The sequence below is a fragment of the Adiantum capillus-veneris genome, chromosome 13, assembly GCF_014529385.1.
Source record: "Adiantum capillus-veneris isolate H3 chromosome 13, ASM1452938v2, whole genome shotgun sequence".
NCBI classification, from domain to species: Eukaryota; Viridiplantae; Streptophyta; class Polypodiopsida; order Polypodiales; family Pteridaceae; genus Adiantum; species Adiantum capillus-veneris.
In genome coordinates this window covers 140,266,309-140,338,397 of record NC_140943.1, presented here as the reverse complement: position 1 = coordinate 140,338,397, position 72,089 = coordinate 140,266,309, and the positions used below count along the sequence as shown (strand labels likewise).

At 40.7% G+C, this 72,089-nt stretch overlaps 1 protein-coding gene and 1 pseudogene across 1 annotated transcript; both read right to left on the bottom strand.

Annotated features, from left to right (window-relative positions):
• Positions 1–12,116: 12,116 nt before the first annotated feature.
• On the bottom strand, positions 12,117–13,710 carry LOC147444975 (uncharacterized). Its single transcript, XM_086527974.1, has one exon. It carries the CDS (start codon positions 13,614–13,616, stop codon positions 12,435–12,437), a length of 1,182 nt encoding a protein of 393 aa, XP_086384100.1. The 5' UTR covers positions 13,617–13,710; the 3' UTR covers positions 12,117–12,434.
• Positions 13,711–22,663: 8,953 nt separating this feature from the next.
• On the bottom strand, positions 22,664–23,205 carry LOC147444974 (deoxyuridine 5'-triphosphate nucleotidohydrolase pseudogene; annotated as a pseudogene).
• Positions 23,206–72,089: the final 48,884 nt, after the last annotated feature.

Below are 72,089 nucleotides of genomic sequence, written 5' to 3'. Positions count from 1 at the left end.
ATGCTAGAGAGGGCTACAACAACCATAAGGGGGAGACTCTCCCAATGAAAAACTACATATGTACAATGAGGCTAAATCAAGAGAAGGGAGGAGGGAAAAGCCACACAAGTGGGCGGTACTGCCATCTTAGAACACCCTGGACCATGGTGAAGAAAGGCCCATGGCACCAAAGTTAAAGAAAAACCTCTCGCATGCGGTCGGAGCTGCCATGGAGTCTCTCAAACTGTCCTCTGAGAGTGTGGATCAGCTCTAGCCAAAGATCTTGAACAGTCTCTGCTGGTGGTACATGGCGAGCCTCTGCTCTCACAATCATGTGATGAAGGCTTAGAAAGGGTCAAGTTATCTCCCATGTTCATTTTCAGGCTACTGAGATATCATACGCGCATTCTCATGTGTTTGAAGCCAAAAATCAAGTACAGAGCTTCAAAGTTCCAACACTTGGGTTTATATGGGTATAAAGAATTGAAACTTGATGGAACTTGAGCTATGGGCTAACAATAAAGGGATAATGGCATTGGAAGTGAGAAATTCCCCTAGTTGTCTTTTATTTTATGTTCAGCTAGAATCTAGAGAGCTCTTATGCTTTATGTGTTGTCTCTGTTATTTGATTACCTTGAACATGGAATCTTGACTCTACTCAAGATTCGTAGCAAATCTTATCAAAATTTAACCACTATCTAGGTTGTAGAAGTGGTAGGGGCTCCAATATTACTTTCCTCTTTAGTATGAAGCACATCTTTTCAACATTTTGGTGTAGTTTGAAGCTAGGTAGCTTAAACAAGTTGTGGCCCTTGAATCCAAATCCAATCCAAAGCGCTGATTTATTCTTGAAGCCTAGATTGGACATGTGATGGACCTTGTGCCCGTGTGTTCTTGAATAAGTTTTATCTTTTAGTATTCACTTAATTACTAACCTTTAATAGAGTGTAGGCTAGACAAGTTTCTCACAGTAGATTGTAGTTTAGACAAGTGGTGCATTGTGTACTAATGCTAACAATGGTTGCAAGGATTCTAATATTGACTTCCCCTTGAATAGATTTCTTACTTGGAGTTCTACATGTTAAAATGGTGAATTGATTTTAGTGATTTTTGAGAAACCAATGTTATGTGTGCTTTCTTATATTCAAAGATTGGGACTGATATAGTCCCTATGATTCAGTCAACAATTGTAGAATCCATTGATTCTCTCATTTCTGAAGTGCCCAACACATGGATGATATTTCTATACCAGGGTCTAGTGTTGTGTACCTTGAGCAAGCTTGCAATAATCAGGACCAAGAAATCAGTGCTCCAATAACCCAACCTACTTCAAAAGAGATTGAAATATCTGATCATGAGCCATTTTTTATTGCTGCTACTTCATCTAGTGTAGATGATAAGAAATTAATGCTTAAAATTATACTGGATTTAAAAGGTCTATATTGAAATGTTCCCCTCATCCATCCTCACACAAGTCAATGCAAATAGATTCAATAAGATATAGTATACTCAGTCCAGGTTGCATACAATTCTTGAAGACTATATTAGAGAGATTTAATGTTGTAATCTGGTTGACAGCTACTAGGGACAATGTTCTTCAAATCCTTCGATCATTAAATAGCTTAGCTACTAAATAGCTTAGATGGTGATACATTACCTTTCTTTGTATTCTGGTATCAAGCAGGCTGCTACACCACTCAAAGCCAACAATTATTTAGACCTAACAATCCAGGCAATGTTTGAGCCTTTGGCCAAAATTGCCAGGGGTTTGAATGTGATCCACAAACAATAGTGCTTCTTGATAGATCTCCTACAAGGGATGAATTTCGCCTACAAGAAATTGCATTTTTCCACCACAATTTGCTGGTGAGAAAATGGTTGACAATGTGCCCTTGGAGGAGCTGCTTCCCTACTTGTTTCAACTTGATGAGAGAAGAGATGTGCATGATTCGATTGCTTCTAATTGTTATGGACAAGTTGAAGTGACGATAATAGTGAATACAAAGAAATCATAGAGTGTTGGAAGCATAAAAATGATGCCTGGTCAGCTAAGGTGTTCTTTAAACGAGAATACCACCTACAAAATCTGATAAAGGTGAAACTTGGACCAAACAATTGACACAGACCACTGTAGAGTGAAATGAGAAGAGCCCAAATACAAGAAATGTTGGCAAAGGATGGTACACCCATTGAACTCATGAAGGCACCACAATTGATCTCTTTAGCTAGGTAATTGGATTGTAGCACAAAAGGACCATTGAAGGCAACCGCTACAAATGCTTATATAAATAAGGTGAAAGCTGAGAAAAATCTTCTAAAGCTAGATAGAAAAAAGCCCTAAGATAGTATTGAAATGTCTTAAACCTTAATACACATGCTTGAATATTCATATCCATGGTATCTAATCAATCTTTCTTTTTATTCCTTCTTGCAAATTCTTAGAGAGGGTATATCTTGATGGAGCTCAATCGATACAAGTTTTGATATTTTTTCTCAAATAACAATGCAACCACCTAGATTTTTTTTATCAATTTCTTGAGAGATGTTTTCTTAGCTTGTAATTATACAAATGAAAATAAAGATTGTGCTTCTTCTTAAGATCACCAATTTTTTGTCTTGTAAAATTTTCAATTGTAATTTAGAGTTTGTTAACATTAGATTGTACTTGTTTAGTTTGGGAAAAAAAGTCAAACATCCAAGTCTTTTTTCTTTAATTAAGTCATCGATTGTCTCATTTTTCTAGAGTTCTAATCCATCAAGGAAGTTAGAATCTAACATAAACCAATTAAAACACTTTTGGAACCTAGATTAGACAAGCGGTGGATCTTTAAAAAATTATTATTGAGTTCAAAATTAGCTTAGACAAGAGAAAGACCTCAAATCAACACTTCAATTTATTTTTTAGATCCTTATTTGTAAAAGTAGAAGTTAATACTCAAAGGCCCTTTAGTCTAACACATTAGATAGCTACTTATAACATAACTTGAATGACTGGTGAGTGTTGCTTCTCATTATGTTTCAATAAAGACTTCTTTTCACTTCAAATAGTCACTTTGCCCAATTCTACAACATATCATAAATGGTGGAAAAAATTACTCTCTATGCTTTAAAATAACATAAAACTGGGGCAAAGTGACTTCAAATAGTCACTTTGCCCATTTCTACAACATATCATAAATGGTGGGAAAAATTACTCTCTATGCTTTAAGATGACATAGTTTGGACCAATGTTGTCACATAAGATAGGTTGGGACCAATGGTATGAGACGCTCTTTTCCTTTCCTAGCTTGGTCAAGTGTTGAATCTTGCTTATGCCTATGTTTGAATAGAGCTTAGATTGGACAAGTGGTGGATCTTGCTTCTCTCTATGCTCCAATTGTATGTAGCTTGGAAAAGTGGTGGTACTTGAAATAACACTTAGCTATCCATTTTGAGCTAAAAAATTTAAAAGTGTGGACTTTTCTTTTTTCCACACTTAAAAGGAGTCTGTAGTTTGGACAAGTGGTGGACCTTGAAACCAAACCCCCAAGGCTATTAATCACAAAAAATTGAGTCATATCTAGAAGATGTTTGAGGATTTGGATGTAAACAATACCCTAATTTTTTATGACACTCCATATAAGGTGATGTGGAACATGCCAGGGAAATATCATATATTTCCAAAGATGTGGAGACAAATATATGGGTAATTTCAAGCTGTTTACAAGAAACACTGATGCAATGGTTGGTAGGATGGTTGTATGCAAGAGACAAGAAAGAGTATACCTCCAACACAATTGTGAAGAAGTATTTTGATTCTAAGACAAATTATGTCCTTGGTATATTTGTCAATGCGAAAGCATTGACTAACAATGATCAATTATTTGTCCACAAGATGTCTCCTTCACTTTTGTAGTGGATATCTTTCAATATTTGTATATTTATATAATCTAAATTTTATTTTAATACGAAGATGTGTCAATTTGATGAACACTTTAGTGAAGTACACCTGCTCTAAGGGGACTTTAATGTATAGGCTAGAGTGCATAATATTATAAGGAGACTCCAATGTATTGTTAGAGTGCACGCTATTTTTTGGGGACTTCTTTTTTATTCGATTGGGATTTAGGTTTGCTCATATAGTAAACAATAATTATTTTTTGTTTCTTGAGAATGTTCAAACTAATCCATTTCAAGGTTTCATCTATTTGTAACAACCTAATTGCTTGACCTTTAAACCAAATCTCTTTTTTTTTTTGCAAGAGAGAACCACTTAGACATAGTTGTAGGTACTCATTTTAACTAACTTTATCACTTCGATGGATAAAAAGTGGACCTAGCTTGGACGAGTGCACCATGAAACCAACACTCCTATGATGCAACCAATCATATGCTACATGTTTAATGTATTCTTCATGCTTCAAATGAGGAAGTCCTAGATTAACAATGGAGCTTGCTTGAATTTCATAGAGAAGTGGGTTATATTCCTCAATGGGTCCTAGCTTGGATGAATGGTGGACCTTGAATAAAAATTTTAGATACTCTTTCACAAAAAAACACTGAAAAAACACAAAAAACAAGAAAAAAAAATTCAAAACTAAACTAAGTGTTCGTCTGAACTAAGAAAACATGAAAACGACCTTGCTTTCCGCTTTAAAACCTCACAGCATTGTACAACAAGCATTTTAAATTGAAATAAACTAATGTACATTGGAAATCTATTTTTCTTATTTTAAAATGAACCCGAAAATTGTGGATGTTAGAAGAGTACACCCTCGTGATGGCAAGTCAAAAATAGTATAGAGCTTCACTCTGCACCAACCCTTCTTCAAAATCTCCTTCTACAAATGGAATCCACGAGACTATAGAGTTACACTCTGTCTATCTGGGCTATTTTCACCACTATGAAGGGAAGGTTTCTCTCTAGATGCAATCACCAATACTTTTTCTTGAGTATCATCTCTTGGAATAATACATTAAACGCACCATATGCCCGAGATGTTTGTGGCAAAGAATGTATGGGTTGTTCTCACTATACGTAAAGGAAAGACGTCACTTCACATGCAACAACAAATGCTTGCACATTAAAGGCACGTTGCCTATCCTAAGACACCATCACAGCAAGCAAGAGAATTCACGATGACATTGCTAGTGTTGGACAAAGATGCGTTCTTGATAGTGGTTGACTCACTATGTATACCAAATATGGAGCAATTGTGGTGCCTTCAAAAAGCATGAGGATTTTTTGATGGGTGTCCTTTCCAAGATATCGTCTCTTGGAGCACGCTGATTGTGGGACGTAGTTTACACCCGAGGGATTCACTATATAGTTCTATATGGTATCATGTGAGTGTAATAAAGGGGGTTTTCAATAAAGGTGTCATAAGCGTATGCATTAATAGGGGTAACTACCAATTATTTTCTACTATCCACCTTAACTAGAAGGGAGGGGTGGGGGGAGGTAGAAAGGGCAACCGTCCAATCTTAAAAATTCATTTAATACTACTAACCCACCCCCCACCTATGGGTCCATGTATCCTTTTCCCTTTTTGTTTAATCAAATTTCTTCTTCTTCAAAAAAAAAGAAAAATCATTAAATACTACTTATGTTTGGCAAACTTTATCCAAAATTTTCAAAATGCCCTAAAATTTCTTCATTTTTTTAAAAACAAGGGCATGCCTTGTGGATATGTTTGTTTTTTTTTTCTTTAACTCACAATTGTGAGTGAATTATATTAATCAACCCAAAAAATTACAATGTCTTGTCATGCTTGTGTTGAGCCATGACATCATCCAGGGACCATAATTACATCGGCAGTGATCCCAACCAACTCGCCCCCTTATCCTTGATACAAAAGGTCCATTATCATGTTCTTCTAAGATCTTTTAATTATCGATAGCCAAGAGTTTTAAACATCTTATTAAACATGAAAAAGACTAATGAGCAAGCAAGAATCTCAGTTTGAGTTTATGGATTGTAGCAGATTATTACAAGCTTGAAGATCTATGATGTTCTTTTCGCGATTTGATGATGTTTTCATCGTCATCCCATTGGCAGTGTGATAATTGGAGTTGTTGTATGAAAAATTTTCAATGTAGAGAGACAATAAGGCTTTGTCTTGTCACTTTACATTAAGTGGCACAAGCAGTAGACTCTTCTATGTTTTGTAGATGTTACATCTTGCGCTTGGTAAATTCAATTGCATTAACATTTTGAAAGTTAAATTAAAATGATGTATCAACAGGTTTAGTCCATGTTATTTTTCATACTTTTTCAAACAAAAACAAGTGATAAAACACTATAGTTTTATACATTGATAAATCAACTTATCATTAATTTATTTTTACAATTTATTCTTATAGAAGCTTTTGAAAGATTTAAATTCCTTATGGGAAACCTATTGAGGAGGAGGCATGCTTAATTGAGAAGCATTTGAAATTAAAAAGTAAACATACAAAGGAAACTTTGGCGCGAAAAAAAAAATTAAAATGACATAATATGCACAAATGTTAACAGAGACCTTATCTAAACTAACATAATATGGCGGAAGGGGGGGGGGGGCTTTAGGTGTCGAAATTTGCGACATGAAGGTTAAACTCCAAAACCGAAAGAAGCCCCTGTGCACACGATAAATAAGGAGAGACAAAAAGAGAGAGAGAGAGACCGCCTTCAACGGCCGACCGTACTAGTTTACATTATGGAAAGGATCAACTCAACTATAGTTGCTTTATCATTTGTAGCTAGGGTAAAGGTGCCAATAAATGTGCACCTAACAAAAAAGAGGTAATTTGGGGGGGGGGTTTCCTATTCAATGCAAATCTGAGATATGAAGATATATATGGATTTGTCTTTTCAAGGCGCAGTTTTCAAGACTAACATTGATATTCTTTAGAAATTTGTGCAAGTTAGCATTTCAAAATTTTGAAAATGGACTATGAAGGGACACTTTTGTTCCAAAAGAAGGTCACAAAAAGGTAAGCTCTCAACCAATCACCTTTCAGGATTTTGTACTTTTACTGGCACAAGGAATGCTTACTAATGGGCTTCACACACTTGGCCTTTCATGCATGCCTCCTTACTAGTACACTTACCCTGTTGGGTCCTACTGGGTCACCATAAATCAAAATACAATAGCACGGAATATACCCCAAAATAACTTTTCGCCCCCCCTCCCTTCGTCATCTCCTCATCAAAACTTGATCCGCATGCCCATAGGTGTCCCGGCCCTCCGCCCTCACATGCAGCAGCCCTCAATCATCTCCACCGCTACGTCCCTATTGCTTGCACAAGTGGCTAGAGAGAGAGAGAGAGAGAGAGAGAGAGAGAGAGAGAGAGTAGACCGCCTCACGACATCTCTCTCAAACCCCCCAGCAAGCCTATCTCCTACAGCCCCCTACTAACAATAATTGCACGTCTGTGTCAAAGGTCACGAGAGAGAGAGAGAGAGAGAGAGAGAGAGAGAGAGAGAGAGAGAGAAAGCCTTGCTCTGCTCTTTACTCCCTCCTCCTTCCCTCCCTCCATGCTTTGCCCAAGACGGCTACTCCAACCTCGAGTGGAGAGAAGAAGAAGAAGAGAATTTTGAAGTCGTAGGAAACTATCCAGAGAGAGAGAGAGAGAGAGAGAGAGAGAGAGAGAGAGAGAGAGAGAGAGAGAGAGGGCATGCCACCGCTTCACAGCTCACTTCCTCCACGTGTGTGGACACATCCACTTCTACTATCGCCTTTCCTTTTGCCTTCTAAAGTTAATGAGCCTATTTTTTAATTTAATATGATTGGGTACCCCCTACTGGTACACTTACCCTAGCGGGTTGTGTTAATATTGCATGGTCCACAAATAGAGGTTTTTTTAAATTTATGGTTGCAGCTTGCAAGCAGGTGAGACCCCGACTTTTAAAGCACTAGTACGGTCGACCGCCTGCGGGCTGCTCTCTCTCCCCCCCTCTCTCTCTCTTTATCGTGTGCAAAGGGGCTTGTTTTTGTTTTGGACTTTAGCCTTCAGGTCGCAGATTGCGACACGTGTAAAGGGCTCCCCCTTCTGCCATATTATGTTACGAGGGAGAGCCAGGAAATCATCACCACACGAGCATTATGGACATGTAGAGCTCTCATCCCCTCTAGTCGAGAAATTTGTTAATAAATAATGTGATGTAAAAAAAACACACATGATTACTAGGAAATGCCTGCATGCAAATTGAATTTCAAAGACGTAAGTTTCGTCCTTTCTTCTAGCCCAGTCATTCGGTTGATGAGACGCGCCATCAATGGCCCATCATTGGTTGCAAATTGTTGGTCAACTGCCGGAAGTGAGGGTTGAGAAAAAGGAGGGTGCTAAACCAAGAGAGAGGCTGCTCTGTATTGTAAAATGGGAAATCGTGGTGTTTAAGAGGCAACTAGTATGTGACCCGCGCATTGCTGCGGCTAATTAGAAGCAAGGATAAGTTTGTGACACTTTCCTTCCTCATCTTTTCCCAAGGTGACAGCATATGCAAACATTCTCTATGCATCGATGAGGTAGTGCCAAATATATTCTTCGATGCTTCATTAACTAAGATCATCCTCCAAAGCTACGATAAGGAAACTATTATAACTAACTATCAATAGAGACATCTCATATAGAAAAATGGAGAGGATGACATCTAAACCCTCTAAGAAGACAATCCAAATGAAAATCCACCCACACCAATGTGTTTATCGTTATAACCTTTTTGAAACATAAAGTAATTGTTGGCTGCTTTAAAGCTGCTATATTGTTTCATTGACCTGGTTATTCTTTGATGCTCATTGGTTGGCAAATGACTTAGAGGTGATACATTTTTTTGCTCGTAGCATGGCCTAATTTTTGTAGGATCTATAGATTGAATGTATAACCTTGGTGTACATGGTGTATAACATATGAGTATTTGCAGACTTACATATCACATATATTTCAATCATAATTTTTAAAATTTTGTTGTTCAATATTAGCCAAGAAAGTTGGTGCATGAGTTAACATGCTTTTACATTATTTGTTAGCGTGTCACATTAACATGCTTTTACCAGCTTTCTTGGCTAATTGAACAACAAAATTTTAATGTGACATGCTAACTCTTCTCATGGACGTGTGTGTGTGTGTGTGTGTGTGTGTGTGTGTGTGTGTGTGTGTGTGTGTGTGAGAGAGAGAGAGAGAGAGAGAGAGAGAGAGAGAGAGTTTGCAGAGTGTGCTCTAAATGGAAGTGCCTATCTTTATGGAGCTACTATCATCCTCTCTCCATTTACCTTACCATGGGAAAATTTTAATCCTTTAAGAGAGATATTTCATTTGGTTTTTGGTTTTTTCAAATTTTCCATGTGGCTAGCTGTACAGTTCCAGGTTGTTTCTTCAGTGCGCTCAGAATCATCACCATTTGTATTAATTCTTAGAGTTGTTTTTAAGTAGTACAAATTAGCCTCTTCTCATTGAGAGAGAGAGAGATTTATTGAAGGTAGAACGTATCTTCTTCTTTTTCTCTCCCTCCCTTTATGTATCTATATACGTGCGCGTGTAGGCGACCCATTGTTTCATCCCACAAAAAATCCCGTTTATCATATTTACCAAAAATTGAGAATATTTTAATTTGAGCAGTTATGAGAGTCAACCTCTTTCTAATGTCTTTGTCTATCTTTCTCTGTCTCCCTAGCTTCCTTTCATCGATTAGAACCTTTGTGATCTCTCTCTCTCTCTCTCTCTCTCTCTCTCTCTCTCTCCCAACACACACACACACACACACACACATGGAACCTCTCTCTACTCTCTCTCTCTCTCTCTCTCTCTCTCTCTCTCTCACACACACACACACACACACACATATACACAAATACACAGACACACACGTATGTACATGTTGAAATTGACCTATCTACCATCCTAAAAGCTGATTTACACAAGAAGATGTACTCATGCTAAATCTAATAGTGAGTTGTCCACAAAATTCCTCTCTTTGTCAACTCTCTCTCTCTCTCTCTCTCTCTCTCTCTCTCTCTTCAGTGACATACTTGAGTTGCATCAAGATCTACCCCATGGATGGCCGAGCTTTGCCATAAGCACGCAAGCCCTCCTCTCTTTATAAAATATACTCAATGTTTGAGTTTTTGTTGATGTCTTTGTCATGTGCATGTACATACATACATGCACTCACTATAGTAACCGATAAATTGAGAGAGAAGGGACACCAACACAAGTGCCCAATGCCAACAATTTTTCAAGCACTTTAAGAAAGGGTATAGAAGTATCTCTTTATAGTTATTTTTAAAATTTTGAAAGTACACTTGTTTGTTTCCAAAATACACGAATGCCGTTGTGGCAAGCTACGGTAAGTAAAAGTTTGTTAGTATAGTACACCAAATGTGTTCTTGATAGCCTTTGGGAGAGGACAAATGTGTAATCTTCAGCACCTCAAGGCTCCGCTTAAGCTTGAGGTCTTTTTGTAATTTCTTTGAGATTTACATATATTCACTTACTATTGTGATTTTGGCCAAAAAAATTATTTACAAATACACTTTCACAAATTGTTAAAAGATATCAATATTGATCTTAAAAAAAACCCTTTGAAAAACCAAAGAAAAATTTATCTTTAAAAATTAAATTCTCATTAAACAATAAAATATCCACAACAATTGTCTTTTTTTCGTTATGTGCACTTAAGCTGGACCATTTACTTTATGTAAAGTAGAAAGCCTTTTGACTTTACATTTTCTAAAGTCTTTTTGCTATGTGTACTTAAATGGGTTCAGTTACTTTGTGTAAAGTAGAAAGCTTTTGATTTTCAATTCTCAAAAGTCTTTTCATTTCCTGCAATGCTACTATTCACTTTTGCATTTTAAATCTTTCTACCTTTGAGTTTTGCATTTTAAAATAGAGGTCTAATAAGGTTTTCTCTTAAATGATGCAACGAGTGACACATGGAGAGTCTTTCCTTCCTTGAAAAATTTAAGTTGCTTCATATATAGTATAGACTAGTGGTCGCCTTCGGTGGCCTCTCTCTCTCCCCCTCTCTCCCTCTTTATCGCGTGCAAAGGGGTTTGTTTTTGTTTTGGATTTTATAAAGCCTTCAGATCGCAGATTGCGACACGTGTAAAGAGCTCCCCCTTCTACCATATATGTTATGTTATGTTAGTAGATAGTAGATGTTATAGTAGATAGTAGAAGTAGATATAGTAGATAGTAGATGACTATTGTTGAAAACAACGAAGACGCAGAGAGAAAGTAGGCCTCGAAATTTGCCATTGTCGCCATGCTGTTTTGATCGGTCACAAGCGCTAACATCCAATTCTTCTTCTGTAACTAAACCCTCCTCAAACCCACAAAGCTTCTCGCTGTGGTTCAACTCCCGTCCTGAGGATATGCCAGAAACAATCACAACTTGGTTAGTTTGACGATTACTGCTTTAGAGTCTCAACAGAATAGGTCGTGTATAGATTCTAGAGGGAATGGTCAAGAGCTAGTGGTCATTCGTGTCAGAGAGTTTCCTCAACTTAGTTGAAAATCCATCTCTGCCGCCGGATTCAAAGCAAGGCAAAAGAAACATGAAAATAGTTTGTAATCTTGAAAAGGAGGAAGTCGGTCGTATACTTCGCGGATTGCACCAGATGGAGAGCAAATACTTTATGAGTTTGAGAGAGCCAGTAGATGACACCAATTTACATATTTCATCAAGTTGGAAACCAGATCCTACCTTCTGAAGCCATGACAAACTAGTATAGTCAAGCCAATCATCATGCTAATAAAGCATATATAGTGACTAAAATGACAAGAGAGAGACCTGTTTCACCCTTGAGCAAAGGAAAATTGATATCTTTTAAGCCTACAGGTGATATACTCAAGTACAGGCAAAACGTGTCTTTCGAAGCTAAAAGCATTTGATTCTGTATTCGGGGTCTTTGGCTCGACAATATTCCTATGGTTTTTCAGCTCAACAAGACTTTTACTATGCATGCCTTCTCCCTATCACCATGATGAATTCATCTAGAATGGTGAAAACCCAATGATACTACACATTAGTGCTTGAGAACTAAAATAGCCACCAGAAATGCTCTACTCTGTGGCACAATTCAAAACCAACCAGAAGATTTATCTGTTCAATAATCTGCAAGTAGGTATCCTTAAAACACCGTTCTTCTAGAGGCAAATGACACAGAGTATCTGTCATTCAAACAAGGCTATAACAAGTTTCTGTGCTAATCAGGGCAGCACATGACACTGCCACTGCAAAAAAGAAGCGCAAATTCCTTGCATCCAGTTCAAAACAGGACAAGGGCTTCTAAGCAATAGCAACCTTTCCTGTACAGATCGAGGCCTCGCGAGCAATGTAAGTCCTGTTTTTTTGTCTTTCCTACAAAGAAGCTAGCATGCCAAGCAACCAAAGCCATTGATGACCAGTTTGCACTCAGTATATACAGTTGATGAGCGGGGACAATATGGACAATTTATAAGACTATGTTGAGCACAATGAAAGCCTGCTTCATCCATCAAACAAGAACGGATTTATAAACAGACAGAATGGCACGAAAACGCATGTGAGGACAAATTGCTCACAATGATGAATCTCCTGTCGGAAGCTACTGCGTTCATCAGTAACGATAAGAAAAACCTGCCCCCCTTTGTTTAGAAGATAGAATCTAGTCCCACTGCCTCGCTTGATCTCTAAGAAGTGGCACCACTCCATTGTACCAGCCTTCTGATACTCCACAATGACTTTCTCACGCACGAAAAAGTTCTCAAAAGCAGTAATTAGAGTTGCACTGGGCGTGGCAACGACAAAAGCAGAGGGATATTCTGAGCCTTCAGATATAACAATGCAAGACCAATTTGCCAGTCTCTGTGTCATTTGCATATCCACATTCCACTCGTTGGTGGAACCATCAAAAGCATACACGATTGCCTTGCGGACATCCCTCACAAAAATCTGCCCCTGAGAACCAAATCGACACCGACCATCTGGCACAAAATTCTTGTCTAGCCCATCATGGGCTGTCCAAACATGGTGGAAACAGTTATATGACCAACAAGTGCCCTTTTGAAACAAGAAAATCTGTGGCCCCAGAGAGCCCATAAATGTCAAAACCCCATCGGAGGCGTGCATGAATTGACGGAGGGGAAAATAGTCGAGCTTCAGGGACATCATGTTAAAATGCATCCATCGATGAAGTTGGCCTTCATTGACAAGCAGGATAGATGTACCTGAGCTATGAGAGGCATGTATCGAGGGAGAGACTCTCCTGTGTGTGATGTTTTGTATTGAACAAGGCACCGGAGGGAGAAGCCGTAGAAAGGCTCTTGTTGCGATGGGGCGGGGCAACGCAGAAGGGAATGAGAGATCCAAATCAAGAAACTCACATACACTGTAGGAGCCTTGATGAGGTGGGCGATCCAGGATGCGGCAAAGGATGATGGAGGGGTACGGGAAGTGAAGCCGGCGCTGCACATAATAACGCCGGCTAGCGAGAAGAATGAACCAAAGGCGGTTCGCTGCCATGGCTGTAGCATGCGCCTCTGCAGGCAGGCGCAGAAAAACCTCCATGGCGAGGTCGTTAGGGAGACCTGGAAGAAGCTCACAGGGTTTGCGCGATGATAAAAGGCGTCCGTTTTCTTCGATGGAGGGAACGCTTCGCTGCTTTGCCTTTCCTAGCCATTGCATCTCCATAGCCCTGCTTTCCCTTCCTCTCTGTTTTGGAAACGCAATACAGCAGCAGCTGCTCTGCTTCTACACTTCTACTAAAGAAACTACCACACGCACGACTCGCTGGTCAACCCATAGCAAAAGGTCGGAACTGTGTGGGGAAGGCGTCCCACGGGACTATTTGACACCACCTTGTCAGGTGGGATCGGCGGTCCAGTATCTCTGAAAGATGTGGACCGTCCGTTTATTTCCAAGAATAAAAAGATTTCGACCAATCTGCCCCCATGATTTTAACCCACCACCTCCCACACTAAAGACGTCGGCTCTCCCATTAAGCTATCACGCGACACTTGAAAAGAGGGTGAGAACATAGTATGATATGGCAAAAGTGACGAGATGCGAATCATACTGTGTTCACTCGGAGATCACTTTGGAATGGTTGGGGTCACACGGTGATCACTTGAAGATCACTTTAGAATGGTTGGGGTCACACGGTGATCACTTTGGAATAGGTAGGTTCACAGGGTGATCACATCTCAATTGGGAATCACACAAGAATCACTGGGCGATCGCTTGATGTTCACATTGAGTTTCCTTGGGGTTCACTTTGATTGCGATCACATGACGATCACTTGGGGATTAATTCGCCATCAGACGGCGCAAAACCAATCCCGCCGCCCCCAACTAATAGTGACCATTGATCCCACCTGACACAAGTGGTGTCAAATAATCCCGAGGGAAGGTGTCCCTCAGCTTTAAGTGCCACGAGGTCCCAACCATGGGATCAATGGCTCTTGTGCAAAATCAAGGGCGCTCGTAGATCTCGACAGTCGATGCGTAAAAACTAAACTAGAGAGGCGTCGGGCGAACGCTATCCTTTGGCTTGGTGTGTACACCTTTGCCCGCCCATATGGGCAGGGACTCGAGAGACTTTGGTGTTTACAGTCCGTGTCACCCACAGGCGCCAGGCAGACTCTTTTTAGACAGCCTGTTTGGGTGCTACTAAGAAGGGCATCTATCAAACACAGCCTATGGACAAAGGCGTAGAGGACATTCGCACACTCCTATAGCAGTGTTTTCAATGATGAAAGCCAATTTGGTTGATGTGCTGATGTGCATGAAAACGCTCAAAGCGGACAACGATGCAAGAGAGAGAAGGCAAAATGGAGGAGAGAGAACGGCAGAGTTAGCGTAATTCGATCAAAATTGGCAGAGTTAAGATTAGCTTTGCTTCGTTTTCGCTACAAGACAAATGAGGTTGACGACACCTCAACCCTACCATAACCTAGGTGTGAAACCTACCGTAGTCTTGTGAACACTATCTGTGGAGTCCAAACCCTTTTTCACGTAAAATTTTTACATTTTTACGACCTGAGGTGAGGGGGTCAAGCTGGACAAATTCGCGCTCTAACGGACATATGGCAACCACTCAACATATGTACCCACGTCTGGGCGGATACGTGTGACAAGGCCTTGGTGACCTAAAAGTGTGCTTACTACATCCCAACCTTTGGCTTTAATCTATTTTTCCAAAATCCCACCTATGTAAAAGTACACAAATCATTCAAATCTAATATTGACGAGTGCAACTCCTGTTGCATAGTCAAAAGAATTGTTTTTGCATAGTCATCACTGCATGTCCATAAAATTTTTGAAAACAAACAACCCCCCCCCCCCCCCCCCCCCCCCCCCGGGGCACCCCCAATTGACATGGAATTCCCTGATGGAGATTGAGGGTCCACTTTGAAAGGCATCAACGATTGTAATTCCACCATCCGATCGGGCTTGTGAAGGGGGAGCTTTGATAACATCTCAAGAACCCACAAGCAAGGGATGAGGACTACATTTGAAGGAGGCCGTGGGTAGAAAGGGCAATTGTGGGGAGGGAGAAGACGAAGAGAGGCCGATTCAAGAAGGGGCTTGATTTTTCTCCTCCTAACAACCATGCTTGCCACTTGGAGAAGTTGTAATGTCTACTCAGTAGTTTCAATGTTGATGCATTTGTAGCTTGTGCATCGCTGGAGGCAGCAAGAAAGAGGTATGTAGACACATTTGAGTGACTTTTTTTTAATTCCCAAAAATAACATTTTTGTCATGTGAGACTCGACGTTAAATAGTCTACAGAACATCAAGAATTTCTTTTTTTCAAGTGTACACCACATTTGGTGTACATATCAACCAAAACATACAAAGTTTTCTTGGTTCCCCTAATCCCAATCTCATCCTGGATATGTTTACCTATTTCAACTTCATAATACCGCATGCCTTCAAGATGCAAGCAAAGGTGATTGCATATAGAGAGAGACCCTCGCTTCAAGTCCTCTATTAGCAAGTGAGAACTTCTTTGCCTTGTTGATGTTGGGCTTGCAAAAAGTGTATTCCAAGTCTGACCTCTGGGACCAAAAAAGGGTCAAATATGCAAGTGTGTTGTTCTTTGTTTGAGGCAACGGAAATTTTCCCTCATGTTATCAAAGTATGTTTGAAATTTAGTGTCAAAGAATCTAATTCTTTCTTTAGATTTAGCGGAGCTTTAACTTATGAAAACATAGAGTTTTCTTTAAGAGAAACACAAGAGGAGACAGTAGGTTGTGCTAGGCTGATTTCTTCACACAATTACACATTAAAACACTAGAATCATACACATTATTCAAAGAGGATACCAAAATTAACATTGACAACTCGATGAGGCCCGGATTGGCTTGAAGCCGGTCCCTCCTCTAGAAGGTCTTTGTATTATAATTCTCTCTCCAAGAGAGCTTTGATTACAATATATTCCTAAGCCCTAGATACCCCGACAGGGAGAAAGAATTGTGGGGTAAGAGGTAGATGAGGGTGAAAGAAGCATTTTTCAAGTAAGAGAATTTGTATTCCGTATACGCTTACTCAAGGGCAAGCTCTTAGCATAGCTTAACCTAATAGAGTAGTGGAGATAAAGAAGATGTAGCTTTCACTTTCTCAGATTTGCATCCATAGCCAAGTGCTTGAGCATGATGTTCTCCTCTTGAGCGCCCACGAGAGAGAGAGAGAGAGAGAGAGAGAGAGAGAGAGAGAGAGCTTTCTTTGCCAACTTGGGCACTTGAGAGAGTGTGTGAGAGGAGAAAGAGAGGAAAAATCCCAACAACCCTTCCTTATATGCTCATAGAAGTTTACAACTGTTACCATATACATGTGGTAGTGATGTGTGTGAACACAGTTAGGACAGTCGGGGCATTTTTTCCCTCTCTAGGAGGTTTTTCCCCCCGTGCATTGTATATACGCCCATCATTCAAGGGCTATCTATCTTTCCATTGCGCACTAAGTAATACACTCTCTGTTGTGTGCCTTGAGCTTCCTTCGTCTTCTCCAAGCTGTGTGTTTTCTGTGAGCTTTGGCGAGCATTCTGATTCGGGCTCAAATTTCTGATTCAGACTCATTTCGGCCTCCGTTTTCACTACATGCAGTATTGTGCAGGCTATTTCATCATTTTGTGCAGAATTTGTCAGCACCATTTTTTGCATAACAGGTCCCTTACAATGTTCTACGGTTTGTGCTAGAACATGCTGTTCCCGCTTCGTTTCTCCTCTTTTCGGGCAGTTTTCACATCAGGTGCAACATTTACCATGGCTGAAAACAACACAGATGTGTTCAAGATGTTTGTTGTTGAGGACAGATTGGATGGGGACAATTACCCTATGTGGGTCCTTGTGTCGAAGGGCGTCTGGAATATTGTGCAGGGCATTGATGTACGTCCTTGTTTTGAGGATGCAGGCAATGTTGAGGATGTTGCAAGTCTTGCTGCAAGGATTTCTGTTGTTAGAGTTGTTTTTCCCAGAGCTGAGCAAGATCGTTGGGATGTAAAAGATGCGCAGGCTCATGCATTGAATTGCATTGTCTGTGAAGCGCACTATTACTCCCCACATTCGTTCTGCGAAATCTGCCAAACACGCTTGGGATATTCTGGCAGGTCTTTATGCAAGTCGTAATGAGGCAAAAATTGCATCGCTGCATAAAGAGCTAGAGTCGAAGATTATGCATGAGGAAGATGATATGGACACTTTCCTTGCTAGTGTCAAGGATATCAATGAGCAAGTTATTTCTTTAGGTGAAGTCATTTCAGACAGTTCCCTTGGTGCAGATTGTTCTTGATGCCTTGCCAGATTCTTACCAGACTTTTGCTAGTACTTGGAGACTTATGACCCAAGGAAATCCTGATGTCTGCCATGTTTGATTGCCACAAAAACACTTAAATGTGACGTCAAAAGCTCAAGGGATGTCGTTGGATCGCTCCGGTACCTAATCCACCTCACACTGGGTAACCCGGTCCCTAGTGCTTGGCTTCACAAAACCTCACGACCCTATAAAGGCTGCAATCCCAATTATACGACTGCCTCAAGTGTTGCCCACGATTTGCACATACATAGGCGGTTGGCCATAAGGACCTACATCCCTTTTACATTCACTACTTGCAGAATAGGCATATTTCATAGAATTGGGAGCATAAGAGCGCTTGCTCCTCCATGGGGGCACCAAAATGATGATAGCGTGCAAACAAGAAGAAAAATGAGAACCTCTATATCCTTGCACACATCACATCGTTGGAAAGAAACACCATAAAGCTCCAGAAAACACCTATACCGAACGCCTGTAAAGTCGGGCGAGAAACAACTCTAACCCAAACCATGATTAAAATTACTGAAAACCAAAACCATAAACACAAAGCTTGTGTTGTGTAGATCTCCATAGAGTATCCATATGCTTGATTCGGATAATAGATGAGAGAGTTACAAGCTTTCGAAGATGGGAGTCTCTCAAAGAGCTCCAAAAAAACAAGTCTCTGTAAGCAAAAAGGGTGTGTAGAGAATTGCAGCTAAAATAATGGGGGAATTTTCTACTTTATTGGAGTGGATTTATCTTCCTTATCTTAGCGGACATCCTTCTCTCTCATCTCCCCTTTTTCTTGGCTCATTTTGACCATTTTTTGGGAAAGGGGGGGCTCCATGTCGGTCACTTTGACTTGGGGAGTGGGCAATGTGGAGTGTCCAATGGCCAAAACAAAGTCCCAGGCGCTTGTCCAGCTGGTGGGAACCCAAAATGGGAGCCCCCTCTCTCCCCCAACACCCACAAGCCCCCATTGGCAAGGCAAGAGAGCACCATTTCTCCCTTTGATTCAAGCTTAGGGGGTACCCACTCCCCCCTTTATACCCCCCATTTTCCACTTGCCCCCCCATGTGGAATTACTTCATTGCCACTTGGCACCATCCTCCCACCTCCCCACCTAAGCACACCAGTTTTCTGTTTTGCTCCCCATACCGAGCAATCTTGGCGGAAGCGTGGCGTATGACTCCGAGCACCAAATGTGATGCCATAAACCACGGCTTGGAGCTTATCACTTCAGCTATCTCCAGAAATACTCGACCACGTCATTTCTAATTGAATCTATCAAATTGGCCCACTTGCCTTTCCTCGCATGCGTCTGCAACCACTTTCTAAGTAAGGGACTGCCCACTTCAAATGCATGTAGTTCATGATATATGAGTCCGATCCACAGGCTATCAAGCGCGACTGAAAACACTCATTGATAACCACCTTTTGAAAGTTCGACCAACCCGAAACTCCAGCAAATAACTTAACAGGACCAAGCCTTTATACATAAATTTTGCAGGGGCACTCTGAAAGCTCAAAGCATTACGTACACCTATATACTCGAGGCTAGTGAGCAAGCTTTTTAGCATAGATCAGTGACTTTATGTTCACTCAAAACATGTCTGATAGCGTCCTAAAGGGGGAAAAACTGCCCCGGTGGTCCTAAGTGTGTTCACACACATCACTACCACATGTGTATGGTAACAAATCCCCCCTGGGAGTGATGCGGTGAATGAGAGCTAGCACATAGAGTAAAGGGAAGTGCCTTTACTCTAACAAGACAATGCCTTTGTGGAAAGATCTGCAAGGGTGTCCTATGTTGTCACATAAGCAATCTGATCTCTTTTGCTAAGAGCCTCTCCCTGACATAGTGGTAATGCACCTCAATGTGCTTTGTGAGAGCATGAAAAACTGGGTTCCTCGCAAGTGCCAATGCACTTTGACTATTGGTGTAAATAGTGTCGGCAGTGTCCTGTCCAACACCCATGTCAACCATAAGGCATTCGAGCCATACACACTCAACTATAGCTGTGAAGACTCCCTTGTACTTAGCCTCACAACTTGAAGTGTCCACAGTAGGTTGCTTCTTGCTCAACCATGATATACATGAACTGCCAAGCATGAAACAAAAACCACTTGTGGAGACTCGTGTGTCAAAACTACCAGCCCAATCTGAGTCCGAAAAAGCATGTAAGCCTGGCGGCAATGATCCATCCTTGGGATAAAACAAGCCAAGATATAAAGTGCCACTCAAGTAGCAGAAAATCCTCTTGACAGCTTGCCAATGCTTAGACCCTGGGCTATGCATAAATCTGTTGACCTGTGAAAGTGCAAACTGAATATCCGGCCTCATGTTGCATAGATAAATGAGGCATCCAACAGAAGTTTGGTAAAGAGTGACATCTGCACAATCACCAGCATCATGAAGACTCAGTTTCAAACCAGTTTCCATGGGAGTGGGAATAGGTTTTCAATCCTTAAGTCCAAACTTACATAGCAATGTCTCTATGTAACTTTTCTGACATAAGGAAATACCACCATCACATTGCTTAAATTTTATAACCAAGTAATGATGCAACATCCCCAAATATTTCATCTTGAAAGTAGAATTCAAATCAGCCTTAAATTCAACAATATGTCTCTCATTTGGTCCAGTGATCAGCAAATCATCTACTTAAAGAACCACAATGAGAAATACATCACCCTCACGCTTTACATAAATGTGCTTTCTCCTAGACTGTTACGAAAGCCTTGTTTGAATAAATGAGTGTCAACCTTCTCATACCAAGCACGAGGAGATTGCTTCAACCCATACAAAGCTTTGTTACATTTGCACACCTTATCCTCTTTTCCTTTCTTGAAAAAACCGCAAGGCTGCATTACATACAATTTCTCAAATACGTCACCATTCAAGAAAGCAGTAACAATGTCTGACTGATGTACATCCCAACCATAATGAGATGCCAAGGCACATAGAAAACACACAGTAGTCGTATGACAAGTAGGAGCAAAAGTATTTTCATAATCTATGTCTTTTTACTATGCATAACCCTTTGCAACAAGTCGAGCCTTATAGTGATCAGTCTCACCATTTGGCTTGCGTTTCAACTTGTAAACCCACTTCCTACCAATGGCCTTTTTTCCAGGAGGCAAATCACATAAAATCCATGCGTCATTTTTTATAAGTTCATCATATTTTGATTGCATGGCAGCCATCCAATTTTTTGAATTTTGTGCTTCATCAAAAGACAGAGGTTCCTCAACATCATGTAAGCTAGACATAGCCAAAGCATCAAATCTGATGCATAAGATGCATGGCGAGAGCTTAAATGAGTGCGATTAGACAAAGGTGCATCCAATTTATTGTCACGTAATGTATGCACCAGCCATTTTGGCATACCTCTAGCTGGCTCATTTTTAGCCCTTTCCTCATCCAGTACATCATGTACATCTGCATCAGTAATAGGTTGATCTGTAACATTCTCAAAAACCCCCATAGGCTGTATGTTTGCCTCTTTGGAATTTACATTTGAACTTCCACCACTAAAAAGAGGCAACAAAGTGTCATAAATCTCCTGTGAGATTATATTATTGTCTCTAGTACACGACAGCAAGGACTGAATAGAATCTTCCACAAACACATCTCGTGAAACCAGAATACTCTTTGTTTGTGGATGATACAACCTATCACCTTTGCTTTTAGCACTATAACCAACAAAAATACATTTGATAGCCTTACCATCCAATTTTTTGCGTTGTGTTTGTGGCACCAAAGCATATGCCAAACAACCAAAAACATGCATGTGCTCAATAGAAGGCTTTCTATTATGCCGAGTCTTACCAAGCACCAAGCAAACTCTACCCAGCGAACACAAAAACAGAGAGAGAGAGAGAGAGAGAGAGAGAGAGAGAGAGAGAGCCCCATGAAAATAATCTCATGGTTTTAAATTTATAATCCATGCGCTTGTCAACCCGTCTCCTCAAATCCCATGTTATATTACCCAAGGGTATTTAATTCTCTTTTCCTTAAAAGTGGTCATTATTAACTGTGGCAGGAAATTGAGGGACTTACAACACACAATAGTGGTAGGTTGTCCAAGTTTGTATTGATTGGCATTGCTGCTAGCAGGGAGTGATATAGGCATGGTGCCTATCAAATGTTGTAAACAATTTTAAGGCTTTTTGAAGCTATTTAAAAATGCTTCTTTTTAGCCTTCCTTTGGACGCATGCCTTTAATAAAAATAGCACGCACATAAAAAAGCTAATTTGTCGAGCACAAAGAGACAAGAGCAAGGAGTGCAAGGTATGCTGCTACATTGATATCTCTCTCTCTCTCTCTCTCTCTCTCTCTCTCTCTCTCTCTCTCTCGTTTGTGGACAACATCAGCACAAAGCTAATTTGCCAATAGTAGCAGCGCAAAGAGACGAGAGTAAGGAGTGCAAGGTATGATGCTACTACTCTCTCTCTCTCTCTCTCTCTCTCTCTCTCTCTCTCTCTCTCTCTCTCTTTGTCTCTCTCTCTCTCAACAGTAATGCAAAGAGATGAGAGCAAGGAGTGCAAGGTACGTTGCTACAACTCTCTCTCTCTCTCTCTCTCTCTCTCTCTCTCAAAACAAAAAGAAAAGCTCATTTCTGAGCTAGCTATATATAACGAGATGAAAAGGCCACATAAGTTGAAAGTGATTTCAAGATTCACTGTAAAAGATACCACCACAAACGAGAGAAAGAAACCGATGTGCCTTTACTTATGCTCCTAGCATGTATAGGTTAGTTTGAAAAGAAACGAAGGGAGAATCAAGGATGATGCTTGTGCCGACACTGAAAAGGGAAGGGGAAGGGGAGGCGAAGTCGACATCGAACAGATGCAACATCAAAGCAGAAGGTGAAGGCGGTGGGGATGAAGTAGCGAGGGAGGCGAAGACGACGCATGACAAGAGTAACCCGCTCTCTCACCATATAACAACTGCTTCTAAATCATCCACCTCCATAACCTCTGGTTTTAACGATCCTTTCAAAAATAAGGTGAGCAACATGATTCTCGGCATTGGTAGTAAAGTCGTGATCAAAAAATTGAAGAGAACCACCCCAACGGGTCGACCACGGTAATCGGCATCGAGATCACTCCTGTGTCAACATCAATAGAATGTTTCCACGCAATACCAGATCCATGCGCTAAGCGTGCATATGTCCCTTCTGGAATTGCAATGCAGACGTTAGTTTTGGTAAGAGCTTTCCACGAGCAGGTACAACATCATGCACTGGAAACGTCATAACCTGCAGCCAAGGTGGAGCCGCAAGAGGGCGTGATCACGTTCGTAGAGAGCTTCTTGACGAGGAGTATGGTGGGTGGTTCCATTGGAGACAGGTACCTCCAGCTTGGCAAGCTTGGAGATGGGTTCCATCGGCTCTGCTCTGCTGCCATGGTGAGCTTCTTCATGAAAGAACTCGCCGGTGAATGCATAGAGGATCGATGCAGCTGCAAAAGGGCTCTCTCTCTCTCTCTCTCTCTCTCTCTCTCTCTCTCTCTCTGTCTGTGTGTGCGCCGACGTTGGCAAGTTAGTGACAGCTTGGCTCCATAACTCGACGGCCTTGTTCCAAAACGATGAAAATCATTTGAAGTTATATTGAGGTGGGTCGTCAAACATGGGCACCGAGGAGGTGGGAGGACTAGCCTTCGAGTACACAAGCAGCGATTTCGCGCAGCAGGGCCGGGTGTAGCTAGGAATATCACAAAAGTTCAATTGGGACATACTCCCTAAGTACTCCGCGCCGGCGCGGAAGCAGTTAATACAGAGTCCCGAGCATGGGCATCGAGGAGCTGATGCCAAGGACTAGCCTTTGAGTACATAGGGAGCCAGTTCACGCACCTACCTGTGTAGGACGAGCACACAGGTTCAATCAAACACACTCCTTAACTATTCCGCGTCGGCGTGGAAGCAATTAAGATAGAGTCCCGATTAAGAGAACTAGGCAGTCCTCGCAGCCTGCCTGGTGTAGGAGGAGCACAGATACACTCTTAACTTTCCCGGGTCGACGAGGAAGCAATTAAGATAGAGTCCCACTTCAGGTCACCCAAAAGCGTACTGAACTTCAAACAATAATCTCAATCTCCTTGTCTCTTGAACATTCCGAGTCGGCTTAGAGGATATTAGGCAACTGGATAACCCTTTACTCTTGAGCATTCCTAATCGGCACCCAGTCGGCACCGAGGCTATTAGGTAAGTGAGCTTACTTTGATGTGCTTATTTATCATCCATGTGTTAATCTTCTCGATCCTATCTATTCGAACATGGCCATTCAACATACCGTGTCGATGCGGAATAATTTAAGGCATGATCCCAGTTAACAAAAATGAGAAAATGCTCTTAAAGTAAATCCTCAATTAAATGAATAAAAAGGCATAAACATCTTTATTTACTCTATCATGTACCACATATAAACCTTTCCTCAAGTTCTAACTCGTTGACAAGTTTGGAATTTTTAGAATGAAGAGAAGCAAGTTTGTTAGGCAAGCCCCCTAACCTTGCTTAAACACGTGCTCCTATCCCTTGCTACCTTAAAATAAGACTTTATTTTAAATTGTCTCATGTAGACGCGAAATCAACTAGAGTAGTGTCCATGTGGTTTTTGTTACATTTGTAAACATCAAGAGTCATGCTTTGGTGTCTCTTTGGTGGATTACATGCTCTGCACATAGTTGAACAACGCGATGTGACGATGGCTAGGGTTGGAAAACAAAAAAAATGCAGCTCTTTCAAGACTATATGAAAATAACATAGCTGTAGCTTGAGACATTGAAGAGGTTTTAATGATAATAAGTTGAGAGAGTGCATATTAGAAGGAAAATGGAGCATAGAGGCATAGTTCATTAACATTATGGAGGAAAATTGAACCCGAAAATAAGTTGAGAGAGGTATAGTCAATTGAGGTTCGGGAAAAAAACACAACCTCTTGAAATTTTCCTTCCCTAGGTTTTGGCCTTTTCAAACTTAGTATCTTGAAGAGCATGACTCATGTAAAAAAACACAGGTGGTTTGTCTTTCCCAAGAGATTGTGGTTTGTAAAAAGTGGTTTTTGATTTCCTCCATGCCCTTTGAGTAGGTGTGTTGTAATTCACACTTTGAAGAACTGCTAGTGTCACAGCTGCACAAGTGACTTCATAAAGACCAATGTCTTTTTACAACCAACTGAGGCACACATACTTGCATATTTAGCCTCATAAAGATTTTTTGTTCTTGGGACAAAAGCACCTCACTCGTCTTGAGCAACAAATATTTCTCCCTAGTGTGACACTATTGGAATCTCATCGCGCAACACTGACAAAAGTAGAGTTGTTCTAGGGATTGTGAGTTTTTGTGGGGCCAGAGTTCTAGCATAGCAACGGCTTTTTGAGCTAAGTTTTATGGTCCTCTATGGATTGGCTATTTTTTTGGATTTCGTGTAATTTCCATTGCAAGATGTGTTCCTATTATACTTGCAATGTTTCAATAGCTTATGTTACTTAATTAATTAGGAATTTATATTGTCACAATGATCACCTTCTATTGATTGACCATTTTGTTGGACCGCCTGCACTTGACCTTATGGTGGGGCTTAATATAAAAATTCTTTTTGTGTTACAATTCTCTTTACTTTTGCTCGGAAAAATGTTGTGCTCGGTTTTTTCCGCTCGATGTATGGATTTCCTCTATCATGCCATGCTTCATATGGAGTAATAGACTGTAAAGCTTTTGTATTAGTACATAAGTGGCACACATGATGGCCTCAAGCCAAAACGAATGCGGCAAAGCTTGAATTTTGACCATACATCGTGCCATTTGTGTAAGTGACATGTTTTTTCTTTCAAAAACACCATTTTTCTGAGGCGTATAAGGCACTGTACCTTGGTGTTTTATCCCACAACTAGCTAGAAATGCATTAAATGTGTGAGACATATACTCCCCCCCTCAATCGGAACGGAGGGTGCCCATAGTACATTTTCAGCCATAGCCAAAAATTGTTTGAAGCACATAAAAACTTTGGACTTTGCCTTAAGCGGAAATACACATGCATGCCTGGAGTAATCATTAATGAAAGTCACGAAGTAAAGGTAATTTCCCAAGGACGGAGTTTGCATGGCCCCACAAACATCACTATGTACAAGCTGCAACCTGCATGTGGCCCTAACTAAGCTGCAACCTGCACGTGGCCCTAACCAAACCATCCTTTGGAAACTTAGAACGCTACATCTTACCCAAAATAAAGCCTTCACAAACATGTTTGATAGGTGCTTCAAGAGGCGGCAAAGAAGCAACCATATCAGATTTCTGCAAACGCAGCAAACTGACAAAATTCAGATGACCAAAACGTGCATGCCAAAGTTTTGCATCTGAAATAGCCTTTGAATCCACAACTGCATTCGCAAAATTCTTCCCACACTTGTCATACAAAGTGAGCTTATACAGCCCACGGCATAAAATTCCAGATGCAACAATTTCATCACCGAAACTGAGAACATATATATTACATCTGTCATCCACAAATTTGACTACAAGACCAAGTCTAGCAAGTGCAGATACAGGCAAACAATAAGCACAATCTTTCCAACTCCCTGAACCGGATAAGAGTCATTGTTGGCACAAGTGACTGAATTCCCATGAGGGACAGACTCAAGAGAGGTGAACAAATCACGATGTGAGGTAATGTGCTTTGTAGCACCACTGTCAAAATACCACATGTGAATCTGTAGCAACTAACATGCATGCATCATGGACATCAGGATTATAGGTACACTCTGCAATAAATGCCCATTCTGCATCAACATCAACATCACAGTCACCTTTCACAGAAGACTCAACAATAGCTGCATTTGTAGTGGAACCAACATTTACAGTTGAACCACCCTTTTGTTCTTTGCCTCTTTGACCTTCAATTTAGGACACTGCTTGATCAAGTGATCATTAGCTTTACAATAATGGCAACACATCTTCTTTTTATCCTTATCACCAAAATTTTCAAACGAATTGCTACTAGCAAAAGCATTAGGAACATGTGATTTTCCACTCGTAGAAGAACCATGAGAAGTGGCTACATTACTGTTACCACCTTTTCTTTGAGCAGCAATAAGGGCCTATTTAGCTACACGCTGTCTAGTCCTATTTTTTTTTGGAAAGCGACTCTTGCAACAACAATGTGCACAATGCATCAAACTACAAACAAAATAAAGGACTTATAATTAGGTATATTTACAAAAAAATGTACTTACATAAAAGGTTTTTTAATTGAAAAAGTGAAAAATTTCATACATAAGTGCTAGATTTTTTTTTACAAAAATGCATACATAAGGGGTACATATAATGCTTGAAAATATACATGTAAGGGATTCTTTAAATACCTCTTGTTGGCACGTGCTATATGCAATTTTTACATAGTGGATTGCTTAGGATCCTATGTTCCTCAGTTGAGATAGAGTTTGATCTCAAATGAAAGAGATAGCAGATTGTGGGTGTTAAATACTACTAAGAGAGTAGTATTTCCACATGCATTGGGGATCACTGGTAAATAGTAGTAGACACACAAGTGATACTATAAAAGGCAAAGGGAGGGGCATTACCTTGTTATTTTTCTATAAAAAGTAGTAGCTCAGGATCTCTTTACATTGACTATCACTAAACAAATGTGGACACACTATGCTTTGTAAGTAGAGTCATTTAACATTTTAAAGTCGCGCTATCACTTGCTCTCTCAAAAGGGCGTAAGGCCCCTTTTCAAGAACCAAGCAATAAACGGCAATTCTACTTAATATGCAAAGGTGAATTGGTGTGCTAAGTTGGAGCTTGGATAAGAAAGAGTGTGGAAAATGCAATCTTTGTAGTGTGAAGGCATGTATAAGTCACATGGAGTGCTCAAAATAAACCTCTTTCTTTAAGCATGGAAAACCTACACATGGAAATTTTCAAAGGGTGCTATGAGCATTTGACTCTCATAAGTGTTTTTACTTGGTGAGCCAAAGGTCCCTTTTCTTAAATAAGGGAGGATTCTCATCCACGTGGAGGAATGCTCTGACGTTAGATTGTTGCTATGATCGCACGATCAACTCTGCGCTTTTCTGTTTGCTTTCATCGTGGGCAATTCGGTCGCATGTTGCTTCTCATCCCTTGGAGCCCAATAGGGGTTTCAATCTAGGTAGAAAGGGAAGCGATGAAAGAAAAGGAGAGTACTGCGATAGTGGATGCGTCCGATGTATCTGGGACTAGTACGGTCAGCCGCCTTTGATGGCCTCTCTCTCTTTTTTCTCTCTCCCTCTTTATCGCGTGCACAGGGGCTTCTCTCAGTTTTGGATTTTAGCCTTCATGTCGCAGATTTCGACGCCTGTAAAGGAATATTTACTTTGAGGAACTTGAGATACCTTGTGGGACCAATGTGTTTCCTAAGTATGTGTTTGTGCTTAGTAACCCACTATTGCAAATTTTAGCGTGTATGCTACTAAGCTAGTACAAGTCCTTTTTTTGAGCACACGCTTTTAGTGCATTCATAAAAGAGAGGCTCTTTGAGTTTGATCCCGTGTCATACTCTTTCTGTAAATGTTGGACTTGTGTAGAGCAGCTAAGGACCATACCCAAATAGACCCATTTGAACCTCATCTACTCAAAACTAAGCCATAATCCAACCCCGAGGAGGTCACCTAAGAAAAATGTAACCTATCACGTGAGTTCAACAGAAGGGTATTTAAAGTTCTTGAAACTTACAGAAATATATGTACAAAAGGACATTATTTTTTCAAATTTGAAAAAAACTTACAGATTTTAAAAGAAAAGGGTACATTATATTCCTAACAAAATTCACAGATAAGGGGTTTTATAAACATGTCTTGCACGCACGTGATATGGTAGTTTTACACATAGTGAACCCCCCGAGAATCCAACTTCAAGGCCTGAGGGAGTGTTAATGGTCACATCTTGCCCAAATGATATCCAAATTGAAATCTTGGCATATATACATGATGTACATGATATGAGCTATGCACATATGAAATGTCACCTCATTTTGAGTACTTAGATATCATACATATATGATATCTCACAGCATGAATCAAGCATCAAAATACACTTTTGGCCACATGCACTGCACCCTTAGGCCCTAATTAGCTTGTGTTTCAGATTTAAAGTCATTTGGATAAATAGAAACTAAGAAAATGCTAGATTTTGAGAACAATGCTAACTTTTGCACTTGGAGTGCCCCACGGGATCAATGGAAGCCAACAAATCACCAGCAAAGAAGGAGAGGTTGTCCTTAAAGGATATCATTGCAATAACCAAACCCTATACATTACCCAAAGAGACACTGAAGCTAGCCAAGGCTTGGGTGGATGAAGCGACATTGGAAAGAGAAGGACTGAAAGCTTACCAAGGTACATTCAGAGACCCATCAGGAAATACTGTGGATATCCCAATGAATCCACACAAAATCATGGAATACAAAAGCAAAGAAGAGACCCTCAACCGACTGGAGAGAGTAAATTTACATAATTTCTTCAGAGCACAACCAAAAGGTGTGGACACAGAGAGAGTCTACAAGTTAGCCAGCTCCATTTAGAAAGACGACAAAGCAGTGATTACTGCTTTGGATGGCCAGAAGACCGAGGTGGTAATTACCCCTCAAATCATTGCAGACACTCTGGAACTTCAGAATAAGGGCAGCTCTTTCAAAGAAAGGAGAGATGATGTGAGGTTCTACTCTCATAAAAAGAACAATCCCACATTTGAAGACCTAGAGGATCCGAGGACTGCAAAAATTAGCAAGCTTTAGAACCAATACTTTCACATTTGTTGCAAACGGCCACAAAAGTACATGAAAATTCCACATGTAGTAGCAACCACAATCACATGGGCATTGAGAAGCAGTGTGCCCAAAGAGGTGAACTATGCCCAGTTCCTACATGAGCAAGTGGTTGGAATGGGCATAGAAAAGCCCAAATACATCAGGGGTGTAGAGATTTTGACAAGGATTGCATATGAGGCTATTGGAGTTAGAGGACAATGGCCAAAACCAAATACAAAAAATGAGTGGGTGCGACTAAAAGAGGGCGTAGAGGATGAACCACCAATGACACCACCTCATTAGGAAATTACGGAGGTCATTTGGAGGGCCTTCTAAGAAAAATAGAATTTTGAATTTCTCTCTCTAGAAAATAGGTGTGGTAAAAGAAAATGTAAAGTTGGAATAACCATTCGAAAAGTGTACTTATAAGATGATTCTTGCCACAGTGTCATAATAGCCGTGATGATTGAAGAATATTCAGTTGCATTTAGTGAACGTTCTAGAATTGGAGGGAGTTTCCTGTACATGGAACGTATGAGTAAAGGAAATATCCTTTTAAACCTACTCTCTCCTTACTCTCGCACTGTTTGTGCGCTGCCCTTAAAGAAATCCTCCCTTTCTTGCCCTGTTGCACACATGGATTCTTCTTCCACCCCGACAAATGTCCTCCTTAAGAGACCCTTCTATCATCTACACATTGACCTGGATTCCCAACATACGCCACTGTGTAAGCGAGGCAAAACTAACATCAAAGTGACACCGATCATGACAGAGAGACTCAGAGCAGAGGGAGCAAAACACTTAGATATTTGGACAAAAGGCTCACTCTATCCATTGAATCCCATGACAAATGCTTTCCCAACATTTTCAAATACCACTAACTTATTGAGCTTTGCAGGTAATGAAGAGAATGGATTGTTTGGCTACTGTAAAGCTCTAAACAACAAATCAGAAACTTATAAAGACATGGTGAAGCACCAAGAAAATGAGATTCAAAGACTTTCAAACTTGCATCATGAGGACCAAAAGACTGTAATGCAGTGCACACAAGAATCACAGGCCTTCCGAACAAAGGTACGGTCATTACAAAACAAAGAGACAATGTTAGGCACTCGTGTGCGAAAGAAGAAACTACGGAATCTTGAAATGTTGAAGGTAGGCTCTAGCGGCCTTAAGAAAAGAATCCAAGCTTGAGGTGAGCATTGTAAACTGTCTAATTAATATAAATTAATCTAAGTGTTTGTTTATGTTAGTTATGCTTTCTTTGTAGAGATTCCATCTATCCAAACAAAGAAAACATAGACCCGAAGGCCAATGTAGGAAAGCACTTAAAGCCATTGCTAACTAGCGGTCTTGCAAAGGATATCATGCATGACCAAATGTTTAAGGTTTTGCAACGAGATGTCATTTACAGATTTATTTCAAAGAATGCAGTGCCTGCCAAGCATATATAGGGTACATTGGACTCCCTTGAAGCTAGTAAAAGAGGTTACTCAGCTATTCAACAGTCTATCTCTTCCATGTTTATGAAGAAGGGAATAAAGTCTAGGCTTTTACCAACAGCTGCAAGTGTTTGGAAGGAAAGACTATAGCTCAATAATGAACATACAGATTTCATTGGATGTCCACTTGTCTAAGCTATGGTCCATTGGAACATGGAGAGAAGCAAAGCTCCACCACTTTTCTAAGCTAGGATCCATTGAAACATGGAGAGAAGCAAGCTCCATTGTTTGTCTAAGCTAGGCTCCATTGGAACATGGAGAAAACAAGCTCCACCACTTGCCTATTATTGCATAGAGATTCTGGTTTGAAGGTCCACCACTTGTCCAACCTTGCCTTCATGTATGGAGATAATCAAGAGTGCAATGCTTCTCTAAGCTAGGGACATAAAAGAGTTTCAAGGTCCACTACATATACGATCTATGATGGGTTGTAGCATGGGAGGTTTCATTTTAAGGTTGACCACTTCTCCAGCTCCGCTTGTCCAACCTCAGATCCATTGAAGAATGGAGAATAAAGGTGTACCAACTCTCCAAAATAGGCAAGACAATCTCTATAAAACCCATGAATTGTTAATATATGCTATGCTGTGGAGTTTTGTTTGAAGTTCCACTCCTTATCCAAGCTACAATCCATTGAAGCATGGAACTAAGTAAGATATATCTCTAGTCCAAGATAGGATCCATTGAAACATAGAGAGAATCAAGGTCCACCACTTGTCCAAGCTATACATGGGTAATTGATATAAGGACCACTACGTTTTCACCTATTCTATGCTCTATCATGGATGGTTTCATATCCCACCAATTTTCTAACCTATTTAGTAAGTTGTATTATGGGGGTTTGGTTTCAAGGTACTTCACTTGTCTAAGGTGGGTTCCATTGAACCATGGAGAGAAACAATGTCTACCACTTGTCCGAAATATGCTCCTTTAAAACATAAAAACAAGGTCCACCACTTGTCCAAGCTAAAGTTTCTCTCCATTGAAGCATGGAGAGAAACAAGGTCTACCACCTGTCCAAAATATGCTCCATTGAAACATAAAAGCAAGGTCCACCACTTGTCCAAGCTAATATAACAAATGGGTGTTGGTTACAAGGTGTACCACACTTGTCTAAACTAGTCTTCATGCAAGGTCTACCACATGTCCAAGCTATATGAGCTTGTTTTGAAGGTCTACCACACCTCTTGAAATTAGGATCCATGTAAGGTCCACCTTTTGTCAAGCTATGCATTTAATGAGTACTAAAACTAAGTAAATTGCAGTACTTAAATACCTTTCCAAGCTCATTAAGATTTTGGTCTCTAAGGCTGGCCACCACCACATGTCTAATCTATGCTCTAATTGATTACTTATGCTAGTTCTCAAAGTCCAAACATAAGCTCCCTTCTAGCAAGGTTAGTTTAAATTTAGGCTCCAGCACCTGTCTAAGCTAGGTTCAATTTATGAAGCATCACCATTTAACCATGCTACGATCTAATGTATCATATCAAGGGGGTATTGATAAAAGGTCCAAAACTTATTGAGTTCAAGCTCTTAAGTAATTAAGTCTTTGTGAGTATTAAATGTTATAGTTTTAGTCTACAGATCCACCATTCAAAAACTCAAGTAATTTACTATTTACATTCAAACCTTGAATGCTTGAGATAAAAAATACAAACTCAATCAATACTATATAAAGCAAAATCTAACATTAAGAGTATCAAATCAGTAACAAGAAACACTAACATGCACAAGAAACTCAAAACATACGTGTCTCCATTTCCAAAAAGTCCTCCATTGACAGAGGATGGTGTTGTTGTTGTTCTTCTTCTCTTTGTGGAGAGCACTCCTCTGTAACAGGTACAATGTCGCCTGATTGCGAAGTGGATTGTTGAAGTCCAGCCCATTTTTCTATATCTTCATGAGACTTAACAAAGTCTAGCAGCATGGTCTCCACGCTTTTTGCCTCCTCCACACTGTCAATTAAGCAAATAACTTCTTTTTTCTGTTGTATTCCTTCTTGTGCAACCAAGGAGCCATCACCAAAAACATCAACAAGCTTGCGGTCTTCAAAACAATATGTATGAATGTAGTGCTTGACCAAAGCTCTTTTTTTGGCCTCCAAATATTGCAAATCTGACATATCGTTATCTGCTACTTGAAGAAGAGAACAATCAATTGGCATGGGATGTTCCTCTGATCTTCTTCTCAGGTCTTCAAATGCATTGCCTTGTCCCAAGAAGGCAATAACTGTTAGGAATTGAATTGCTCCTTTGCAAGGAGCTGATGGAAAGTGATGCAATGCACCACAACAATGGTAGCTCATATTATCTCCCATGGCGTGAAAGGCACATTGCAATTTTGTGAAGTTAGTGAAATCCATAAATGCAAGAAAGACAAATCCAGGATCTGTTGACCCTCCAGCAATAGCCAAGATCCCATCCAAAGCATTGTTAAATGTCTCCTCACTCCACTTCAAATTGCCTCCAACGTTTTTTGTCATATCTAAAACACATAAGCCAATAGGCACTTTATTATTGAAGTGGCGCATCAAGTAGAGATTGCTTTCCATTTGTAGGCTCACCACATAGATTGACCATGGCAAATCTCTAGGCTCAGTTTTCTCCTTTTGAAGGTGAATTGCCCATTGCATGTATTTTATTGCTCCATCTGGAAAAACCATTTTCTTTGTTCCACGCGTCAAACTAGATCTGATCCATTGCTCGCATAGACTTAAAATTGTTTTATAAACAACATCATTGATGTTATACATTTTGACCACCTCCTCCCAGTCTTTACATGGTGAAGACTCATTCAAATTGTTGAAGCCTTCAAGAAGTGCATCTTGAATCAATTTGTCTTGCTTCAACTGCTTGATTCGATCATACATGTCAGTTGCATCACCATCCTTTGCACTCTTTGACAGTAAAATCTTCTCATCTCTAATCTCTTCTTGAATAGTCTTTACCTCTGATTCCTCAAGGCCACAAAGGTATCTAAATACAGTTGTTGGGGGTTTCTTATTCTCCTCTTCTAGCTTTTCAATGATTTTTATCCAGCAATCATAAATTAAATCAGAGTACGTGACCATGTGTGCCTGTTTAGCAATCCAACTTGCTGCTGCACTCATTCTTGCCAATCGAAGAAAAGCCTAAAAATAAATAGAGAAATAATTAAACTATTGAGCAAGATTTGTTAATTAAACACTATCAAAAAGACAAAGAAAATAACTTACATCCCATCCGGTATGAGATGCATGTCCCTCTGCAATTCCACTTGCTGCCTTTGGTGGTCGTCCTGAGAAGATCCATTGACTCCGTAAATGTCTCAATATTTGGCTGTAAGGTTGCTTGACATACAATGCCTGAGCCTCCTCATTTGCAATGGCAGATATAGTAGTTGCAACAAATGGAGGAGCATTCACAACAATGCGAGCCTTTCTAAATTTATACACGCTAATCAGTCTTTCAAAGATCTCTTTGTTGTTTTGTTCATTGTGAAGCAAAACTTTTGCAGCATAGATTGAATGTTGCCCATCAAGAATCCAATAATGATAATCTTTAATTTTTTGCTCCTCTACCTCTTCTACTGCCAAAGGAGTCCCCTTCTTTGATTTTGCATTTCGAACAGGCATCAAATATGCACATGCTGCAGGCTTGGTCGTACTCCGTGAAAATCCAAATAACACACTTTCAGCGTGTTTTTTATCCATAATAAGTGCATTATAGTGATCAGGAGCAAGCCAACAATTTTGAATAGGGATATCAAATTCCCTATATTGGAAAGGAAAATAATTTATGTACTTATTCATTCCACCTGTATCTTTTTCTTGTCCTTTCATGGCCTCAGCTTCTAAAACATCTGGATCCACAATTCTCATCTTTGACATTGAACCCTCTGTTGATGAGGATGCCAAAGATGCCTTGTCTACATCCAAAATGGAACTAGTTCGCTTAGCTTCTACTTTCTGCACTTTTGCTTGCTTCTTTGTGGATGGTGGTCGTGAAGCTTTCACCTTTTTTCATTGTAGTGTGGCAATGATGGAGCTTTGAAGTTGATCTGCTGTGATATTTGGATTTGATTCTGCAAACTTCCATCCTCGAGAAAACATTGTCTCTTCTTTGTTTCTAGACATGCGCTCCAATGCATATGCTCCTGGAGATAGTTGAAATTGTAGATTCATTGGAACTAGAATGTCAATGCATTCCACCTCTTGATGACTATCAACTACAGAGACAGATGCTTCCACAACTTGTCCAACATCTTCAAACAAGCTGTCATTCTCCTTTTTGGCAATAAATAGATGCACCTTATGAAATTGTGCACCCTCTATACCATGTATGTCCAAATACCATTTCCTAAGATCATTGCAAGTATAGTCAACTGAGACAGCAACCCTTGCAACCTGTTTTTTTGGAGCCATCTTTCCTGAAACAAAAAAAACCAAATGTTATTTTAACATATACTTTTTTGTAATGGATTAAGTTTGTGTGAATACAAGTTCCACCACTTGTTCAAGCTAGATCTAAGCAAGTATACATGTGATCATTTAAGCTAGTAAACTAAGGGAAGGGAGAAGTAAGGTCCACCACTTGTCCAAGCTCAGCTCTAGACAACATGGAGAGATTCGAGGTCTACTAATTGTCTAATATAGGCTAACTATATTGAAACATAGAGAGAAGCAAAGGTCCACCACTTGTCCAATCTAGGGTCCATTGAAACATGGAGAGAAGGATGCTCCACCATTTGTCCAAAATAGGCTCCATTGAAACATGAAGAGAAGCAAGATGCACCATGTCTTTGAGATGCTAGGCTCCATTGAAATACCTTAAACCCATGATATTTTGTATATGTGAGGTTTAAATTCAAGGTCCACCACTTGTCCAACCTATTATCCCTAGTAGCATGAGTGGTTTGGTCTCAAGATTCACCACTTTTCCACTCTATGTCATTATATTAAGAAGATCTGGGTATTAAGGTCCACCACTTGTCCAACCTATAAGGCTATATCTTAAATGGTATTATTTACCACCACTTGGAATGCACATGATGGGTTTTACATAGGGGTATGGTTCCAAGGTCCACCACTTGTCCAAGCTAACTCTATTGAAACATAGAGAGAAGCAAAGGTCCACCACTTGTCCAAGCTAGGCTCCATTGAAACATGGAGAGAAGGATGATCTACCATTTGTCCAAGCCAGGTTTGATTGAAACATGAAGAGAAGCAAGCTGCACCATGTCTCCAAAATGCTAGGCTCCATTGAAATATCTTAAACCCATGATATTTCATACATGGGGGGTTTACATTCAAGGTCCACCACTTGTCCAACCTATTATCACTAGTAGCATGAGTGGTTTGATGTCAAGATTCACCACTTTTCCACTCTATGTCATTATATTAAGAAGATCTGGGTGTTAAGGTCCACCACTTGTCCAACCTATAAGGCTATATCTTAAAGGGTATTCTTTCTCACCACTTGGAATGACCATGATAGGTTTTAGATGGGGGTTTGGTTCCAAGTTCCACCACTTGTCCAAGCTAACTCTATTGAAACATAGAGAGAAGCAAAGGTCCACCACTTGTCTAAGCTAGGGTCCATTGAAACATGGAGAGAAGGATGCTCCACCATTTGTCCAAGATAGGCTCCATTGAAACATGAAGAGAAGCAAGCTGCACCATGTCTCCAAGATGCTAAGATCCATTGAAATACCTTAAACCCACGATATTTTGTAAATGGGGAGTTTACATTCAAGGTCCACCACTTGTCCAACCTATTATCTCTAGTAGCATGAGTGGTTTGGTCTCAAGATTCACCACTTTTCCACTCTATGTCATTACGTTAAGAAGATCGGGTGTTAAGGTCGACCACTTGTCCAACCTATAAGGGTATATCTTAAAGGGTATTCTTTCTCACCACTTGAAATGTCCATGATATGTTTTACATGGGGGTTTGGCTCCAAGGTCCACCACTTATCCAAGCTAACTCTATTGAAACATAGAGAGAAACAAAGGTCCACCACTTGTCCAAGCTAGGCTCCATTGAAACATGGAGAGAAGGATCCTCTACCATTTGTCGAAGCTAACTCTATTGAAACATGGGGGGTTTACATTCAAGGTCCACCACTTGTCCAACCTATTAACGCTAGTAGCATGAGTGGGTTGGTCTCAAGATTCACCACTTTTTCACTCTATGTCATTATATTAAGAATATTTGGGTGTTAAGGTCCACCACTTGTCCAACCTATAAGGCTATATCTTAAGGGTTATTCTTTCTCACCACTTGGAGTGACCAGCATAGGTTTTACATGGGGGTTTTGTTTCAAGGTCCACCACTTGTCCAAGCTAACTCTATTGAAACATAGAGAGAATCAAAGGTCCACCACTTGTCCAAGCTAGGGTCCATTGAAACATGGAGAGAAGGATGCTCCACCATTTGTCCAAGATACGCTCCATTGAAACATGAAGAGAAGCAAGCTACACCATGTCTCCAAGATGCTAGGCTCCATTGAAATACCTTAAACCCATGATATTTTGTACATGGGGGGTTTACATTCAAGGTCCACCACTTGTCCAACCTATTATCTCTAGTAGCATGAGTGGTTTGGTCTCAAGATTCACCATTTTTCCACTCTATGTCATTATATTAAGAATATATGGGTGCTAAGGTCCACCACTTGTCCAACCTATAAGGCTATATCTTAAACTTTAACCTATAGGCTCCATTAAAACATGACGAGAAGCAAGCTGCACCATGTCTCCAAGATGCTAGGCTCCATCGGAATACATTAAACCCACGATATTTCGTAGATGAGTGGTTTACATTCAAGGTCCACCACTTGTCCAAGCTATTATTGCTAGTAGCCTGAGTGGTTTGGTCTCAAGATTCACCACTTTTATTAAGAATATGTGGGTGTTAAGGTCCACCACTTGTCCAACCTATAAGGCTACATCTTAAAGGTTATTCTTTCTTACTACTTGGAGTGACCATGATAGGTTTTACATGGGGGTTTGGTTCCAAGGTCCACCACTTGTCCAAGCTAACTCTATTGAAACATAGAGAGAAGCAAAGGTCCACCCCTTGTCTAAGCTAGGGTCCATTGAAACATGGAGAGAAGGATGCTCCACCATTTGTCCAAGGTAGGCTCCATTGAAACATGAGGAGAAGCAAGGTGGACCATGTCTCCAAGATGCTAGGCTCCATCGAAAAACATTAAACCCACGATATGTCGTAGATGAGGGGTTTACATTCAAGGTCCACACTTGTCCAAGCTATTATTGGTAGTAGCCTGACTGGTTTGGTCTCAAGATTCACCACTTTTCCACTCTATGTCATTATATTAAGAATATGCGCGTGTTAAGGTCCACCACTTGTCCAACCTATAAGGCTACATCTTAAAGGTTATTCTTTATTACCACTTGGAGTGACCATGGTAGGTTTTACATGGGGGTTTGGTTCCAAGGTCCACCACTTGTCCAAGCTAACTCTATTGAAACATAGAGAGAAACAAAGGTCCACCACTTGTCCAAGCTAGGGTCCATTGAAACATGGAGAGAAGGATGCTCCACCATTTGTCCAAGATAGGCTCCATTGAAACATGACGAGAAGCAAGCTGCACCATGTCTCCAAGATGCTAGGCTCCATCGAAATACATTAAACCCACAATATTTCGTAGATGAGGGGTTTACATTCAAGGTCCACCACTTGTCCAAGCTATTATTGCTAGTATCCTGAGTGGTTTGGTCTCAAGATTCACCACTTTTATTAAGAATATGTGGGTGTTAAGGTCCACCACTTGTCCAACCTATAAGGCTACATCTTAAAGGTTATTCTTTCTTACTACTTGGAGTGACCATGATAGGTTTTACATGGGGGTTTGGTTCCAAGGTCCACCACTTGTCCAAGCTAACTCTATTGAAACATAGAGAGAAGCAAAGGTCCACCCCTTGTCTAAGCTAGGGTCCATTGAAACATGGAGAGAAGGATGCTCCACCATTTGTCCAAGGTAGGCTCCATTGAAACATGAGGAGAAGCAAGGTGGACCATGTCTCCAAGATGCTAGGCTCCATCGAAAAACATTAAACCCACGATATGTCGTAGATGAGGGGTTTACATTCAAGGTCCACACTTGTCCAAGCTATTATTGGTAGTAGCCTGACTGGTTTGGTCTCAAGATTCACCACTTTTCCACTCTATGTCATTATATTAAGAATATGCGCGTGTTAAGGTCCACCACTTGTCCAACCTATAAGGCTACATCTTAAAGGTTATTCTTTATTACCACTTGGAGTGACCATGGTAGGTTTTACATGGGGGTTTGGTTCCAAGGTCCACCACTTGTCCAAGCTAACTCTATTGAAACATAGAGAGAAACAAAGGTCCACCACTTGTCCAAGCTAGGGTCCATTGAAACATGGAGAGAAGGATGCTCCACCATTTGTCCAAGATAGGCTCCATTGAAACATGACGAGAAGCAAGCTGCACCATGTCTCCAAGATGCTAGGCTCCATCGAAATACATTAAACCCACAATATTTCGTAGATGAGGGGTTTACATTCAAGGTCCACCACTTGTCCAAGCTATTATTGCTAGTATCCTGAGTGGTTTGGTCTCAAGATTCACCACTTTTATTAAGAATATGTGGGTGTTAAGGTCCACCACTTGTCCAACCTATAAGGCTACATCTTAAAGGTTATTCTTTCTTACTACTTGGAGTGACCATGATAGGTTTTACATGGGGGTTTGGTTCCAAGGTCCACCACTTGTCCAAGCTAACTCTATTGAAACATAGAGAGAAGCAAAGGTCCACCCCTTGTCTAAGCTAGGGTCCATTGAAACATGGAGAGAAGGATGCTCCACCATTTGTCCAAGGAAGGCTCCATTGAAACATGAGGAGAAGCAAGGTGCACCATGTCTCCAAGATGCTAGGCTCCATCGAAAAACATTAAACCCACGATATGTCGTAGATGAAGGGTTTACATTCAAGGTCCAACACTTGTCCAAGCTATTATTGGTAGTAGCCTGGGTGGTTTGGTCTCAAGATTCATCACTTTTCCACTCTATGTCATTATATTAAGAATATGTGGGTGTTAAGGTCCACCACTTGTCCAACCTATAAGGCTACATCTTAAAGGTTATTCTTTCTTACTACTTGGAGTGACCATGATAGGTTTTACATGGGGGTTTGGTTCCAAGGTCCACCACTTGTCCAAGCTAACTCTATTGAAACATAGAGAGAAACAAAGGTCCACCACTTGTCCAAGCTAGGGTCCATTGAAACATGGAGAGAAGGATGCTCCACCATTTGTCCAAGATAGGCTCCATTGAAACATGACGAGAAGCAAGCTGCACCATGTTTCCAAGATGCTAGGCTCCATCGAAATACATTAAACCCACGATATTTCGTAGATGAGGGGTTTACATTCAAGGTCCACCACTTGTCTAAGCTATTATTGCTAGTAGCGTGAGTGGTTTGGTCTCAAGATTCACCACTTTTATTAAGAATATGTGGGTGTTTAGGTCCACCACTTGTCCAACCTATAAGGCTACATCTTAAAGGTTATTCTTTCTTACTACTTGGAGTGACCATGATAGGTTTTACATGGGGGTTTGGTTCCAAGGTCCACCACTTGTCCAAGCTAACTCTATTGAAACATAGAGAGAAGCAAAGGTCCACCCCTTGTCTAAGCTAGGGTCCATTGAAACATGGAGAGAAGGATGCTCCACCATTTGTCCAAGGTAGGCTCCATTGAAACATGAGGAGAAGCAAGGTGCACCATGTCTCCAAAATGCTAGGCTCCATCGAAAAACATTAAACCCACGATATGTCGTAGATGAGGGATTTATATTCAAGGTCCACACTTGTCCAAGCTATTATTGGTAGTAGCCTGATTGGTTTGGTCTCAAGATTCACCACTTCTCCACTCCGTGTCATTATATTAAGAATATGCGCGTGTTAAGGTCCAACACTTGTCCACCCTATAAGGCTACATCTTAAAGGTTATTCTTTATTACCACTTGGAGTGACCATGATAGGTTTTACATGGGTGTTTGGTTCCAAGGTCCACCAGTTGTCCAAGCTAACTCTATTGAAACATAGAGAGAAACAAAGGTCCACCACTTGTCCAAGCTAGGGTCCATTGAAACATGGAGAGAAGGATGCTCCACCATTTGTCCAAGATAGGCTCCATTGAAACATGACGAGAAGCAAGCTGCACCATGTCTCCAAGATGCTAGGCTCCATCGAAATACATTAAACCCACGACATTTCGTAGATGAGGGGTTTACATTCAAGGTCCACCACTTGTCCAAGCTATTATTGCTTATAGCCTGAGTGGTTTGGTCTCAAGATTCACCACTTTTATTAAGAATATGTGGGTGTTAAGGTCCACCACTTGTCCAACCTATAAGGCTACATCTTAAAGGTTATTCTTTCTTACTACTTGGAGAGACCATGATAGGTTTTACATGGGGGTTTGGTTCCAAGGTCCACCACTTTTCCAAGCTAACTCTAATGAAACATAGAGAGAAGCAAAGGTCCACCCCTTGTCTAAGCTAGGGTCCATTGAAACATGGAGAGAAGGATGCTCCACCATTTGTCCAAGGTAGGCTCCATTGAAACATGAGGAGAAGCAAGGTGCACCATGTCTCCAAGATGTTAGGCTCCATTGAAAAACATTAAACCCACGATATGTCGTAGATGAGGGGTTTACATTCAAGGTCCACCACTTGTCCAAGCTATTATCACTAGTAGCATGAGTGGTTTGGTCTCAAGATTCACCAATTTTCCACTCTATGTCATTATATTAAGAATATGCGCGTGTTAAGGTCCACCACTTGTCCAACCTATAAGGCTACATCTTGAAGGTTATTCTTTATTACCACTTGGAGTGACCATCATAGGTTTTACATTGGGCTTTGGTTCCAAGGTCCACCACTTGTCCAAGCTAACTCTATTGAATCATAGAGAGAAGCAAAGGTCCACCACTTGTCTAAGCTAGGCTCCATTGAAACATGGAGAGAAGGATGCTCCACCATTTGTCGAAGCTGACTCTATTGAAACATGGGGGGTTTACGTTCAAGGTCCACCACTTGTCCAAGCTATTAGTGCTAGTAGCATGAGTTGTTTTGTCTCAAGATTCACCACTTTTTCACTCTATGTCATTATATTAAGAATATTAGGGTGTTAAGGTCCACCACTTGTCCAGCCTATAAAGCTATATCTTAAAGGTTATTCTTTCTCACCACTTGGAGTGACCATGATAGGTTTTACATGGGGGTTTGGTTCCAAGATCCACCACTTGTCCAAGCTAACTCTATTGAATAATAGAGAGAAGCAAAGGTCCACCACTTGTCCAAGCTAGGGTCCATTGAAACATGGAGAGAAGGATGCTCCACCATTTGTCCAAGATAGGCTCCATTGAAACATGAAGAGAAGCAAGATGCACGATGTCTCCAAGATGCTAGGCTCCATTGAAATACCTTAAACCCACGATATTTCATAGATGGGGGGTTTACTTTCAAGGTCCACCACTTGTCCAAGCTATTATCGCTAGTAGCATGGTTTGGTCTCAAGATTCACCAGTTTTCCACTCTATGTCATTATATGAAGAATATCTGGGTGTTAAGGTCCACCACTTGTCCAACCTATAAGGCTATATCTTAAATGATATTTTTTTTGACCACTTGGAATGTGCATGATATGTTTTACATGGGGTTTTGTTCCAAGGTCTACCACTTGTCCAAGCTAGATCTATTACATATATATTATACATACAATATTCAACTAGATTCCCTACCTATCATGTCCAGTAGCATGGATGCTCTAGCTTGAAGGTCCACCACTTGTCCAACCTATACTCTGCTATGTAAGGGAGATCTCGCTATAAATTCAAAACCTTCCCGCCTAAATTTAAAATATCCCTCCCAAATCTTAAATATCCCGCCCAAATTTTAAAATTCAAACTTTTTTATAAAAATTTAACTTTTAGTACTTAAATTTAAAATATTCCACGCGAAATTGATTTTAAATTCAAGTTTACCACAAAAAGATATCATTATACCACCTAAATTCAAATATGCAAACCTCAAATCATTATATTGTACATAAATTCAAACAAATTCAAATTAACAAGCCTAAACTGATATTAGTTTGCATAGATATGAATTTATCACACCTAAATTATGTCACCATGTTAGAGAGAGTGGTTAGAGAATTTGAACAAGGTCCACCACTTGTCCAACCTAGATACCAAGAAGGATTGAGTGTACAAGGTATTGTTTGGAGGTCCTTATAGTCCACTGGTCTCAAGGTCCACCACTTGTGGTAAGGGTCACCAAAAAGTGTATATATTCATCCAAAGAAATACACGTATTTTTGGTCTACATGTCCTAGTTTAAACCATTTATGTCCATTAGGTGTATCACTAAACAACAGTACTATTTTTGAGAAACAGAAGTTACAATCATATCTACAAATGGATTAGAGGAAAATCAGCTCAGCATACATCCAGAACTCGCTACAAGAATCGACTTTAACAGATCACGCAAGTAAGTCTTCCATTCAATTTTACTAGTATTACAATGTGTTAGTTATTTGTGATATTTATGTATGTATATATACTATGTGTGCATATCGTAATTAAGTGTAATTGTGTATCTGCATTATGTATGAGTATTACAATGAAATAACACATTGTAATACTAGTAAAATTGAATGGAAGACTTACTTGCGTGATCTGTTAAAGTCGATTCTTGTAGCGAGTTCTGGATGTATGTATATATACTATGTGTGCATATCGTAATTAAGTGTAATTGTGTATCTGCATTATGTATGAGTATTACAATGAAATAACACAAATATACATACATACACATAGATAACACAGACGCACACATACATGAGCATGTATTTTCAAGAGAGAGATAGCAAGATACAGAGATAGATAGATAGATAGATAGAGAGAGAGAGAGAGATAAATACCTGTTTTTTATAGAGAGGAGAGAGAAAGATAACAGATTTCACTGTGTTTATGTATGTGGAAGAGAGGAAGACGATGTATGGGAATATGTGCACGTATTTTCAAGAGAGAGACAACAAGATAACAGATTTCATTGTGGTTATGTATGTGGAAGTGAGGAAGACGATGTGTGAGAATATGTGCATGTATTTTCAAGAGAGAGACAGCAAGATAACAGATTTCACTGTGGTTATGTATGTGGAAGAGAGGAAGACGATGTGTGGGAATATGTGTATGTGTGCGGGGATACTTTTAAACTATGTATCTCTGTCTTTTGACGAGAGAGTGTGTGTGCAAGAAGAGTTACAGAGAACCATCTTCTCTATATGGAGAAAGACAGAGAGTGAGAGAGAGAGAAATACCTGTTTTTTCTCTATTCGTGAGGTGTGCAATGTCTCCTGAGAAGACTGCCCGATCCTGCCCTTTAGGAAAGCGTTGTGTACGCTGCTGTTTCTTTATCTTGTGCGCGAAATTTCAATCCTGTGCACTCCACCTGTGTGTTGTGTACAATGCCGAGCTTGCTCCTCTACGCGCGCGTATACTCCAATTGTGTGCGATCCGTGTGCGCTTTCTGTGTGTTTGCTGCTCGCCTGCTTTCTCTATGTGCGTTGCTCGTGCGCTCTCTGTGTGCCTAATCTTGATAGGGTTTATTAGAATGCCACGTATGCTACAAGTCCATGTTTTATCATAGGATTAAAAAAAACAAAAGCAATATAAAAAATTAACCAATTCACACGGCCAAAATTAAAGAAACCAGGACCCCGCCCAGAACAATATCCCAAAATCAACCTCCCAAGCCCCGCCATCGAGAGCGCTATATTCCACATCCCCATCAAGAGCGCTACCCCCAAACCTCACGTGGAAGCGCTGCCTTGTCACCCCATTGTGGCATTGCCCTAAGACCCCGCATCTGGAGTGCTAAATGGGAACATTCTTCATTAGTGAAATTTTTAACATAAATTATATTAGCATATACTTAACTATAATACAAATATTAACATATTAGCTATACTACTAATTTACTATAGCAGTTCTAGATTATGTCCCATACTATATTTAAGGTGCCAAAGGTTTGGCCTTATGGTCCTAGATTTAGCCAAGTGGTCAACACATATAGGACCAAGTGCACACTGTGCCACAAAACTTGGCCACCACTTCACTTGCCAAAGTTTAGGCCACATGGTCAATCCTAAGTTTCCAATGTTCTTATTATGTCACCTTTTGCCTCGTGGAAAACCTAGGCTTGTTTTCACATACTCAGGCACTTCAAGCCACAATAAATTGTCATTACTCTTCGGCAACCCTTTTGTTCAAGTCTTTGAAAAAACATTGTTTAAGGCCACCCTAAACCATTTTCATTTAGGGGTGTCTAAAACTAGCTTTTTGGCAATTCGAGAAGAAAATGGTCAAAGTTTTATACTTAGTTTTAACCACTTGACCAATTCAAATATTGGAAAGCAAGGTCTTGTAATACTTTTCTTTGGACATCACACATTAAAACTAGGTCCCTCACTTGTCCAAGATATGCTCTAATACAATAAAGGGCTTTTGGTTTCAAGATGCACCACTTTCCCAACCTTGATTCCATTAAAGAAGCTAGCTCTACTTAGACATTTAATAGCAAGGTCCTGCAGCAGTTCAGATTGAACATTTTCCATGGCAGCTAGGTCCACCACTTATCTAAGCTATGCTCTAATAGAGTAAGGGGGTTTTGGTTTCAAGATCCACCACTTGTCCAAACTTGATTTGGGAAGCAAGGTCCTATAATAGTTTGCTTTGGACATTCACCATTACAACTAAGTCCACCACTTCTCCAAGCTATGTTCTAATACACTAAGGAGGTTTTGGTTTCAAGGAGAACCACTTGTACGACTTTGTTTTTGGAAGTAAGGTCTTTACATAGTTCACCTTGGACCTTGGACATTGGATACTACAACTAAGCCCACCACTTGTCCAAGATATCCTCTATATATAGCCAAAGGGTTTGGGTTTCAAGATTCATCACTTTTCCAACCTTTCTTCCATTAAAGAAAGGAGGGGCATTATAACTAGGTCCACCACTTGTCCAAGCTATGCTCTGATATAGAAAGGGGATTTTGGTTTCAAGGTCCACCACGTGTTCAACCTTGCAAGACTCAAGGGATACTTGGACATTGGAAAGCATAGTCCTATAGTAGTTGATAGGTGGCAGTGGGTATTACAACTAGGTCCAACCTATGCTCTCATATATCAAAGAGGCTTTGCTTTCAAGGTCCACCACTTGTCCAACCTTGCTTCCATTAAACAAATGAGGGGCTACATAAACATTGGCAAGCAAGGTAGCAAGGTCCTAAGGTGTTTCACCTTGGATATTGGGCATTATAACTAGGTCCACCACTTGTCCAAGCTATGCTCTGATAAAGAAAGGGGATTTTCGTTTCAAGGTCCACCATGTGTTCAACCTTTCTAATATAGAAAGGGGATTTTCGTTTCAAGGTCCACCACGTGTTCAACCTTGAAAGACTCAAGGGATACTTGGACATTGGAAAGCATAGTCCTATAGTAGTTGATAGGTGGTAGTGGGTATTAAAACTAGGTCTAACCTATGCTCTAATATAGCAAAGAGGCTTTGGTTTCAAGGTCCACCACTTGTCCAACCTTACTTCCATTAAAGAAATGAGGGGCTACGTAAACATTGGCAAGCAAGGTAGCAAAGTCCTAAGGTATTTCACCTTGGATATTGGGCATTATAACTAGGTCCACCACTTGTCCAAGCTATGCTCTGATATAGAAAGGGGATTTTTGTTTCAAGGTCCACCACGTGTTCAACCTTGAAAGACTCAAGGGATACTTGGACATTGGAAAGCATAGTCCTATAGTAGTTGATAGGTGGCAGTGGGTATTACAACTAGGTCCACCACTTGTCCAACCTATGCTCTCATATAGCAAAGAGGCTTTGGTTTCAAGGTCCACCACTTGTCCAACCTTGCTTCCATTAATATAGCAAGGAGGATTTGGTCTCAAGGTTCACCACTTGTCCAACCTATGCAAACCTTTTTCATGTTGTAGCATGATTTTTTGTTTGAAGAGTATTTTTCTATAACTATGGATTTAACAATGTAATCTTTTTACTTACAGGATGGACTTCGAATCTGGGGAGAAAGTACATATGATACTTGACAATGAAATCGTTGGTATTGGTTGTGTGTGTAGAACAGATCCAGATTCCACTTGTGGTGGTACAAAGATAGGGCTGGGAAATGTCTCCATACTAGTGGAGGAATGCTTGAAGGATGTGGTCCTACCTTTTCCTACAATGGATACTTCATCTCTCCAAGGCTTATTATGGAGTGCTGTTCGATGGTCAAAGCTTCTTTTGCAATCTTTTGTATTAAATGGGAACTTAATTGATCCACACGAAAGCTACAATGGTGATGAAGAACATGATCATTCTGATCCTCTAGTTACAGATGCAATACCTATGACAAGCCCATAATTTGAAGCAATGATTCGAGAGTCTTGGAGAAATCAGAGGGTCCTTTTAAAAGATGACACAATGATGCAAACCATGAATGAAGGGACCATCTTATATGTATTTCCACATGATTATGTCAACTTTCAGGAACTTGGTCCTGATTGTGTGGGTGTGGGTGTGGGTATTGAAAGAGAAAATGCAAGCATTGATGATGTGGTTGAAGTGGGTAGCATCACTTTGCTAAAGTGGCCCATCAAGCAGACAACAATGTTGAATGGGAGCCCATTACAACGCTTTGTTCCTGTTGATGGCATGCATGCTACATATGAGGATGTATCCAACGATGGCAATGTTGGAAAAAAACTTGATGGGAGTAATGTTGTCCAGTTGTCAAGGAAGAGACGATACACTTTCATGAACAGGACTCAAAAATCAAAAGCAGCACCAGCTTCGACTTTTTACCTTTCAAACAAATCAATTCAAAGGGTATCATGCATTGATTGTTGTGCACAAAAATGCTGCCAATTTGCAGATCGTGATATGGTGACAAGGTTACGACAACAATTTTGGGGAGAGTCTCAAAAATCACGCACTAATTATGTTTATGATGTTCTTTCTATATGTTATCAGAAAGATGAGAAGTCACGATACCAATTCAGGCTAAATGGCTCTATTGTTTGTTGTAGAGCATGGTATGAGCTACATGGAATACCAAAGACATCATTTTATCGATACAAGGAGAACTTTGAAAATGGTGTGCGCCAATATGTACATGGGAACACATGTACATTGAGAAGGGGACTTCAACATACTAGTTTAGCAAGAGCACTACTAAATGAGTTTGTGGAAAACAACTCTGAGAAGATGCCACATAGAAGTAGAACACTGCTAGATGGCTCAAGAGAGACTCAATTGGTGATTCCATCAACATACAAACAAGTGGATATTTTATGTGAAATCAACACGACACTTGACCAAATGGGCTATGAGAAGAAGCTATCCCAATCTTCTTTTGGTAGAATTTGGAACAAAGAGTACCCACATGTCACTTTAACAAAGACGAGTGAGTTCTCTAAGTGCAATATTTGTAGCTCAATCAAGGCAAGGTTAGATGCTAAACCTTCTCTTGAAGAGAGAGCTCTTCTCTTGAGGGAGAGAGAAGTTCACATGGCACAACAAAAGAGTTGCAGAAGCCTATATTATGCATGGCGCACGTATTCAGAAACTCAACCACAAAAATATGTATGCATAATCCATGATAAGATGGATCAAAAGAAGACTGCCATTCCTAGATTACGCATTGTTCCCAAGGGTGTGGATTCAGGATATAATCTGCAGGTGGCATTGATTGGCATGATCACTCATGGACATGGAGAAGGTCATTACGGACACTTTGTCTTGAATGGTTTGTGGCCAGCTGATCCAAATCTTACAATTGGCTCAATTGCTAATTGTTTACATAACCTCGAGAGGATAGATAAGCATCCTCTTGGTGATCTAGTAACAAATGGACTTCCAAGGAGCAATATTTCACTACTACATGCTTTGAACTCAAGGGATGCTTTGGACTACCATAACTTGAGTGATGGAAAAGATCCCATTGTGCAGTCGTCAGAAATTGCAGAAGAGGAATTGGGGTCAACATTTCGCAGATTGCCAGAGAACTTGTTGCTACAATTGGATAATTGTGCAGGGGAAAACAAAAATCGATACTTATTTGCCTATTTGTCAATGCTTGTTGCAAGGGGTGTTTTCAAAACCATCCAGCTGGGATTTTTAATGGTTGGGCATACACATGAGGACATAGACGCCATGTTTAGTAGGTTTTCAGAGAAGTTGAGAGTTACACAAACCTATACTTTGCCACATTTGATGGATACATTACGAAACAGCTCATCTTCATCTCCAGCTCCATTTTTTCTCACAAAGATCCCTGATTTCAAGCAATATTGTGATGGCTATCTTTGTGATGGACAAGACATACTTGTTGGACATTCCAAACCACTTCAGTTCAGGTTCTTTATGTAGGATGAGACACCAATGATGCAATATAAGGCACATGTAGGTGTATCAAGTTGGAGTGGAAGTATTCGCCTTTGGAAAACAGACACAGAAGGCAAGCCAATGTTACCACATGGAGATCCACCTCTAGTACAAATGGCGGAGTATGTCAAGGCCCACGAAGAAGTCATTTTGGGGCTAAAGAACTATATAAAATTTTGGAAAAATTTAGGGAATGGTTCAAGTATTCCGCGATATTAAAGACCCGTGATAGATTATTGGAGTAAGGTAATTGAAGAGATTGGAAAAGCAATCATATCAGAGGGAGTCTTGTATGAAATGTTTTGGCCAAAAACTCAAGAATATTCTCACCTACAAAGCACTACAATGAATTTGCAACAAGGAGCAGAAAGATTCCTAGGCCTTGAAGAGTTGAACGATCATTTTTGTGGGCCTCAACGAGATAGGCCAAGGGAAAAGTTTGACCCTATGTCTGATGTGCACCAAGGTGACTTTCTTATGCTTGTTCCGAGTGACACAGAAATCTATCCAGTGTGGCTTGCAATGGCTTTATCTGACATTGATAATGAGCCTACATCACCAAACTACAGAAAATTCTTGATTCAATATTGGGCACCTTGCGCGAGAAAAAGTGGGATGACAGATACTCAAGCTTACAGTAATTGTTGGAAGGGTTATTGGGCTGTCAACTATAAGGACCCACAAGTGTGGGAAACTATAGATGCAATTCTTTGGTCCTGGAGACCCAACAAAGAAGGACCATTTTCTAGAATAAAAATTTCAGAAAGACATGCTCTAAAAGCCAAAGAAGGCCTCACTCGTGCACATCAGCCACACTTGGATCAAAGTTCAGATATGGTATCAAATGTGGAGTAGAATTATGTGGAGCTTCTATTGTGACTATACTAGTCAATTTGTAAACAAAATCTTTTTTGTATCTTCCTTTGTTTTATGTAATTTATAGTTATTATTCAAATCCATGTGTTGTACATCCTCTTGACTTTTGGTGTTTATCAACACCACAATCCTATGAGATTTTCACTTTATTTACTAGCCACACACCTCAATTTTTCCCACTTTAAGTGGAAAATTCCCAAATTACATGAATTCGGTCGATTTGGAGATTCCCATAATGTGAGATTTTTACCAAAATACCTAATATGGTCTTGTTTCTTTTTTCACCAACAGTGCGGGGAAGGTAGTAGGGAGAAACTATACACATCTCATGTATTTACAATTGTACATTGGTGTACATTACACCCTCGAGGGGCAACCGTGGGAACCATCCCCCCAATAGGGGAGGAGAATACGCCCAAGAGAACGTAACCCATGAGCCTAAACCCTCAACCTTGGGGTTACATCACAAAGGTCTCACCAATTGAGCTACGCTTCTTGGGTGACCAATTTTGGTTTCATTACGCACCAAGTTGCCTTAAGCATTAAGCCCACGACCCCTGGTGTTAACATTGGGGTACAATAAATTTATGAAGTGGAACCTATCCCATGATTGGCCCCTTTACCCCAAGGCCCCTACATTAATGTGACACTATAGATTTTGTCGCAAACGTAAACTTGAGAAAAATGTAAACTCTAATATCGAGTTTATTTTTGTACCCTAGTTTGCTTTACATTCCCCTTCCTATCCTCTTCCAGGCGGTTGTTGTTGCTGTCGATGGCAATCTGGAAGCCAAGTTGCTGGTGGGGTTTCTCCGGCGAGAGGAGGGAGCTTTCTTGCAAGCATTTGCGCCGTTTTGCTTGCGTCGTACCCGTTTTGTGTTGGAGTATGCCACAGTGAAGCCCAACAAGTGGCAAAACTATGCGCTGTATGCCAATGTCGATCTTCCAGGCATCAAGCGCATAAGCTAGTTGACATGAGCTTTGACAGTGATCGTGCTTAAAACCCCTCGCAGGCTCGCATTCACCGCCAGGCCAACTTCAGTTGACCATTTGACAATGTATTTTAGCCATTTAACAATGTAATTTCCCTATTGGCAACTTCGCTTGACTTCATTTTTCATGGCCAAAATTCGCAATGTCTTGTAACTCCCAGTTAATGACATACTTGGTTGCTAATGAGTCTACATAATGGAAGAATTTGAGTTTAAAAAGATAGCCTGTGCCTTTTTTTTATTGTAGGTAGCTGTTTAAAAACAATTAAATTGGAATACAAATGAAGTGAACAGAGGACATACTAGCCATTGGCATTTTCAGAAATCCAATCGCTTATAATGATCATTTGGAGCTTGAGACACAAACCACTACACTAGTTCAAGATTAGGATAATAGCATACTTGTAATGATATACATAAATTAAACCCCGGGCGTGCCCATGTACATAAGACCTGCATAACATTATTATTACCTAACCACATAGCAGTATTATGGAGTCCATCGAACTGACCACACGGCTGAATTGTATGAGCTAGACAAAAACAACCATTATGAATGGTATTTTGATATCAAGACCAAACATCGACTCTTACTTGAGTCGCAAGAAGGTCATCAACTCATAAATGACTCTTTGATAGCTCTTACATGACAGAATCCTTTCAACCCCAAAAAAAAAATTTATTAGCAAAACTCACAATTGTGAGTGAATTATATTACTCAACCTAAATAATTACAAGGTTTTGTCATGCTCTTGTTGAGCCATGACATCATTCAGGAACCATAATTACATTGGCTATCAGGGCAGCCATCCCAACCAACTCGCCCCCTTATCCTTGATACATAGGGTCCATTATCATGTTCTTCTGAGATCTTTTACTTACCAATAGCCAAGATTTTCCCCCGTCCTAGGCATGCCCTCGGCTGACAACAAGGCACAAGTCTTCCTAGACCAATCCTCTGAGTGTTGCTTGCGTCCGAGCGTCCATATTAGCACTGTGCTCTCTTGTATAATTTCTGTGAAGCTTGCCACCTCAAGACCTCCATCAAACACACGGCGGTTCCTTGTATGCCATACATTATGTAAGAAGAAGTACTTGACGATTTGAGTCCTGATGAGGATGGCAGGACCACTTGAATTCTTCCCTCCAAGGAATAGATCAGTCTTGTAAAAACCAATTTTCCATGTTCTTTGGACCCACTTGCATATTTTCCCTGCGAGGCCTTTGATAGTTGGGCAATCCATGAAGAGGTGGGCCAAATTTTCACTAGCCGACCTGCACCCCAAGCATCGATCTGACCCAATCCCTCTTTCGTGAATCTTCACCCCCGTCGGTAGAGCATCCCTAATTACCTTCCATAAAAATACCTTCATGTGCTGCAGAACCTTTGGCTTCCAGATGTTCTCCATTGCTTGCTCCCACCTTTCCTCGGGCCATTGTTTTTTCCATAACTTGTTAAGGGGGCTAGACCAATTCTTCTTATGCATCATTGTATGGTAAATGTCTTTAGGATGGGGTTTCCATAAGAGACTGCTTCTGAGCCATTTCCAGGCATTCCAATCAAACTCGGAATCACAGATAGGCATCACTATATTGTCAAGCTCTTTCCTCACTTTGTAGACCAGCAAGACCTCCAAACTATTTAGTTGGTACTGGGTAACCAGAAGGTCAATGGTTTTCCAACTCTTGTTGTCACTGTCCCAGAAGTGTCCCAATCGATTCAGACCCTTATTATTCAACTTCTTGGCTGTCTCTATCCAATAGGGAATTTGTGGCAGATCTACAACTTTGGAAAGCCAGGGGGACCAATGCAAAATGGAGTTCTTGAAGTATCTGGTTTTTTCCCCAAACTTAAAGGCTCTTTGTTGGCAGTGCCTTGAAATGGAAGTGCTTTATTTTATTTTGCATTTGTTTAATTAATAAAGTGAAGTTTACTTCTCTTCTAGTAACTCTTGAGGTTCTAATTTGCAGACGAGAAAATTGCAAATGTCAATCATAAAATGGCATAGTAACTTATATCATTTGCATGCTTCACTTCCGGTCTTCTTCTCTCTCTTCGAAGAATAGGTTGCTAGATACTATGGACTCTACAGGATTAATCTAACAAGCATTTGTGATTAATAATACACATTGAGACAATGATGCAGCTTGAAAGTTTGTACAAGCTTGCTCCTTAAACAAGAGAGAGATAGCATCTGGCCAGTGTATACAATGACATAGCATGAGAAGAAACCGTCCCTACAAAGATGGGCTAAACCCTACAAAGGTGGGGATGTATTTGGCTCCTTGTATAATTAGGCAATGCCACATATGCTACACATGACTCCACATGACTAGCACATGGCTAACTGCCATACAAGCCCCCATGTAGACAAGAGATACGAAGATACATATTATATTGCTAAGACAGGGTTCACTAAGATGCTACGTCATAAGACGAAGTCCATATTCAACATAGCCTCATAATCTCTGCACACAGAAGCAAAGTAAATTGGCCATCATCCACAAGGCCAACATGACTACAATTGTAAGAAGGCTCGAGAGAAGCACTTAGTCTAGCTCAATGTCGTGTTGAACTCCATTTTCCAAAACATTTTGAGCTTCTAGCAACAACCCCATTTGGCCTAGAAATCCACGCGTTCCCAACTAAGCAGACTACTTCAAAAACCTCTCTAACTAGTTTTGTATGCAGCTCTAAAGCTTGCTTTTAAAATCCTACTTTATCACACATACATAAGCTACAAGCAAAAATATAATGGAAAACATAGTTTCATGGGAAACCCATCTAGCATCATTGTCTCAATGATATTCACTTGCAATCAAAGAAGTCCATGAAGTATTAAATAGAGCAAGCAGTCTGTAAAATAACTCCTCTTCATCATTTCTAACAAAACATTACTGATATAAGGATGTCTTTCAATGCCTTCTAACACTATGAAACCTTATAGCTCTTGGGTCATAGCTTAGCACTTTTGTCTCCATAGGCTTTCAAGCTGCAAAAGAATGTAATTGAATCTTATACAAGTACACTTAGAAACTACCGCACCAAAGAAATGCATAGCTTAGCTCCTAAGGATATGATCTGCATATCCGCCAATATCAATAGATGGTGAGGCATTGTTTGCATCTTTTAAGGCTCATTGAATACTTTAAGAGTTTTTGTAACTAACCCAAATTACGCATACATGTCCGCCAAAGCAATTGCCACCACATGTTTCTTTTTTTATCGTCCGCATCATCTTGATCCTTGGTATATACCAACTCACTCCATTGGCCTTTAATCCCGCTTGAGACGTCTTCTCCACGCTCCATGGTAAGGCCATAGAGTTGTATCTTCAAGGATATCTTGGAGTGCTTTTCCTTGCTTCCGAATAGTTTCTCCAAAATCTACCGTGCATGAAGGTGTAGGGAATGGCCCTGCAGTGGCCATTCCCTGAAATAATGGGCGACCTCATGGCGACCGACGGAGGCCGGGAGCCATGATGGGAGCGCATTATTTCAGGGAATGGCCATTGCAGGGCCATTCCCGACGGTCACAGTCGTTGGGAAGGGGGCCAAGCTTGTGAGAGTGTTCAACGATTATTAAGTAGTACAGTATGTACGATATTTCGAAAGCTGAGTTGTCGGATGCTGGAGCATTTTCTGCTTGCTGATGTGGACAACGATGATTAGCACCTTTCGACGTTCTGCCTGCTGAGTTGGTAGATGCGCGATCACGTTCCGCCTCCTGACTTGTGCAACAATGATTGGCAGCAAGTTTTGATGTTCTACATGCTAACTTGGCAAGCATCCAACGGTTCTCATGTGGGATTCTTCACAAGAATTGACAATTGATAAACGGTGCAGACTACACGCCCTCTGACTAGCCTGACTGTGACGGGCTAAGCTTGCTTCATCCAAGTAATGGATGAAATTAGCATCGAGTGTTGTGAGAATTATCCCCAAGTAACGTTTTCCCTTCAAGCTCTACCTTTACATTTGTTCAACTTATCGTCTTCTCTTCAAGCTCTACCTTCACATTTGTTCAACTTATCCCCACCAATCGATCTTTTGACAACAAAACATGGCCTTTCCTGGTTCAATACATTATTTTCCCCTTCATAATTAACACATGGAGCTAGACCGAAGTCAAATTAGAGTCAAACACATGATCTTCTATTTTCTTTTACAAAATCCTTGATGGATTCTCACAATCGTTCGCACCATGGACATTACCAAAATAGATGCAAGCAAACATGGGCACAAGGGCTATAATAGGCGCTTTTAACTTCCATTCTGGCCCTTTCTTGAGCATTCCCCTCCCCCTCTACCACTCAAATCCTTAAGACATGTTTAATCATGCATGGTCTTAGCTCACTCTGGTTCAAATGATTTGAATGGAATCTCAATTTAGTCATTCAACTCAGAGACTTGGCATGTGGGTGTTATCACTAGCTCTTGACCATTGCTTATACATAATAACTATCAGTTCAAAGCAATAAAGAAAAAAAAATCAAGGGAGCTAACTACCAAATGTTGGCATATTAATCCAGCTATGAGCTCAAAGGTTTCATTACATTGTTACCTAAAGTCCCCATTTGTAGACGGCTACGGCTAAAAAAGTGGAAGAGCCCAATTTTTGTAATACTTATTCTAACAAACTCGTTGTAATTATTTCGTTTATTCTCCCACATTAAATGATCAGTTTAATACGACAAAATCATTTGGGTTGGTTAGATATTATATTTTATGACAGATTGGGTTTATGGTTGTAGGTACTATGGATGCCTTATATGGATCATACAAGGGATGTCCTCAAACAAGGACCTCTCCAGGTCTATAAGCTTCCTAAGTCAACATTCATCAAGATAATACAGAACACATGTAAACAAGGACAACTGATGTAAACTTAGTCATGCATGATAAACAAGTGGTCTGCGGTAAACTAGGCCAATCAACGAGGTGGAAACCAAGCAAGACTTAGGTATAAAGTAGCTCCACACATTATGGGATCTCCCTACCCATGTTTTCCTTAACTTCTACTTCAATGGGGATTTAACATTTGCGAGTTTTTCATTTCAAGTTTTTTTTGACAATTTTAGCAATCTTTAGAGTTTTTTTAACCAAATATGTGTCATAGCATAAAGTATCTATTTAATGTAATTTTCAATCGTCATAAGACTCCATATATGTGTGGTTGACGGAGAGAGAAAGTATAAATTCTAGAGAGATAGTATTTATGCGAGTTACCATTGGAAGAAGAGATCATAAATCCTTGAGAGAGAGAGAGAGTGACTTCTCTTCTAGAGAGAGAAAGTAAAATCATAGAGTTGTATATCACTACGCAGAGAAAGAGAGAGAGAGAGAGACCGAGAGGGCATAACGACGGAAAAAATGTAAACAAATAAAATCACCATTTCACAACTCATGCCATTAGAGTCAAATATGCTCGCAAAGCATGTGATCAGAGTCAAATAATCCACAGCATATAAACATGCGATAAAGTAAAAAATAATGCAGAATAGAGACAACACTAATTTCAGAGTTAAATATAATCCACAGCATATATAAATGTGATGAAGTAAAAAATAATGCCAGATAGAGACAATACTATTTTTCCCAAGCAATTGCTTTTTGAAACAACATAAGTTTTTGAAACATGGCCAAGGTGCTTCTCCATCCACAACCTTACCAACTCAAAATGAAACCATGGGCACTCATCGCTCGCAAGACACTGTCAGGCAAACCTCCCATCGGGCAAAAACACCTCTACATATGGAAATGTATTATGGAATAAAAGGCTTAGAGCATCTAGTTTTTCCCATGGCAATCTCCTTCTTGGATTCTTTGTAAACATTTGGTTGATCCATCTTTGATTTTGAGTCATTTTGAAGCTCCACCTTTGGTTTATTACCTTGTATTCCCTCATCAGGAAGCTTTTTGCCTTTGCCACGTGTTGCCTTTCTTTTAATCATCCATGGGCTGCTATTTACCAACCTTCTCATCCACCTTCTCCTCATGTTGTTTTTCCTCCTGCTCCTACCCATCAAACACATTCACCAACTTCTTCTTGGGTCGTAGATTGATACAGGCCAGAGTTTGCTGATAGGGTGTCAAATCTCCAATATGAGTGGCATTAAATTTTGTCATGAGACCCTTCTTTTCTCTCAATCGAGGACTACTTCGAAGCAAATTTGGAGGTGTGGACTCATTGCATCGAGCCTTGACTCGGGCACATTCTTGCTTTTAACTATCTTCTTCCCACAAGGCTCCTTTCCTCCCCTTCTCTATGCCATGAGGCTAGTATATTTGCCTTGCAAGCAACAATGTAGCCTTAGTGCATGCGCGTGCGGGCGCACACACACACACACAAAGTAAAAAACAATCACCATCAACATGGCTTTGATTCCCCATACATGGGGAGGTTACAAGGAGCCTAGACATAGCTTTGTTGTTTGTCGTTTTTCCTCGTCCCACTCCCCTTTGAGGACCTTAGCCAATCATGGGTCGTTGTGTCCAACTCCACCCACATGACGATGAGAAGCCCCTTGGCCTACCAATTAAACCTCAAATCCCCCCAAATAGACCCCCTCTCCTCACCAAGATCCAACCTGTTTGCATGCAGCATATAACCCAACCCCCTCCCCTATGTGAAATGCACACCCACATCTAGCCTCGCCTCGCATGGCGGATGTCCTTCTTGTGCCAAAATTCAAATGGGTTGCCACATCAGCCCGAGTTTTTCTATGTGTGCTCCACTTCCCTCCTCTTATGTCCATATGGGTGGCCATGATCTCTTTGCCAAACCTTTCACCAGGCGCCCTTCATTCAAGAAACGTCCCTCAAGAAGAAATAAATAGCATATGTTGCCATGCCAAGGGCCTACCAGGCACGGCCAAGGGCCAAGACGGACATGCAATCAAGGGGGTCCCTATATTTAGAAGGCCAAGGGCCTATATAGGGCATGGCTGGGTGGTGATGAGCATGTTCCAGTTCCCTTGTCCTTTCACTAGTATCAGAGCTCAGGGGAGGAAAGAGCTATGGAGGAGGGAGGAAGGCTTTGCATGATGTTGCATGTGCTCTCTCTCTCTCTCTCTCTCTCTCTCTCTCTCTCTCTCTCTCTCTCTCTCTCTCTCTGGGTCATGGGCAAACCCTCTGACAAGGGAGGCGCAGGTTGCCATGGGCAGGCGCCCTAAGTAGGAGATGGAGGAGATCTTGGCTGCCGTGGGCATGGCTCCTTAAGAGGCAAGGAGGTCGAAATTGATACCAGCCTGTGTGCACAGCCGCTTGCAGCGAGGGGGGGGGGGGGGGGGGGGGGGGAACGGATGACCACTGTCAAACGCCACGAGGGGGAGCTCAGGACAAGCGTAGGGGTGGCGGGAGAAGAATACGACATAGGATTCGATTTGGCACATGTTGTCACATGGGATACAACATGGTCTAGGGACTCAAGGAGTTTGATTTAGCCAGTGTGGAGCAATGAATGGGGGTCCCTCTCACTCTTGTCACAGAGTGTTTAGAGTTACCTCCACAAACAAGTACATCTTGTACTTGTAGGATGTCCTTTTTTTAGACATCCTTAGTTGAGACATATTCCACATGTGGCAAATATGAGTCTCTGGGACTGACGCTGGCGCCCACTATTTCAAATATGTTTCACAACAAAGTCCCTAGGTGTTGGTCACATCTGTTTTCTAAACCATTTTTAGCACGACGTATCAGGAGAAATTTCATGGCCAAAAATTGTCGGATACTTAGAATGACTTGTTCAGGTACAAGTCCTTCTAAACAACATTACAGATGGTTGTTTATACATATAGCAAGGCTCTAAGTTGTTAACGAAAAAGTTTCATTGTTTGTATTGTTTATACATATAGCAAGGCTCTAAGTTGTTAACGAAAAAGTTTCATTGTTTGTATTGTTTATACATATAGCAAGGCTCTAAGTTGTTAACGAAAAAGTTTCATTGTTTGTACCTAGAAGTGATCAATGTTTCACCTTCTATTATGGTTCGGACGTTTCAGCAAAGCTTTCAAAAGATTGCAACTGAAAGTATTTAGTTTCTTTTCAGAACTATTTACATACCTTTTTAATGTGTGCTAGGCGCATTACATTTTCCATAGATATTGGCAAGGATCACCATGGATATACAGATTCGGATCTGTTTTTTCCTAAATGAATGCACACTAGGTGTTATGGGCTCTAGTGTTTAGCAAAGGCTGATTTGGAACGGTGTGCATATTCCTCAAATTGTTGCTTATAAAGCATTTTGCACTCTATGTGCAGTATCTCTATAAGATTACTTTTGGGTCTACTAATCACCAATAGAGGTCATGGCTCGGTTTGGGTGTTTGTGGATTTTTCAAGTTAACCACGATGGTTATCATGGACATTGTTGATTCCTCAACAATGTTACACGATATTGTGATTCCCATTTATCAGTCATTTGGGAATACTGTCTGTAAACCGTGAGGAAAAACACACCTCAGTAATGTCAGTTATCCAAGGGGATAGGCAGATTACAAAGTGTAATCTTATGTTGAAGGATATGCAAAGTGTGTACGTTAGCACCAAGCGATCCAATCAGTAAGCATTTATTGCTCTACTTGGAGTTTGCTTACCATAAGTTAAAGCATGTTTGCGACTAGGTGTAGTCTCTTCATGTATAAATCAAGTTCTCAACCTTGAGCACTAGTTATGGTGGGGTTGTTTGCTGTTGGAATTGGAAAACAAGTCAAGGACTTAAACTTGGCTAATGAATTATGTTAGCAAGTTACTTTCATGGAAAGTGAAAAGAAGTACTCTTTAGGGTACATTTTTGTGTGATAACTCATTTTGCATACTCATGTGTGTTCTAAATGGAGTCTACACACTATGATAGGATAGGAATCGGTAACACAAGCTGGTTGTTGCAAATGGACAACAATGTGGAAAATCAAGATGTTACTCTTGGTTTCATTGAACCTCTTGTTGAACCGTGTTCCGATCAACCAAACAGCTAGATCCATGAAGGATGCCACTATAGAAAACATTAGTGTATCATCACTCTTGTTTTCGAGGACAAAAGCGTTTCTCCAAGGGGGGAGTAATGTCATGCAAGGGGTAGGACCAGGCACGGCCAAGGGCCAGGACGGACATGCAGTCAAGGGGTCCCTATATTTAGAAGGCCAAGGACCTATATAGGGCATGGCTGGGTGGTGATGAGCATGTTCCAGTTACCTTGTCCTTTCATATGTATACAGTGAAATGGAGAAATAGGGGTGTGTAGTCACATTTATGAAATGTGCTTCTTATCCAAGAGAAAAGAAGACCATATATTTTAGAGTTGTAGTAGGAACAATCCAATACAGCTTTCAAGGGTAGTTGAGAGAGAAGTATTCATTGTGATAGGAACAACCTCAAATATCTACACAGAGTTTCTATATATATATATATATATATATATATATATATATATATATATATATATATATATATAGAGAGAGAGAGAGAGAGAGAGAGAGAGAGAGAGAGAGAGAGAGAGAGAGAGAGAGAATAATAAGACGAAGAAGAAGAAAAAGAAGAAAAGTCTTATTGTCGTAATAGGAACAATCCCAAGAGACCTTAAAGAGCTGCCTGATTGACTGGTATGAACTCAAGACATGCTACCCAAGGGGGAACTATTGAAGAAGAACTTTAATGTCATAGGCAAAAATCCCCAAAGATAGTGTTCGAAAATAAATCCTTTTTATAGATTCTCCAAGAGGAAACTTTCACAAATTGAGCTATTTTTTCTACTTTTATACTAAAATCTAGGCAATGTTTTTCATTTCCTCATCCTCTCAATCAGCATTTTTTAATTTTGAAGTGGCACAATTGTAAGTTGAGATACACTTTTCTTGAGCACTACCCAGAGATGTTCAATCATTATGATCAACCCATAATTTCAAAGGAAACAATCATAATAGACCTGTGAGATCTACCTGTTGTAAGAATTAAAAATTCTTAAGTATGAAACAATCCTAAGAGACCTTCGAGATATATCCATTAGAAAATTTTAGAGATAATTAATTGGGCCTTTTAAAAGAGAGAAAAATAGGTGCTTCCAAACACCAGAAATGCTATGTTACGTAGAAAATGCAAGCAAAAATAAGAACAAATCCTAAAATTTTCGCCTACTCATTCGGCATAGAAGTACTTTTTCAAAACAGTCATAGGTTCATTCAATGCAAGTGTCTTTTTCAAAAGGTAGATGCCAATCACTTGATAAGGTGTGTGTCATAAATTAGTCTATTTAGAATCATAGAATCATAGAATCATAGATTACTTTGTTTAGAATCATAGATTCATCATTTGGAGTTGAAATTTGACAATTCTACATACCATCATGTGAAATCTCCCATGAAAACATTTTTTAACCTTTTTGACCTATCTGAAGTCTGATTGAAATCTTTTTGAGCCTTTTTGGGCTTTTTAACCTCTCTAGGTGTCCGATTGAGCCTCTAAGGGGGCTTTCTTCTCGTGGCATGCAGAGGGCTTTTGGCTGAGTCTCCCTCTGCATGCCATGAGGAAAAAGCCCTTTTAGAAGTAATTTTTAGTCTTTTTGACCTCTTCGATTGTTCAATTGAGACATATTAAAAATCGTTTCTTAGGGTTTTAAATGTTTCGAACACATTGATGGTGTTAGAATCATCAAATTCCACCTTTAAATGAAAGTTCTACATCACTACCTTTTTGAAATTTAAAAATCACACGATGTCAGATTTTAGAGCGTCTAGTTGTCCTTTTGGAAGTATGCAATAAATGCATGCAACTTTTACCAAGATTCTTTAGAGGAAGAAATAGAATTTCTTACAAGGCCCTCTAAATGATCTCCAAAATTTCCTAATGCGAAGAATCTTGAACTCAAGACCTGTTAGGTGGGGTGGGGGCGCGGGGGGGGGGGGGGGGGGGGGGGGGGGGTGTGTTAACACTACATCATATAGAGTCTTTAATAAAGAGTGAGCGGTGGGATTTATGGCGTGTAATTAGAGAGCGGAATTCAAAATTGGCATGCAACATCAAATGGTGTCTAACTTTACTTTTGTTGGTCGATTATGTTTGTGTTTACTACTACATAATGGTATGTTTTGCCATGGATAACATCAAAAGCTATGCGTCCACATGGTTAAGGCCTAAGTGTCCTTTTTTTTAAAGATTTAAATTAAATGCTACTTGCATTAGATGGTTTATTTAAGAAAACCCTCTTGATATGCTTAAATATGTTAGCTAGAGGGTCTTTTAAAAATATAACTTTGCATTTTAGAATCTACCATGATCAAGAACTATACTCATCAAGTTGACCCTCGTAAGATTGCGATTGATGCTTCAAAAAAATCGACTTTATAAGATTAAAAAAAATGAAGCAACCTTGTAAAAAATTTTATATGACTTTTCCATAATTTTTCTATAGATAATTGAAATTTTCATGTGCAAAAAAAAAGATTTTGGAGTATATAAAAATATGAAAAGTTCCATGTATTTGATATGGCCATTTCAAGCATATTGTGTATACAAAAAAAAATATGTTTTTGATGTCTTTGTGAGTTTTAGAAAGTGATATATTGCTTGCCCTTTTCATTGAGGACTCAAGGTGCCAAGCGGAAGGGCTTTGGTATGCAACAATTATTGGATCATTTTAAATATTCAAAACCGCATAAGAGAAAAAATTTGATATTTCATTCTTGATACATAAGCATTCAAAACCTCAAATAATATCAAACTTTTCACCTAGATCAACCAAATGTATCAAAGTATGTGGCACATACATAATTGGGGTGCCCAAAACCTTGGTTTCAATGTTATGATGGAGAACTCAAGATTTTCAAGAGTTTTTTCACGATAAAAAGACTTAAGATAGAGTTCAAGCAACGAGATTTAATTGAGTTAGGGAGCCCAAAAAATACATAGTTTCTTGGTTTAAACATATAAAGTCATTTGTAGTTATCAAACTGCACTAGAATAGTACCAATTTCATGAGGGGACCTTTGGAAGAACAAAATCATGCTCTTATTCAGCACATGTTTAAGTATGAAATTATGTCTATAAGTTGCATGTGACTTGGAAACTTGTCTTTGAAGTGCACTCCATTGTTTTGTAACACTAAGTGCTAACACTTGGCTTTTATAAACATAAAAAAGGCCATCTCTACAAAAAGATATAAGAATTTTATGATTTTTTGGACAAAACAACTTGAAATTTTACTAAAATTTATGAGTTAGAACTTCCTAGAATTCTCTCCATACGGATTGAATTTTGACATGGAGAAAAATACACCGTTTTCCTTGCCTCATAACCAACCTATGGTAGAACCAAGATGTAAAAAACTTCTTTCTAGCTTGACCCCAAATAAATTGCCAAAACTTGGTAGGAAATTAGGACACTTAAGTGTCCAATTACAGAACTAGTGTTAATTAACGGGAAAGTCATGGGTTCAAGTCACCCCGCACACATTGACCCTGGCTTATTTTTTTCTCGTCCATTTGCCTCAAGAATCGAGATCCCCTCACTTAACACACCGTCGTCGATCCCACCGCTCAGGTGCACTTACGACCCTGTTGGAATTAGGGTTGCAGAGAGACACACGCAGCTTGGAGAAGACGAAGGAAGCTCAAGGCACACAATAGAGAGTTTGTTACTTAGTGTGCAATGGAAAGATAGATAGCCCTAGAGTGATGGGCATATAAACAATGCACGGGGGAAAAAACCTCCTAAAGAGGGAAAAAATGCCCCGGCGGTCCTAGTGTGTTCACACACCTACCACATGTATATGGTAACAAATCCCCCCTGGAGTGATGCGGTGAACAAGAGCTGGCACATGAGTAAAGGGAAGTGCCATGCCCTGGGGACATGATCATTCCAAAAAGTGGAGTAAGCCTAAAGCTTTGCGGAAAGCTTCCAGCTTCTCACGAGACAATGCCTTTGTGAAAAGATCTGCAAGGTTGTCTTGTGTTGGCACATAAGCCAAGCTGATCTCTCCTGCTGAGAGCCTCTCCCCTGACATAGTGGTAATGCACCTCAATGTGCTTTGTGCGGGCATGAAAACTGGGTTCTTCACAACTACCAATCCGCTCCGACTGTTAGTGTAGATAGTGTTGGTAGTGTCCTGTCCAACACGCAAATCATCCATAAGGCGTTTGAGCCATACACACTCAACCGTAGCTGTGAGGACTGCCCTGTACTCAGCCTCACAACTCGAAGTGGCCACAGTAGGTTGCTTCTTGCTCAACCATGATATACATGAACTGCCAAGCATGAAACAAAAACCACTTGTGGACACTCGCGTGTCAAAACAACCAGCCCAATCTGAGTCCGAAAAAGCATGTAAGTCTGGCGGCAATGATCCGTCCTGCGTTTCAACTTGTAAACCCACTTCGTACCAATGGCCTTTTTGCCAGGAGGCAAATCACATAAAGTCCATGTGTCATTTTCTATAAGTGCATCATATTCTGAATGCATGGTAGCCATCCAAGTTTTTGAATTTTGTGCTTCATCAAAAGACAGAGGCTCCTCATCATGTAAGCTAGACACAGCAAAGCATAACAATCTGATGCATAAGATGCATGGCGAGATCCTGAACGAGTACGACTAGACAAAGGTGCATCCAATTTATTGTCACGCAAAGTGTGCACCAGCCATTTTGGCATACCTCTAGCTTGCTCATTTTCAGCCCTTTCCTCATCAGGTACATCATGTACATCTGCATCAGTAATAGGCTGATCTGTAACATTTTCAAAAACCCCCATAGGCTGTACATTTGACTCATTGGAAATTACATTCATATTTCCACCACTGAAAAGAGGCAACAAAGTGTCATAAATGTCCAGTGAGCTTACATTATTGTCTCTAGTACATAACAACAAGGGCTGAACAGAATCTTCCACAAACACTACATCCCGTGAAATCAGATACGCTTTGTTTGCGGATGATATAACGTGTAACCTTTGCTTTCAGTACTATAACCAACAAAAACACATTTGAGAGCCTTATCATCCAATTTTATGCGCTGTGTTTGTGGCACCAAATCATATGCGAAACAGCCAAAAACACGCATGTGCTCAATAGAAGGTTTTCTATCATGCCATGCTTCATATGGAGTAATAGACTATAAAGCTTTCGTAGGAAACCTGTTAAGTACATAAGTGGCACACATGATGGCCTCAAGCCAAAAAGAATGTGACAAAGCTTGACTTTTGACCATACATCGTGCCATTTCTGTAAGTGACCTGTTTTTCCTCTCAACAACACCATTTTGCTGAAGTGTATAAGGCACTGTATATTGGTGTTTTATCCCACGACTAGCCAGAAATGCATTAAATTCATGGGACATATACTCCCCCCCTCGATCGGAACGGAGGGTGCCCATAGTACATTTCGAGACATTTTCAGCCATAGCCAGAAATTGTTTGAAGCACATTAAAACTTTGGACTTCGCTTTAAGCGGAAATACCCATGCATGCCTGGAGTAATCATCAATGAAAGTCACGTAGTAAAGGTAATTGCCCAAGGACGGAGTTTGCATGGGCCCACAAACATCACTATGCACAAGCTGCAACCTGCATGTGACCCGAACTGAACCATCCTTTGGAAACTTAGTATGTTGCATCTTACCCAACATACAACCTTCACAAACATGTTTGACAGGTGCTTCAAGAGGCGGCAAAAAAGCAACCATATCAGATTTCTACAAACGCAGCAAACTGGCAAAATTCAGATGACCAAAACATGCATGCCAAAGTTTTGCATCTGAAATAGCCCTTGAATCTGCAACAACATTTGCAAAATTTTGTCCACACTTGTCATACAAAGTGAGCTTATACAGCCCACGGCACAAAAGGCCAGATGCAACAATTTCATCACCAAAACTGAGATCATGAACTGTACATCTGTCATCCAGAAATTTTACTACAAGTCCAAGTCTAGAAATTGTGGATACATACAAGAGTTTTTTCTTGATCCCAGATACATAAAGTTCATCAACAAGTGTGAAGGAACTGCCATTTGCAGCAGTAAGCACAATCTTTCCAACTCCCTGAACCGGATAAGAGGCATTGTTGGCACAAGTGACTGAATTCCCATGAGGGACAGACTCGAGAGAGGTGAAAAATTCACGATTGGAGGTAATGTGCTTTTGTAGCACCACTGTTGAAATACCACACATGTGAATCTGCAGCATCTGACAAGCATGCATCATGGACAACAAGATTGTAAGTGCACTCTGTGTCAAAAGCCCATTCTACATCGACATCAGCATCACATTCTCCTTTCACAGAAGACTCAACAATGGCTGCATTTGTAGTGGAACCAGGATTTGTAGTGGAACCACCCTCTTTCTTCTTAGCCTCTTTGGCCTTCAACTTAGGACACGACTTGATCAAGTGATCGTTAGCTTTACAATAATGGCAACGCATCTTCTTTTTTCCCTTATCACTAGAATTGCCAAACAAAGTGCTGCCAACAGAAGCATTAGGAACATAAGTTTTGCCACTCGCAGCAGAACCATAAGAAGTGGCTGCATTGTTGTTACCACCCTTTCTTTGAGAAGCAATAAAAGCCTGTTCAACTGCATGTTGTCTAGTCCTGTTTTTTTTGGAAAGTGACTCTTGCAACAACAATGTGCATAAAGCATCAAACTTGAAAACTTCTAGATTTCCTTGGGTCATAAGTCTCCAAGTACTAGCAAAAGTCTAGTAAGAATCTGGTAAGGCATCAAGAACAGTCTGCACAAGGGAACTGTCTGAAATGACTTCACCTGCAGAAATAAGTTTCTCATTGATATCCTTGACACCAGCAAGAAAAGTGTCCATATAATCTTCTGCATGTATAATCTTCGACTCCATCTCTTTACGCAGCAAAGCAATTTTAGCCTCATTGTGGCTTGCATAAAGCCCAGCCAAAATATCCCAAGCCTGTTTTGCAGATTTTGCTGAACGGATGTGAGGAACAATGGTGCGCTTCACAGACAACGCAATAAATGCATGAGCATGCGCATCCTTTACATCCCAACGAGCTTGTTCTGCCGTAGGCAAAACAACTCTAATAGCAGCAATCCTTGCAACAAGACCTGCAACATCCTCAACATCGCCTACATCCTCAGAACGAGGATGTACATCAATGCCCTGCACAATGTTCCAGACGCCCTTTGACACAAGAACATGTTGCATCATATAAGTCCACATAGGGTAGTTTTTCCCATCCAACCTGTCCTCGGCAGCAAACATCTTGAACACATCTGTGTTGTTGTCAGCCATGGTAAATGCTGCACCTAATGTGAAAACTGCCCAAAAATAGGAGAAATCGAGCGAGAACAACACGTGCTATATTGCACAAACCGTAGAAGACTAAGATGGTGCGCACCTGTTATGCAGAAAACAGCACTGACAAAATTCTGCACAAAATAACGAAATAGCATGTGCAGTACTGCCTGTAGTGGAAACGGAGGCCGAAATGAGCCCAAATCAGAAATTTGAGCAGACTAAGCTCTACGAGCTTTTCGGAAATTTATGTCAACCAGCGAACGCTTGCCAAAGCTCACTGAAATCGGAGAAAGTGAGCAGGCATGTGCTGGAGCAGCTGGCAATTAAGCCTGAGAGGACGTAACCTGCTCTAATACCAATTGTTGGAATTAGGGTTGCAGAGAGACACACACAGCTTGGAGAAGACGAAGGAAGCTCAAGGCACACAATAGAGAGTGTGTTACTTAGTGTGCAATGGAAAGATAGATAGCCCTAGATTGATGGGCGTATATACAATGCATGGGGGGAAAAACCTTCTAAAGAGGGAAAAAATGCCCCGACGGTCCTAGTGTGTTCACACACATCACTACCACATGCATATGGTAACAGACCCCGTGTGATTTAGTGCGAGGGGAGGAGACTCACCTATATATTACACGAGCATGGAGGAGATGGGATCTATGTGTTAGAGTTTTGGCATCTCAAGTGAACTGCCCAATGTGATCCCATTATTTAGTTTGGCTGTTAGGTATTTATTTTACTTGGTTGTCAAATTCTTTGGTAGGGCAATTTATTGAGGTTTCTATATAAGCAACCCCTTGCCTCCATTGTATACACATTCACTTATTCCTTGCCAAGGTTGATTGGTTCAGGAGACTCTCTCTCTCTCTCTCTCTCTCTCTCTCTCTCTCTCTCTCTCTCTCTCTCTCTCTCTCTCTCTTCCCCCTTGGTCTCTACTCTTCCACATCGTCGACTTTGACATGGTATCAGAACTTGGTGTAGCTTGGTAATCGAAGAACCTTGGCGTGGAGGAGCAACCTGCAAGAGAAGAAAAGAAGAAGTCCCTACTCGTCACTGGAATCTCTCCCCACACTCTCCTTTTGGTGGTCGTACCGCGTGAGTACCAAGGCAGCTAGCTGAGTATTGGTTCTACCATCCTTGTCCAACTTTCCTTTGTCGTTGTCCTCTAGCGAACTCCTCCATTTTCTTTCGACTTCACAATCTCAAGCCAAACAATTTTTCGGGTTCATTGAGAACTGTGCTGATGCATAGGCCGCTAACTAGATGGTGGATCTGCTATCCATAGCCACTTGTTGGTTTTGGTCGATGTCGTCGCAGGTGCTCGAGCAAGGGGGGGGGGGGGGGGGGGGGGGGGCATGATGAAAATGCAAAAAATTGGTAATCTGGTGCCTTTCCGCACTCAGAAAGCTACAAGATTCCTCCAAGCTGCACAAAATCCCCAATCCATTCCTATGGTACTCCCAAGCCGCTACATAACCTCTCTCAAGATCCAATCTCCTTGCCACTACCAAGCCGTTCCACACCCTGTGCTACACTTCTCTCAATGAGCTCTGAAGATGAGGCCGAAGCCGATCCACAACCGATCACGTACACACCACCAAGGCAATGCCAATCGTCCCTCACTGCAATGCAAGGAATGCTCACCTTGAAGCTCATGCCTTTTCAAAACGCAGGGGAGGGGAGAGTGGGTTATTGTTTCAAGGGGAGAGTGGCGACAACGTGTTTTGGAACGCTCTTGCAGGGGACATGGCTGTCAACAATCGCCAAGAGTGAGGGACTCCTGATTGGGCGTTTTGAAACGCCCTGTTGGGACTCTTCATGGGTTTTCGACAGTGTCGCTATTCACAGCGTTTTGAAAAGCTCACAATGTGCTAGGTTTCAACAAACACCGAGGGGGGGGAGGGGTTTCAACACCGCTTTTGGGTATCGCTTTGACGCTTTTTTTGGCTCGAGATTTTGAAGTCAAAGGCAAAATCAGGAACTCACAGATAGACAAGGATAAAGGCAAGCAGGACAGAGAATACTGTTGGAATTAGGGTTGCAGAGAAACACACACAGCTTGGAGAAGACGAAGGAAGCTCAAGGCACACAATAGAGAGTGTATTACTTAGTGTGCAATGCAAAGATAGATAGCCCTAGAGTGATGGGCGTATATACAATGCTCGGGGGAAAAAACCTCCTAAAGAGGGAAAAAATGCCCCGGCGGTCCTAGTGTGTTCACACACATCACTACCACATGTATATGGTAACAAATCCCCCCTGGAGTGATGCGGTGAACGAGAGCTGGCACATGAGTAAAGGGAAGTGCCATGCCCTGAGGACATGATCAATCCACAAAGGGGAGTAAGCCCAAAGCTTTGCGAAAAGCTTCAAGCTTCTCACGAGACAATGCCTTTGTGAAAAGATCTGCAAGGTTGTCCTGTGTTGGCACATAAGCCAAGCTGATCTCTTCTGCTGAGAGCCTCTCCCTGGTAATGCACCTCAATGTGCTTTGTGCGAGCATGAAAAATTGGGTTCCTCGCAACTGCCAATGCGCTCTGACTGTCAGTGTAGATAGTGTTGGCAGTGTCCTATCCAACACCCAAATCAGCCATAAGGCGTCTGAGCCATACACACTCAACCGTAGCTGTGAAGACTGCCCTGTACTCAGCCTCACAACTCGAAGTGGCCACAGTAGGTTGCTTCTTGCTCAACCATGATATACATGAACTGCCAAGCATGAAACAAAAACCACTTGTGGACACTCGCGTGTCAAAACAACCAGCCCAATCTGAGTCCGAAAAAGCATGTAAGTCTGGCGGCAATGATCCCCCCTTGGGATAAAACAAGCCAAGATGTAAAGTGCCACTAAGGTAGCGAAAAATTCTCTTGACAGCCTGCCAATGCTTACACCCTGGGCTATGCATAAACTGTTGACTTGTGAGACTGCAAACTGAATATCCGGCCTCGTGTTGCATACATAAATGAGGCAGCCAACAACAGTTTGGTAAAGAGTGACATCAGCAGGATCGCCAGCATCATGTAGACTCAACTTCAAACCTGTTTCCATGGGAGTGGCAATAGGTTTGCAATCCTCAAGTCCAAACTTACATAGCAATGTCTCTATGTAACTTTTCTGACACTGAGGCAATACCAACATCACATTGCTTAAACTGTATGCCCAAATAATGATGCAACAGCCCCAAATCTTTCATCTTGAAAGTAGCATTAAAATCAGCCTTAAATTCAGCAATATGTCTCTCATTTGGTCCATTGATCATCAAATCATCAACATAAAGAACCACGATGAGAAATACATCACCCTCACGCTTTACATACAATGTGCTTTTTGTTGGACTGTTACGAAAGCCTTGTTTGACCAAATGAGTGTCATCTTTCTCATACCAAGCACGAGGAGATTGCTTCAACCCATACAAAGCCTTGTTACATTTGCACACTTTGTCCTCTTGTCCTTTTATGACAAAACCGTGAGGCTGCGTTACATAAACTTCCTCAAATATGCCACCATTCAAGAAAGCAGTAACAATGTCTGATTGAATTACATCCCAACCAAAATGAGCTGCCAATGCACATAGAAAACGCACAGTAGTTATACGACATGTGGGAGCAAAAGTCTCTTCATAATTTATGCCTTTTTGCTGTGCATAACCCTTTGCAACAAGTCGAGCCTTATGGCGATCAATCTCACCATTCGACTTGCGTTTCAACTTGTAAACCCACTTCGTACCAATGGCCTTTTTGCCAGGAGGCAAATCACATAAAGTCCATGTGTCGTTTTCTATAAGTGCATCATATTCTTATTGGATGGCAGCCATCCAATTTTCTGAATTCTGTGCTTTATCAAAAGACAGAGGCTCCTCAACATCATGTAAACTAGACACAGCCAAAGCATAACAATCTGATGCATAAGATGCATGGCGAGAGCCTGAACGAGTACAACTAGACAAAGGTGTGTCCAATTTACTGTCTCGCAAAGTGTGCACCAGCCATTTTGGCATACCTCTAGCCTGCTCATTTTCAGCCCTTTCCTCATCAAGTACATCATGTACATCTGCATCAGTAATAGGCTGATCTAAAACATTTTCAGAAACCCCCATAGGTTGTACATTTGCCTCATTGGAACTTACATTCGTATTTCCACCACTGAAAAGAGGCAACAAAGTGTCATAAATGTCCTGTGAGCTTACATTACTGTCTCTAGTACATGACAGCAAGAGCTGAACAGAATCTTCCACAAACACTACATCCCGAGAAACCAGAATACGTTTTGTTTGCGGATGATACAACCTGTAACCTTTGCTTTCAGCACTATAACCAACAAAAATACATTTGACAGCCTTATCATCCAATTTTCTGCGCTGCACTTGTGGCACCAAAGCATATGCCAAACAGCCAAAAACACGCATGTGCTCAATAGAAGGTTTTCTATCATGCCATGCTTCATATGGAGTAATAG

Excerpts from the sequence above, each read along its gene's own strand:
- LOC147444975 (XM_086527974.1), bottom strand. The coding sequence starts at position 13,616 with ATGGAGATGCAATGGCTAGGAAAGGCAAAGCAGCGAAGCGTTCCCTCC.